This window comes from Macadamia integrifolia, unplaced genomic scaffold, assembly GCF_013358625.1.
Source record: "Macadamia integrifolia cultivar HAES 741 unplaced genomic scaffold, SCU_Mint_v3 scaffold1350, whole genome shotgun sequence".
Lineage (NCBI taxonomy): Eukaryota > Viridiplantae > Streptophyta > Magnoliopsida > Proteales > Proteaceae > Macadamia > Macadamia integrifolia.
In genome coordinates this window covers 67114-137030 of record NW_024868173.1, presented here as the reverse complement: position 1 = coordinate 137030, position 69917 = coordinate 67114, and the positions used below count along the sequence as shown (strand labels likewise).

Genomic DNA, 69917 nt, shown 5'->3' with positions numbered 1-69917 from the left:
GCTGCTGAAGGAGAATGTGGTACAAGTTGTCACTGACAATGGGAGCAACTTCAAGAAGGCCAGAGAAAAACTGATGAATAATCCCAGGTACCAACTTTTCTAGACTCCATGTGCAACCCACTGCATTGATCTCATGCTAAAGGACATGGGTAATCTTAAGCTTGTGAAAGAGGTTATAGAGAGGGCAAGAAAAGTGGCCATGTTTGTCTACTATCATGGATATGCCCTCCAGATGTTAAGGAGAGTGGTGGGGGCTGGGTGAGGCCAGGGCTGACACACTTCGCCACAAACTGCAATGCTTTGAAGAGCTTTGAGACAAAAAAGGCTGGACTTAGATCCATGTTTACTTTGCTTCTTGTGGGGGTCGAGCAGCCCATGAGAGGCACAAATTTCAAAGTGTTGAGAATGGTGGACTCACAGAAAAAGCCCACCTTACTACACTTGTGGACAGATATTGCTTTCATGAAGATGCAGGTTAAGGAAATGTAGACGGGGTACCAATACCACAAATTTCCTTTCCATAATCAATGATAGCTGGGAGAGGTAGCTTATGCATCCACTGCATAAGACTCATGAGTTTTTTACCTTTTTCACCTCAATTCAACTTACTTGTCATTTAGTTGCTCATTGACTAGTTTGCACTGTTTTCAACATACTATCTCAATCCCAAGAACCACTACAAGCACAAACTTGGGATGAGTCCAAAACTAATATATGCAGTTCAAAAAGTGGTGGAGAAGCTTGAGCCAAATTCAAGCTCAGTCCATTGCCAATCAAGAGGTGAAACAAGTATTTTGTTTGGACTTAAGAACTTACATAATTATGAATTTGATATTGATGCTAACATTAGTACCAAACATTGAAATGGATATAGATAAAAGCCTTCAAAGACGCCACCTGGGAGTTTTGGCTGAGCAGCGTCGATTTTTGGGCCCTATACCATTGCTGCTGGTAGGTCCAATTACCTTAGTTTTTCCATCCATATTTAACTATGTATCATCGTTTACCATCACCTAACAATATTCTTTAATACTCTTATCCAGCTGCATGGTGGCTGCTATATGGAAGACGCACCCAATCTGAGTAGGATAACAATTAAAGTGTTCTCCCAAACATGTTCCGCCACCGGATGTGAGCGCAACTAGAGCACGTTTTCCCCCATACACTCCAAGAGGTGGAACTGATTGGGTGCCAAATGGCTTGAGGACTTAGTCTATGTGCATTACAATATGAGATTGAGAGAGGAGCACATGCTAGGGCATGGACAACAATACAACTCCAATTGAGTTGAGGGAAATTTTCTAGCTAGAAGAAGAGGATCCGCTTTATGAGTGGGGGAAGAATCGAGGTAAGCCTCTGTTAGATGAGGCCGGGGGTCGGCCCAACACCCAAATTGCTTCACATATGGGTGTTGATATTAAGGAGTATATGGTATCAAAGGGCAGAGTTCACTCACAAACCTGACATCCATTTGAGTCCAATCCTGGTATCGAAGATGATGAAGACATCGAGGGGATGCATTTCTCGAACGGCACTCGCACACCACCCCAACTCAAGGGAATGGTGATGATGGTGGTGGTGGTGATGGCGATGGTGATAGTGATAGATTTGCAATTTTGCGTGAGGAGCACAAACTGATGATGGAGGGTTCAGAGCCAAAGCCCATCAGACTCACAAAGGAGACTCAATTTGAGTACATCACGAAGGATTAAGACCACAACGCACGTACCGGTAGAGGCTACACTTGAGGTCCACGCAAGCAGTTCAAACGTGGAGGCAAATGGGATGGGCATGGGAGGCATCAAGCATGACTGGCACATTAGGAGCCATGACTTTAGGGGAGAGTTAAGGATTTAGGCATGAGCGTGCACCATCCTTCATATGAGAGAGCCCCAATCAGAACGTCATGGTGATAGTAGCTTCAGAGTGTCGGTTCAATATCACATGCTGGGTATGGACCATATAGTGGACTATCCTTCAAGAGCATTGGTTCAGCAGGTGGAGGGTATGGTGGTTATGAGGATGCTATAGTGGATCTTCTACTTCATTCCCCAACATTGAGTATGGGGGGTTCAGGTGCTAGGTCATCTTTCGTCAAACCATATTTTCGTATCTAGCCCAACCATTTATGTGGCTCCACCCTGTTCCAATCTCAATGAGCCATTCCCCCTAGGTTTGGAGACCTCCAGTATTTTCATGACAGAGCTTATAGGTGGGCTATCATGGACTATTAGAACAATTGGGCACAATAGATGTCCTGCATTCGGAGGAGCGTCAATGAATTCTTCAGCCATACTCAACTCGTGGATTAGACCCTCCAAGAAACTCCATGATGAATTGCGTGGTGAGTGTTGTATACTTGTATTTCCCTATCCTAATGTATGTTTTAATTGCATTTTTACATTTTTAGTAACTAAATCATATGTAGTCAATGTTCATGACAGGGTTAATATACAGCAGCATTTCGCGTACACTAGCAAACTAAGGTCCAAACCACAATTGTAGGAAATTCTATGTCAGAATATTGAGAGATTAAACCTACTTTTTACTTGTACGATAGGAGAGATTTCAAACTATCTCTTGCATCGATTTTTCTGAAAGCTTATAACAGAAATTGTTAGAAAAATTGACGAGTTGAGTCATGTCGTTTGACATTGTCCTTAAGACCGTAAACACCCCTTATGATGCAATCGGGAGTATTGTGAATCGGACTCCAAGATAAAACAACCCACTGGCTCCCGTAGTAATTGTGCACTCAACTACTAGACCCCTTTCACACTTAGGAATTAGTTGATCTTTCACCTGTAACTCAAAGGGGTCTAGCAGTCGAGTGCATGATTACTAGGGGAGCCCGCGGGCTGTTCTATCTTGGAGGCTGATTCAAAATACTCCTAGTTGCACCATAGGGGCCATCTACTCAGCCTGTCAATTTTTCTAACAATTTCTATTACAAGTTTCCTAATAAAAGCAGTGCAAGAGATAGTTTGAAATCTCTCCTACCGTAAAGGCAAAATTTAGTTTTGATCTCAATATTTTGACATACAATTTTGAGTTTTTTTTTTTTTTTTTTACTCTAACTCATGGAATAGGTGTAAAATGGTAAAAATAGGAACCAACAAAAAACCATTTTCTGGGCCTCGAAACCTAGTTTTCGATTTTGGCCCCAAAAATTCCTAGGTTTTGGTTTCGGACTCAGCCTCAAAACTGAAACCTAGAATCTTAGTAGGACATAGCTAGTTCTTGCTGCAGCATTAAAAATGAAATTCCAACAGAAGACTCAATTGCCCACAATTATAAGCATGCTAATTTGATTTAGTCAAAACTCAAACTGGATCTTGAACATATAATTAAAGAAGCCATGAACATACGGAAAGAAAAAGCATACCTCAAAAACACTCCACCAATCATAATTCGGGACAAGTTTTTGGTAATTTCTCCATCTGATAAACTCACCTACCAGGATAACACAGTCAAGCATGAAGAATTGGAGTGCATGGTTAAACTAAGTCAAGACAAAAATAATACCATGCACAAAGACCAGGGAAAATTGATGGACACTGATTCGAAGGGGGACAAAAAAAAAAAAGGCTTTGCAGAGCCCATATATACAGTAACTATCATCCATTCTTGCCATTAGCACAAAGGCTCGGTCCATGCCACAAACATATTTTTTCTCCACAGAGAAATTGCATGGAAAAGATGCAATGCATCAGGAGCAACATGACGATCACCTAACCATTATTTATTTATAATTTATTTTGACAAATCACTTCATTAAACTGTCTATTTTTTTTTTCTTCTACATCTTCAGAAATATGGATACCACATGGATGCATACTTGCATACCCGAGAAAAAAGGAGTGATTGCATCAAAAGCTCAAGCTGGAACTCTGCAGAGAAACAAAATTTGTCAGAATTCCTCTCCTGGGAATAATATTTACAAATAGATGAATGATAACTGGCATTGATTTTTGGCTTCCTTCAATGATTCAGGACAGGAATCAAAAGTTCAATAACATTATGATTGAAAATAAAAGAAGTTGTAATTTAATGAACAATAATTTTATACAAAAGAAATTATGTACTTTTCTTCTACTTATAAAAGTTTCTTGCAGGGGTTCAGCCCCAACTTGCACATCAAACAACAAATAATTTCATAGTGATTGAGCCAATAAGATAAAATAAGCAAAAATAAAAAACTACAGTAGGTGTGTATAAAAACAAATAAAGCTACTCGAGGATCAACATAAACAAACTTTTGAGGAAAGCTCGAGTGACATAATTGCCATAAGTAACTAACCAGCATCTTTTATGCAAAGAAATATATGATCTATAACCATGGAAACCAGGGAACGTCCTGCCGCTTCTGTACACCGCTGCAAGCACCAATAAAGAAATGTTAATCTATTATTTCTCTACACAATGCCAGGCATAACCTTTCATAACAAAAAATCTCACGCAATTTCCTAAGATATAACAATAAAGGAAATATACCTGTTGTGCCTCTGGGTCCACATCTCCTCTATTTAGACACACATATAATCCCGTCAGGAATCGCAGTAGAGCACGAAGTCCTACTCATACCATGGCATCAAAATAGCACCATATGTTCATGACACTCAAAAGTGCACAACTCTAATAAGACACTGAGAAAATATATCATATTTATTCACCTGGTTCACTTAAAGCAGGACAAACAGCCTCTGTAATATGCAATTGAACCTCCAGCCCTAATGGATTGTTTAGTTCTGTCCTTTGAACCGTAATCTGATCACAATTGCAAGTAAAGATTCAGAATTCTATATCCCATATAAACTTATGCAAAATTCCCTAAAATATACAAAACAAAGTCTTCCGATAATCAAATTGAAGAACCAAGTTCATTACATAAGCCTCTCCAGATATTCCTTCAAGAAACCTTTCACCACCAAAAAACACTCGCTTTGCACCATCATCATCTTGTCCGCTCGCTCCATCAGTGAACATATCAGGGTGTGGTAGAAGATCGACCGATAATGATTCCCATTCCAGTTTCTGGTGACAAAGAACAGACCAGCATCATCATAAGTTAAAAGAGCAAAATACAGTAAGATCTTCTCATCCAAAAAAATTTCTTACAGACTAAAACATATAGGAATACATAAATGAAAGTCTAATGATAGCTTATAGTAGTTTAAATAGCAAAGTCAGAGACCCATGAGAAGTACAGGCTAACATAATTACTTTGAACACATATATGAACATTTTGTTATTGGAGAAATCCCTCGCATCTTTAAGATTAACAACCTGTACCAAGAAGCCAAAAAATAGTACGAATTATATATGATCGTTATAAATAGATAATAAATCATCAAATAAATGATCATGCAAGCAATCAAAGCAAATACCTTCCAATTTTCATTTGTTGTATAAAGAAAAAGGTTGCGTAGAGTGATAGCTGCTAGAGGTGATGCCCTGATCAAACAGTAGGTGAGAAATATCAAATTACAGTCCACAATGACAAACAAGCACCACAGCTTACTTAATAAAGTATATAACTTAATCTTCACGACAATTTTCAAGGTTTCGTTTTCTATCACGAAAGTCGCAAAATATTTCGGTTTCGCAAGATGTTGAAACGAAACTTCATATGATATGTAAAAAGTGCAAGGTTTCAGTCAAAATTTCGCTGTTTCAGCAACATTTCGACAATATGTGTGGTCTCGGTATATCGTAACCTTTGTTATATAATGTATAGTTCAAATGAAATTCCACCGGTTTTGCTGGTTTCGACTGTAAAGTTGGTGGAAACTTTATTTTTTGTATTTTTTCCATCTCATACAAGCATGGAACAAGTTGTTGGCAGTAGAGGAACACAGGCTTGTATTCTTCAATGTCTTTGAATTTTTGTAATGAAACATTAATGAAATGGCTTATAATTTCATGTTCACTCATTCTCAATGCATATTTTAGCTGTTTTAATTGAATTATGTGTGTTCTATAGTACTAAATTTGTGTGGAATATACCATAATAGAGAATTTATACAGCAGCGTCCAACGTAGACTACAAACCTAGGGTCCAAAATCAAACTACCATTTTGGGTGTGTTTTTAACAATCCAAGTTCCACTATGTTTAGAGGGCCTATAATAGGGTTTCCTAGAAGTTTTAGGATCTAATTTTAACCATTTGGACCTTGGAACCTTCCAAGTATCGACCAAAATTTTGTGGTTTCGCAAAATATTATCAATAGTTGGAACCTTGCTTCACATAACAAGTTAACATAACGTTTAAGATAGTGAAAGCTTCATCAAATGCATTCACATAGATATATGATTAAATTTCAAAAGTGATTTACAAAAGAAAAGAACAATTAGAGAACATTTGGAAGGAACTAAAATTCTGGCATTTTTCTGTGTAGGGGCAAAATGAATTTACCAAAGTCTCATGAATTTCAAATTTTAAGGCTCCATTTGTTTTAATGTAATATACTGAAATTATTTTCTAGAATGTAGTGCTAGATTTAGATATACAGCGTCAATTTTAGCCAACAGATTTCATTCTACTAATTTTATGGCTGGAAACAGGTTATAAGTTGTAAATTCATTAACTCCATACTCTTAGATAAATAACAAGAGTTATCTGTCCATCACTAACTAAATAATTTACCAGAAAATATTTTCAATGTTTTCTATTGAAACAAGTAGAGCCTAAAATATTATACACAAGAAAAAGGATTAAAAGCAAAGGGCGGACCTTGGTGCAATGGTAAAGTTGCTCCATTGCAACTTAGTGGTCACGGGTTCGAGTCGGGAAACAGCCTCTCAGCGAAGCGGGGGTAAGGCTGCATACATTATGACCCTCCCCAGACCCTACAGTGGCGGGAGCCTCTTGGGTACATTCTTTTTTTTTTTTTTTTTTAAGGATTAAAAGCACCGACGGAGGAAAGAAATGCAAGAAACACCAACCATAAATGTATGAAAATGCAATTCACGTTCCAAAATGTAACGATTGTTTAAAATATGTATATGTTTGCCCACCAATCTACACATAGCTTCAGAAAGTTCTTATCCTAGTATTTAATTAATGATATCGGATGAAAATAAATAATGATCTGTATTCCTAAATTAAAATGTTCATAATCATAAACAGACAGTCTATAGTAATCAGTATGAACTAGTAATTTTTCAGTAAGAAGAAATTACCAAGTTGCACCCCCTTGGCTATGACCACCCCCTCGAGTTTCAAGCAAAAGATTGACAGTGCCCACTTCTAAAGTCATTCCATCCGCAATCTGATACAAAATTGGTTAACGTCCACCAGTCAGCAATAATACCCAAAAATAACTGAGAAAAGGTAAATGACCTAACGTCACACAGAAATAGAGATGAGGTTACTGATGAGTCTTTGTGTTAATACTTTTATTAATAATATACAGTAGAAGAACAATTAAAATAGTTGTATTTCTTCGAAAGACAAATTCTCACCCTACCAACATCTGGATACAGTGTCTTACTGCTATCATCAATCAAGATTTAAATGCATGCTGAACTATGATATTCCTTTAAAAAATTCCTCAGATTCAACAAGATCCATGGCAATATAAATTGGCTACTGAATATCTTCAGGGATCCATGGCATGCCATCCTATGATGGCATTTATCATCTAAGGTACAATTCTGTGTCTACTGGGAAGTATTTATCGAAAACTTCGTATATGTAGGTGCCCAACCATCTTTCTTTCCTCCATTTGTTCACATTTCCGATCTATTTTATCGTGAAAGACAAATAAATTTGAAGTATATGGAAATTCACTTATGGCATCCCAACAGACTACCAATTTGTTAATACCACTGAACATCGATAACCGGCTGATAAGCTACCACTATCCTGTTTGATATAGGCAGAATAAAAGCATTCATCTGTGCTTTTCTCTAGTATATACCACTGGGTTTATGTGTAAGCTTGTAAAAGATGGACAGGGGCATTAATGTGAGACAATTACAGATACTTGATGAAAAGCATCTATCAACTGAAGAAGCTAAGATCAAGAATAAAATGGATAGAGCGTTCTCAGTTCCATTAGTCCATGAGATGAACTGGATTTAGTAAATGCTGCTGCATACATCTCCAATCGCTGATCGATATTTTACCTTATCAGCAAATCCATAGCCGCTGGGCTTTCCTGAGCTAGAGGATGATTGGGTACTGTACATAACATAAGAAAAGAACAAGAAAGCCATTAAATGGCAATAGAGACATGGAATTGCAATCTGCACTGCCGATTGAAATCTTAGTTGATGCCCTAAACAAATTTGCAATCGCATTACCTGCTTGAGCTCTTCCCAGCATCAGAATCCGACCTCTCCTCCAGAACCAAATCGATTTTATCAATTTGAACAATAATTGGTTCCGTCTGTACATTACTGACCGACGGAATCTGAAAAACACATCAGCCAACTCAATTAGAAACAAAAATGGAAATATAAAAAACACGTTCTTTGTCCCAAATTCAATCCAATAAACCAAAATGATATTAAAACACCACCACAAACTAACCTTTATCTCAAGCTTCCCGACCTTTGCTGTTGTCACATTCAAAGCCGGTGGCAATCCAACACTAGCATGCAAAGCATCTCCATTTATATCTAAAAATCCCAAACACAACCGCACAAGTTCTCATTAGTTCATCCCTTTTTCAGTTTCAGATCGAATTCAGAATCAATAAAAGCTGTCATTCTTTCCTAAATTTACCTAAATTCGAAAGCTGAACGGTTCCACCCTGATACTTAAACTGATCTCTGGAGAAGGATTTCAACCAATACTTGAGCGTATACTCCAAAGCCCAAGAGAGTATCGACTCCATCTCCAGCGCATCACACGAAGCTTCTACAAACTCATTGAACCCTAACAGCTCCGATTAAACTCTAAAAGCATTATCAGTTATCAGTTATCACCCTTCCTTGCAGAATGCGAAACCCTAAATCATCAACGAAGAAATGAATCGCAAAAACCAGAAACCAAGATCGGCATTCGCTGATTACAGGAGTGGTGGAAGGTTTCACTCCATTAGTATGGTTCCCGGTATTTTCAGGAGGGAAATGGGTTAGATCGCACTAACGTGAACCATGTGCGGAGGACGGCGAAGCGGGGGGTGGGGGGGTTTGGTTTCGTACGTAAGCACGTGCGAGAGAAGAGTGCATTGGATCTGGGTGTGTGTCAGAAGTCGCCGATACGAATAAGAGAGGGATTAGTCGGTTTGTTTCGTCTTTCGTGCTTATTGGGAAGTGAAAAAGGTGTAGTGATAGTCGTTTCTTTACGACATGAACTGTTTTTTTAGAATATTTAATTAATTTCATAACTGGCATATAGTGGGATACCATTAACTATGTCAATTATCATTAATAGGTCCTTTCTATGGAAAGCTAACATAGGATTGGAATATGGGAGGGAGATCCTTCCACAGGTTGGGCAATGATTGAAGAGATTTTCTTACTCATGGGTTCAATTGGTATGTTTGGACCGGGTTTGGTGTGAGAACGTAAAAAAAAATATGAACCAATAAGGGTGCATCGATTTCAATTTCGTATTGGTTTTTCTTTTCAATTTACTATAGGTTTGGTTTTGGTTTGGTCTCAATTTGGTATTGATTTACAAATAATATATATATATATATTTAAAATGTATATGTTCTTCTTGGTTTTAATAATTTAATATGATATGATTTGGCTTCGGTCTCACAAAATCCTACTCAAAAGATGAACAAATAAGCTCATATCAATTTGGTTCAATTTTGATTAGTTCAGTTTTAGTAGATTCAGCATGATTTCATCGGTTTGAGTTAGGTTTTGACACCACTACTCACATCTTTGAGGTATGAAATAATCGTAAATTTGATTTTTTCATTATAATTTAGAGAATTTTTTAAAATAAAATAAAGGAAAAATAACCCTGCCCGTTTGCCGCAACAAACACTAAGTGCGAAATGATCACACTGCCCTAAAAATGTTCTTGCTTATGCTCTCATTGGTCTGCATGTTTGGTGTTCCCTGCATTAGAGCAACAAGGTTCTTTCACCCATCAAATAATTAGCAATCAACACAATATGTCAAATTTTAAATACACCTATAGATGTGTTACTGAATCCCATAATTAAATTATAAGACGAAAATAAAAGAACTTACGAGTATTTTTCCATTTGATTGTCCATTCCGACTGATTTCTAAAGTTGATCAAAATTAAAGAGATCGATTCTATTGTTGATTCCATTTACTTGACCATGCATACAAGGGTGTCAATCGATTAGTCTTGGACAATTTTGGACAATTTCGATCAAATTAGCTCGAGGCTTTTAGCACATATTGGTCCAAACCAAATTGACCCGTAAAGTTAATTAGCCCTTTAAATCAAACCATAACTGTTTGGCTACCGGTCCAAACAATTTTTGGACTCTTCTCATCTTTGATTCTTAGGTTATTATAGGTTATCAATTTAATTAATATAATATTTCAATCAATATTTAAAAATAAATATATATATATATATATATTAAGGCAAGGTACATCATATATCTTGATTTTAGTAGTTAAAAGCAATTGTAACTCAATGATTAAGAATATAAATAAGTAACTAACAAAACTATTAGTTTTTATTGGGTTTCAGGTTATGTCCTATTGGTCGATCTTGTCCATCAAGCTAGACCAACCACCTAATATTTAAGAATAGAGAAAAATAATAGTAAAAGGTAAGGTGGCCCCTATGTTTGAGGGCGAAATGATCGCCTGCCCCATGTGAAATGTGAGAATTCATCTACTATTACTACTCTTATGTGCACTCTCATTTGTCTCTATACTGGTCCAGAAGTCATGTCATATTTTTTAACTCATTCCCTTATAAGAACATTTTAAAAGGCAAAATTTAAACTTGACAATGATTCATTTGGCTGGTTTTAAAATGGAACAAAGCTTTCTGTTCGAGAGCGCCCCTTGCCTCACAAATACAGGGGGCACGCAATGACCATTGTACCCCTCCTGGGAGTGCTCTTGGACAGAAAACACTTGTTATTTAAAAATTAACTAGTTTGACTCGCCCATCTTTTCAATTTAACCCCCAAATAGACACACCTAGCCATAGGTGATTCACCCAAACATAATGGGGGATTAACAACATCTCTATAATGACAATTTTTCATTTTTAACTTTAAAAATTTATTCATATGTGATATCACAATTTGTTTGGTATTAAAATTTTGTGAGTTTATTCATCATGTCATTCTCTATTTGTGTACAGGTTTCCACCTAAATGCATGTATTTTTATTTAAAAATTAGAATTTTAAAATATATTGACTATAAAAAAAATGGATAATAAAACGTAACGTGTGTAATATAATTGCAAGAGATTATAAAAATAAACATACCATCAATCAAAATCAACTTATTTATTTAATAGTTGAAATTGCCAAACCATCCCCAACCCTACCCTTATTTGGGAGTTTTAATAGTCCTCGATCGTAAGGTCCTTTTGCTTACTTCTTCTTCTACTTCTTTTTTTCTTTTTTCCGCTTACCATGAGTTTGTTTTCTACAGGACCATGCATGGTCTTGCAAATATGGAGGGTTTAATATAACAAATGCATACACTATGGCATTGGACATCTAGTGAAATGCTCATGTAGTAATGGTTGAATTTCCCTCATCTGACTTGCCACGCGGCAAATCAAGTGCATGCTCGCGGATATATTATGGATATATGATGAATCATAAAACCCAATCCCTTCTTATTTTTCTCGACCCAAATTTCTTAGACAACCGTAAAGAAAGGAATGTTCTTGATGGGGCCTAGTTATACGAGACTGAAACTTTATTGATAGGAAAACCGTAGACCCAAGGTCTCCTACACACACATCAAGTTTTAGCCAAACAAGTTCAGTCACATAACTACAAAAAAAAGTAATGAAAAATTTTAGAATAAATAGGGTGGATGCACATACGTAGAAAAAGTAATTGAGTTTGAGTCTGAAATTTGACATGTAACCTATATAGACCATTCATTAGATATTCCATGGTCAAAACCACCATATTGCCCTTTCACATGGTAGAATTAGATATTTCTATCAAGAAAATTCCATCTTTGATTAATATTAAGGAAACTTTTATCTTTTTAATAATCAATAGTGATTTTATTACTTTTTTTTAAGTTAAAAATATCAGGTTAATTGCATCTAGGATACATAGCATTTAGAGAAATTATGTCTTGGGTACCTCATTCTTGTTTATTAGGTTTGAGGTATCACAAGTTTCTTAAATGTTATGTTTGATGTATTTAATGTTTCTTGTGTATCATGTTTGGGGTGCTTCTTTTCCAATTTTTACTTTACTCATCAATATTGTGGTTGCTGAATACTTTTTTCCTCTCCTCCAATAAATCGATCACAACATCCACCCGTAGTACGAAAGAAAGAGGACCAAGAGGGGAGATAATAAACCACATCATTAGGTCAAACCATTATCCTATTGGCGAGAAGTATCTAGAGGTGGTGGCCAATATGGGCAAAGTTGAAAAAATGTACATATATTTAAATAAAATATATCAAACCTGAGGGAACACAGATGTAGTTTCTCTAAATGTTGGATATCTAGTGCAATTTACCCAAAGAAAAAAATTGACTACCCTAATCTTATAGCTTCATAGTACATGATAGAAGGATAACATATAATATCTTATGAAACAAAAAAACGAAGGCATATTGATGGTGTTTACATTATCTTATTTATTTACTTTCGTAATGTCCTTGAGCTATTGGACCAAATTCCAAAACTGTGGACAAGTCCGCAAATGCCAATAGGGAAACCCAAATTATTCTTTCATGTTAAAAGTATTTTAGACCTATATAGTGTCAAGTCCAAATCAATTGATCATGACACTTGAACACATAATGTGGCCACTTTTGTAAGTCCAAAAACTCAAGCCAACCAAAAAAACACCTAGTAATGATGTACTTTTACATATATATATATATATATATATAAAGTCATTAATTCCATTCATAGTGCATACAATAATATCACATTATAATAATGTCATATTATAGATCTCACTCTATCTTCTATCAATTTTAAATTAAAAAAATTGGAGTTGTGGTTGTTGTAAAAAGGTTTAGAACCTTGAATATCAATATAACTAAGGGTCTGTTGAGTTCGGTAGAATTATATAAGGTGAGGTTCAAATTTTACTGAGAAATAGGTCCCACTCCTTATAACATAAGTGCCAATTTGAAGCCTAAGTAGACTATGCCGAGTGTTAAATTATTGAAATAAAACAAAGAAAATGTGAAAGAAGCCACAAATTTGATATTTAACAAGGATATGGTTTCATCTTCCCATCTAACGGTTCAGGTTTTGTTCAATTGGTCATGTAACGCGATAGAAGTTAGGGTAGATTGGAGTACTGGACTTGCATCCATTTTGTCTCTTATATATTATACAACAGAAAAAATAATAAAATTCTTTAAAAATAAATGGGAAAAGAAGCCTAAAAGGTTGCGTGGCCCTTGCGCTCAAATATAAGAAGGGGAATGATTGCCTCGCCCTCAAGAAAGATGAGAAATCCTACTCCTGTTGATGCTTCCATATTCGCTCTACACAACCTTACAAGGAACCGTCTCTCTAAGTAAATTAAGTTAATCTGTAAAAAATGGCACGAATTTATCATAAAATGATAAATTAATACATAAAAGGAGTATAAATGACATTTCTATTGGAGTAATTAGAGCTTGATACTTTCATTTAATTGTCCTTTATTTTATTCCCAAAAATCCCAAATATTTAATGTAATTTTTTTTTTCATTTAATCTATATTTTACATATAAAGACAACGTTGTTATCTGTTGCATTAATTGACTTTCAACTTTTAACAATCTAGGGATGAACTTCTAACTCAGGGGTAGACAGCTAGGGGCGCTCATTCAACCCTCCTATTCACACTTTCTAAATTAAATAAAATCTTACATAAATAGCTCCCCCCATCGGAAATGACATTTTTTTCTTTCGTGAGAAACCTAAATGACATTTCGGGCATGGAGAAAGGATGTTATAGGCTTTTCTATTCGTTTCTATATGGTATATAAATCTATGGGGAGGGCTCTTCACATTGTTGGTGTAGGAGGAATCTTCCATGCCACATAAATGACAATATATAAAGTATCGTTCGTAGAGGCCCACAACGGTGAGGGAGAAGAGAAAAAATAAATTAAAATTTTGGACAAGTGATTTCTGTCTAAGAACGATCTCTATGTCTAGACATATGGGCATACACCCCCAAGAAGGGCACGATGGTCATTATGCATCCCTATGACCTAAGAATTCCAAGTGATATGCTGACTGCCTACTGCACTTAAAACTTTATTGCTCTTAGAACAAATGCCCGGTATAGAAAACTCTTCCAAAATAAATAGATTTAGCAGAAAGGGATTCCAATTGATATAACAGCTGCCTAGTGCCTACTGCACTTAAAATCTTATTGCTCTTAAAACAAATATAGATCCTACAAGAATTAATGAACAAGGTGGGGGAATATAATTCAAATATTCAAGCAAATGCCATTTTATATGCATGATTCATAAAGGTCCAATCACCTTATGAGATGTTAACTGGTATTATGGAACGGAATATAATTCAAATATTCAAGCAAATGCCATTTTATATGCATGATTCATAAAGGTCCAATCACCTTATGACATGTTAACTGGTATTATGGATCTTAAGCTCTTCCAAGCTAACTCTTTCTCTTAGGATCTTCTAATTATATCTAACAATATTTTTTTTAGCGTAGTTGGTGAGCTATGATGCCCAAAAAATTCATGTTCATTTGGAGATATTTTAACAATATACAATAGTGGGTAGAGACATAGAGAGCGATGGGGGGTCACATCTGGACCGTCGCATCATTCAGTATCGGTAAAGAAAACTTTCTCCTTCAAGGTTTTTGTGCATAATATTGACATTGATATCCAACACCATCGATACTGATACGGATTGGATTGTGTTGAGCCCGAATCGATCACGAGTGATCCATACTAATACCAGAAAAATGAAAAAAAGAAAAAATTGGTGTGTTAGGCGATCTGTGTCATACTACTAAGAATAATAAACCCTACATCATTTAGAAATGGTAACACAATGTTGTCACTTGTCACCCATTAGATTTTTTTAGAAAAAAGGGACAAACAGATGTTTACATCAAAGGGCAACCCATTTAAAAAGGAAAGAAAGGAAACCATGGGAAGCACATAATTTGTCCATTTGTTCCAATCGTTACTTGGATCCAAACAAACAGAGACACCATGACTTAACGACTGTGGAAGATTAATCTAATGTCATAATACATAAGCTCATTAGATTATAATATAAACATGTAATCCTTGTTTGATTGGAAAAAAATCGTCTGCAATTAGGATATGGTACAATTTCGTGAAATACCACCTTCAGGGGGTGACACGTGTATTGATACCAATGCAATGGTCCATATCTGATTTAAATGACTCTTCATTGATTTAAGATTTTATTAGTTGTACCAGATCTAGACCATTGCATTGGTATCAATACACATGTCACCCCCTGAATGTGGTATTTCATGGAATTGTACCAGATCGGAATTGCAGACGATTTCAACCCTGTTTGATTACATGGAATTGTCTTTTGCTTTTTCGATCCAATAATTGATTGGTCAAATCACCAACACTCGATTCCAAAACACTTCACTATTTACTCTTTTACAACAGGCACTCAAACGAAAATATTGTTTTTCAATTGGATTAAGTTTTTCTTCATCTAAGGTGGAAAGAATCTCCTTACCAATGGTGATGATGATAATTGGATTATAGGTTTGTCATTAACTCTCAACCACTATTTTATCTATTGTATGAAATATTCTTTTTCAATCCAATCAGAGCGTCAAATGAGATGGAATAAGAGATTCTCTCTTTACTATGATTAAAGAGAAACTATGTCGTCCTAGTTGCTTGAGCATCTTTTTTTTTTTTTTCTTTATTTGAAAGGGTAAAAAATAAAAGTAGCTAATCCTTAGAAGATGAATACATAATTGAATTTAGAGGAATTGGAAGAGGAAATGTTTACCTAATGTAACAAAGTTCACATCTACAACTCCTTCAATTCAAATCATTTTAGATCCTTTTTATGTCAAATTATCTGTCTTTTTTCTTGTGATCCATTAAAAAATTCAACAACATAACGTTATTTGCTTTGTATCCTTTAATTGGACATATCTCCCCCAAATAGGAAAGTCAGTGAGAATATAAATGTATAATGATGCACATGAAGAACAAGTTAAAATTATTGTGGGGTTCCTACACCAACATGGGGGCCATCAAGGTGGGTGGATGTTATGTGTTTCACAGGGTTGGGGCTGTCATTTTACCCCCATCTATGTCTAACACAGGGCCACATGATAGGTAGCATTCTTTCACCATCAAAATATCTTATCAATTAGTACTGTGCCATATTGGGCTTCTTGCTCACACTCAATGCAGTGTAACACAAATTTATGCCTAGGCCAGGTTTTGGTTTATTATGTGAGACTCCCAAAGTTAATTATATGTTGATGGTTCTTGTTCGGGGATTGTCCGAATGACATCTCTATAGATGTATTTAGAATGTTTAATTAATTGAGGAGTAAAAAAAATTTTCAAATAATTTGAAAATGTATTTATTTCCATTGTCTTGCACACATTTCAAATACATATGTGAAATGATAATTTTACCCTCACTAAAGGACTAAGTGTATTGTACAAAGATGATAAAAAAAGTTTTAAATTAATTGACAACTCCTAAGAGATGTCAATAGAAACTCCCTTTTGCTAAATGGGAATTCTTTTTTTTACCTGAATAAATCTTTGCCTACCAAAAAAGATGCCGGGGGGCGGGGGGCGGGGGGGGGGGGGGGGGGAGATAAGAAAAAGAAACCAAAATATGTAGAGGCCCATATATGACAGTGAGGTTTTCCGTTCAAATTAAGGGTTGATGCAACACCCTAATTAGGTTATATTGATATACATATTTGAAATAGTTTTTGGATCTAAAATGCATTTTGAAAGAAGAAAATACAAAAGATCATGTTTTAAAATATATTCTAAACTCGAAATCTATTTGGAGGATATATACTAAATACGAACTTAGTATTAAAGTCTCCAACTATTAATTCTCAGCGGAGGCTCATGCTGTGGTGAATAAGTTGTCCTTGATAGTGCAAAAGAAGAAAAGAATTATGAGGGATGAGGTACTCTTATACAAGCAACATGTACAATACCTTTTTTAGTGGTCAACCCATGGATTTCATTTTTTTTTTTTTTTTTTTTTTATCATATGCACTTTCTTAGTATGAACACGAACTCTGGATTATCCTTTAGAAGGCTAAGGATCCTCTTTATACATGACTTCACTTTGAAGGATTGTATCCTACTCCAAAATCTACAGACAAAGCAATTCCAGGCAAAGACTTTTAGACATGGCTTGACTTTAATTTTTTACGAGAAAAAAAAAATTTCCAAAACGTTCACAATTTCATTCCATTCGGTTTTTCATGAAGATTAGGTGGATTTGGAGTGGGTCCATGGCCTCATGTTTCTAGAAGAACATAAATATTTAATAACTAATGCACAATTTACTTAAATAGATGCCTTCTTCATATAATTCAAGTGAAATATAGGGTTTATGGCAAATTGCACTAGAGAAAATCTAAACTCCACTGGGAGGAAGTAATGTTCACAATTAATAACAATTTAGGTTTTACAAATTTCAAGAGTTATGAGATTGAGAATACAAAAAAACGATGGCAAAGTTGGAACTATGAATAGTATCGACTTAAAGATAAAGAAAAATGATAAACACACTGAATATTGTGTTTATTGTCTTGCACTCTCCCTCTCTCTCTCCGCCCTAAAACTCTTTAATGAATACTCTCCCCCCTATCATATGGACTTTTTGTATACAAAACGTGAGATACTTCCTCTTGTGCGTCAGCTGCTTGATGTGAAGGATGCCAATATTTATGGGCATAAGGAAATATTTTACCCCCAAGCAAAACAAGGATAACTTATATGCTTAAAGCCATCCCAAAGTAAAAAATGACTATAAAAAGGGAATACTCCATTTGGCAATCTGAGTCTGCAAACTTCATAGAAAGGATTTTCTTGTTCTTTTGATATAAATGGCATATCAACAGTGCATATATTCTTAAGGGAGAATGTTTCTTGTTCGGTAGTGTAGGCTTGCTAACAAGAAACAACCAATTAGAGCCTCCTATCGGTTCGATTAATAGGGACAAAGATGTCATTTCATAGGGGATGGGAGAAAGAGGGGGTAATGGGGGATATTCTCGCAGACATGAGTTTTTTTTTTTGGTGGAAGAAAATTTATTATTGGCAAGGGAAAGAAGTGCCCACGCAATCAGCAACATACAACAGATGAACGTAGCAGGGAGGGCACGAAAACAGGTGAAGGGGAGATTGGGAGGTTGTTGCTCTCATTACCAGTGAATCAGCGACTGCATTGCCAGTGAATCAACTGACTGTTTGTGGCTGGCTGACAGATTTTCGTCCCTTCACTTCGTGGACATGAGTGCATCACACATATATTTATACAAGTAGAAAATTTTCGTCACACTTGCCCTAACAACCCTTTATATCACCCATGCCACTTTTCATTCATATGTAATAATAATATATTAATCTAATAATTAGATAAAAAGGAAAAAGAAACCTTAAAGGCAACGTGGCTCTTGCCCCAAACACAAATGAGGGGTGGGATGGTCATTTCACTCCTTTTTGTGTGTTAGGCACTAGGGCCACACTGTCTTTCATGCTTCTTTTTTCCTTAAAGGGAGTGGATTATTTGAAAAGTAACGTGACCTCTGCGCATATGGGAGAGTGCATGAAAGCAACAATAGAGATAGAATTTTCACCTTTTATGAGGTGTTGGGTGGTCATTTTGCCCCCTTCGATGTTTGAACATAAGGCCACATTGTTCAAGGGAGAGGGTTTCCTAAAAGGCAGTGAGTGTGTCCGTACTAGTGTGGGGGCCTCTGGGAGTGCACACGGGATCATCAATAGAGACAGAAATTTCGCCTTTCATGAAAGGTTGGACGATCATTTCACCCATTTTGTTTTTTGATGTAGAGGCCATATAGCATTTCAAGTTTTGTTTTTTCCTCAAATTTAAATTAAAAATATTATGTCTGTGTGTAAAAGCCACGTCCCCAGGTAGTTTTCATTTTTGCTTAATATTAATGATTTGAAAAAGGAGGAGAAACACTGCCGTTTTGATGTAGGGAAAGCCTGAACACAACTATTGTTTTTTAAGGGGTAGGGACGTCTTTTCATAGTCTTTTGAAAACATGGACTGTATTTGAGCGTTTCCTATGCCTGAACGCCCGTTCATATTGATCAACAAGTTCAGAATCTGCATGAGCCGTGGGCTAGCCCATGGCCCATAGCCCATATTTCCATGTTCCACAGCCCAATCGACACAGCTCAACGGCCTATTCTAAAGCATTTAAAAATCTTTTTAATCTTTTTACCTTTTTACCAATCTATCCATTTGCCGCGTTTTTACCTTGGTGTGGTGTGGCGTGGTGTTGGGGGGGGGGGGGCAAAGCTCATTCACGCTTCGAGTCGGACAAGACGTGCGGAGGTATTTGTTCTAAGAAGGAAGGAAAGAAAGGAAACAAAGGCAAGAGGGGAAAATTAGAAAAGAAAAGAAAGAAGAAAACGAAGAGAGAGATTGAGACGTAAATTTAGAGTCATCATTTCATTATCCGATCATTAGCGATCCATTCCTCTCTCTTCTTCCCACCTGAACCCTCCCCTCAAGAACCACTGTTCTTAGATCTATACCTGGTTTTCTCCGATCTCAAAACAGCTTTAATCAACGATTTCATCTCAGTTGTTCAGCTAAATTTCCATAATCCGTCTTATCTCTTTTGAATCCGTTTTAAAGTCGATTCTGGAGTTCTGATTTTCAGTGAAAAAAAAATTCTTTCTGTATTCTTTTTAATTGAAGTGATTCTTTCATATTTTGAGTGTTTTTTGAAGACGAGGAGGAATTTTTATTTTCGAGAAGTGGATCAAGCAGGACGAAGTCACGGACAAAGAGCTTTAATCGATTTTTCTGTTGATAAAAACCAGAAGGGAAGAAAGTCCGATTTTTTTTAGGGTTTCGGGACGAATTACTTCTTGTTGTTTGTTTGCTGAATTGAGGAAGAAGGCGACGAAGGTCGAAAAGGTTTTGTATTGTTTCGGATAGTTTTGTGGTTTTCGACTTTTGAATTATTCGAGGAAGGAAAAGGAGATGGAAATAGTGGTGACTTGAAATTGGGAAGGTGGGGTTGGTTTCTTTTGAGTCTGAAAGAAACAAACTGCTGTTATGATTAGGGCAGAGTTTGGAGAAAAAGAGAGTTTTCCTCTTTTTGCAGTTTTATTCTTTTCTTCTGTGGATATTGGGGATGAGGAATGATGGCCAGAAACCGCAGGGAGTAGTTCCGAGGTCGGGGCGGAGTAATGGGTTCATTCCGAACTCTTTCCGTACGATCTCTAGTTACTGGAGGATTGTCTCCTCGGGAGCCTCCACTGTTGCTTCCACAGTTCGATCAGCTGGTGCGTCGGTTGCGTCTTCGATTGTGGATAGAGATGACGATGCCAGCCGTGATCAGGTACCATTTTCGTTTGAATTGGTTGATTTTTCAAAATCTTGTTTTGATATACTTGAGAGATAGGAGTAATGAGGCAATGACTTCGGAAGTAGTAGTCTTATGTACCCTCAAAGATGCTTTCACAGTTACGCCCGTTAGGACTGAACTTGGCGGATATATTCTCGACTCAGTTCCAGCAGCTCTGAACTCTTTCTTTCTTTTTTTTTTTTTTTAAGTCATTGTCATAATATGAATGTTTATAGCATGGACTTTTACTGGAAAAGTGAAACGGAAACCGACTGTTTAATGGTTAACTTTCATTAGATCATGTTGATAAAATATAGTCCTGTAGGAGAGAATATGTGTCAGTGGAAAAATGTAAATCCTCCTATAGTGGCTGTAGTTGTCCCGTGCATGAATTTTATTTGCTAAAATCTGTTGTTACCAGCTAAGATTGGTTTAGGCATGCTAGTAGTATTAGGAGCATTTCTTTTTCCATTGCCTTCGTTCTTTTCCACAACTCCCGTTCTATTTATTTATTTTTTCTGGCAAGTTAGACTAGCCATCGACTTTAGCAATTAGAGTCAATAAAAAAGATATCATGGATGATTTAACTAGGAGCATTCAGGATGAGGTTATGTGGTGTATGTTTTTTGCAGATGATGTTGTTTTAATGGATGAGATAATAGCAGGGATTAACTCTAAGTTGGAGTGAGGGAGATCGACCTTGGAATCAAGAGGTTTTAAGATAAGTAGAATGAAGACGGAGTATGGTTGCAAATGTGCAACTTTAGTTACAATAAGACGGATAATGAAATTGTAAAATTTGGGAAGAGAGAGATACCTCAAAGTGATTATTTTAGATATCTGGGGTCGACCATAAACAAAGAATGTGATATAGAGGATGATGCTGTTCAGAGAATTAAAGTAGGATGAATGAAGTGGAGAGGTGCATCTGGGGTGTTGTGTGATTGGCGTATTCTTGTAAAGCTTAACGGAAAATTCTATATAATAGTCGTAAGATCGGGTATGGGGTGGAATGATGGGCAATTAAGAAGCGTAATATAAATAAACTTAGTGTAGCAGAGATGAGAATGTTGAGATGGATGTGTGGAAAAACTAGGAAGGATAAAGTAAGGAATGACCATATTAGAACTCATTTGGGAGTTGCCTTGATTTAGGATGAGATATGAGAAATTCGTTTGAGGTGGTATGGCTAAGTTCAACGGAGGCCTTAAGATGGAGGAGTAATCACATTCAGATGGAAGGATTTAAAAGAGCTAGGGGCAAGTCTAAAATGACCATAAGAGAAGTAGTAAGGAAAGACATGCAAAGTTTAGGTGTTGACTCTAGTATGACCTCGGATAGAGTTTTTTGGAGGGCAAGGATCCATTAGCTGATCCTTTTTAGTTTGGAAAAGGCTGAGATGTTGTATTCAATTAAATAGCTATAAAAATGCCGTGCATATGTTTACATCATCAAGCTTTCTTGATGATGGGTCAAGACCGATGTTTCCTTAACCTTGTAACGTAAGTTGTGAATCTACACTTAGCTTTTGAGCAGTAAATGTTGTGTTTTGTGTCATATCCATGCTGTCTTCATAATACTTGGCCTGTTTTGTTGAAAAGTAGTCTATGCTTTGCACCATCAATTCTATAATGTCTCTTTTCCCTTTTGGTACTTAATTTTCTTTGGAAAGTATTGTCACAGAGGTATTCCATCTCTTTGGCTTATAAAGTTACTAAATTATAATTCTTTCCACCCACAACATCCCAATAATATCCTTAGTTGATTCTCCTTGAACAGTTGTTTGGTCTTAGATTTATGACTTTATTGTGTGTGTGTGGGGGGGGGGGTTGGGGATGGGAAGATAAAATGGAAATTTTGCTTCTCTATTTAGCGTACTTCTAAGTTTTTAACTAGTTTCACTTGTAATTTTCTCAAAGGAAAATTGGAAATTCCCAAATCATCGTTTCATCTAGATCATGGGTTTTTTTTGTATAGGTAGGCTCCAAGGAGAGTTGAACTCATGATCTCTTAATTGTGAGGTATTAGTCCTTCCACTGGAGTTACCCCCTTGGGGTTGGATCATGGATTGTCTTGGAAGAAACTAACAGTTGCATGCTTTTCTGAATTTGATTGGAAGAAACTACTTTCTAGTTTCTGGTTCAAGGGATTGCTGACAATTGTTTGCTAGCATAATTTGCATGACTTAAAAGAAAGAAACATTGCAACTTTAATGAACATTCTAGGAAATTTATTAAATATTTCATTTAGGTCCCAAAGGTGCAAGTGACTTAGTGTTGAGATGCACTACTTATGGTCTGATGAACATGTTACGTTATGCTCTGGTGCCAATGTAAGCGCACCTTACAGTTTCAGGCGGTTTTAGTTCTCAGTTTCTTTGTTTTTGCACCTTTAAGTGAAACAGTGTCCTCTATTTTCTTATGCATAGTTTGATTGTGCATTGCTTAAAGATTTGGATCTACTTAATGCATATGGAAGTTCAATGGAGATGCTAGAAGCAAAGACAGTGGCAGAAGCCACAGAACTGAATCATCCTGGTGGGAAGATGTAAATTTATGATAATAGCCGCCGATATCATGGTTCTTTTGAGCAAATTACTGCATGGATGGATTCTACCTAATACTTGATAGGTATTAATGGGAAGCTGCATTTTACTTAGAATTGCTCTTTTGGAATGGCTAATCTAGTTTGTGTCTTTATACCCTGTCCAAGCACTGGTTGCAAATTTCCTGGAATTGATTCTGAGAGGGGACGAGGCCTTTGTTAGGAATATGCTCTGGTGGCTTGGGGAGAAGGAGCATATATGGGGAAGGATAGTAGCTAAAAAGTATGGATTTGAAGGATTGTGATGTAGGTCGAGCTACCAAAAAGAAGGTGCAAAGCTGGTCCAATACTGGCCCAATCCTATCCCATCGAACCAGCCAGCTAGCGGCCCCAATTTTGGTCTTATGCTGGTCCATCTTTGCAGCCATCATACCAGCATAGTAGCCCCATGTTTAGTCCTTATTTTACTTTCTATTTTGGTCTTCTAGAAGAGCTTCCAAGGTGCCATTGAACCAGCCTAGCAGCAGCTGTCCAGAAGCTTCAAGTTGTGCCCTGCGATTTCTCCATACAGCTGGTTTTTGTATTCTTGTGTTTGACCTGGCAAAAGTCAAGTTGGACAAGTCAAGTAGCCTTCTAGAAGGTCCCTAATATTGCCTTTTTATGTTTTCTTAGAGTACACATCAATAGTTAATTGCCAGAAGCTACTAGTTTCCTTTTTCATGTTAGTTTCTTATTTGGTTTCATAGTTGTCATAGGCGACGCCTAGGCGTCCAGGCGGTTTGCCTGGGGCTTAGGCGACAGCCGCCTTGTTGCACTGCATGTTGCCTTCTATTTCGGCATTTATTTATGCCAAATATCATTCAAGTAAATGTTCATTTACTTAAGATATTATTCATAAATAAGCAAATACCCCCTATTTGAATTCAATAAAAATAGTTTAAAAATCAAATTCCAAAAGGATAAAAAGTCAACCCCCCAGTCCAAGAACAAAAACTGGATTTTGGTTATATGGACGATTTTCAACTTTTAAATGCTAGGGTTTTCTCAATTATGAAAATTTTATAAATTCTATCATGTTAAAACATTGCTAAAAACCAAAAGTCCGGTAAAAAAATATTTTGTTTTGATATTCATAAAATTATTTTCATTTAGGCGATTTTAACAGTATTCGCGCACTTAAAAATAAGTTTGACTAAAGCATTACTTTGTCATTGCAACTCAGATTTAAGTAATCTTAGACTTGTTAGAAAGCTGGTTTTATATTATAACTAATACAAAAAGTCTCATGTAAAAATAAAATCATTTGACCAGTCAAACTTATTATAGAATTAGAGCATTTTTCTAAATGTTGATTTTTTATAACTTAATATGACTTAATGTTAATTTTTTATGATTTGATGTGGCTAAATGTTGATTTTTAATGACTTGATGTGGCTTAATCTTGATTTTTTATGATACAAGGTATATATAACTTGCTAAATAATGTTAGAAAATTGAAAAAATAAAAAATAACACTTGTTCGCCTAGTTCGCCTTATGGCGGACGCTTTCTCGCCTAAGCGCTTAGACAACCCTCCACCGCCTTGGTTCGCCTTGGCACCGTGACAACTATGTTTGGTTTATTTCTAATTGTAAGGCTGTGCCTAAACTATAGAAGTGAGACCATTGTAATCGATTTAACAAGTTAATGAAGAGTTGAATTAAGATGGCTTATGCTGTTTTGCTATGGGATACAGTTAGATGAGATGCCCAAAACCTAACCTTCTTCTTCCCTCCTCTCAACCCTCCTTCGAATTCTTGTCTCTTTTATTTTATTCTTTATTCCAACTTGATAGAGTGTTTGAGAGCTATTACAAGATTGTTTGAAGACTTGAAACCCTTTAAGATGGCTGATCAGACTATGCACTCAGAGCCTATCGACTTTCAGTGACGGGGTTTTCTCGGGAAGAATGTTCAAGTGCGTATCTCCCAAACTAGGTCTCTGATTGCTGCAGGATTTTGAGGGTTTGTTGGAGACCTTAGAACGACCACTTGATCCAAGTTTGAGGATCATCTGACGCTTCTACTCCTAGTTCTTGAAGAATCACCAAAAGTTTCCTTCTTGCAACCAGCATCTCTCTCAATTCAGCGGGCAGAATTTTCTCAAATTTGGATGGTTTACTCCCTCATAAAGGATCTTCGATCCAAAATTCAGCTTCATCTGAGTTGTGGTTTGGGAGTAATCGAAATCTTCTCCATTCAACCAGAATTACAGATCCTGCCTGGGACTAGGGTCACTTGTGATTCCAGTTTTACATCAGATTTGGATGAGAGAAGGTGCCATGGGCTTTTCCCAATTAAGCATTACAATTTAATTAGGCTTATTTGTCTGCTTGTTATTAACAGTTTGTCTTTTTATTTTTGGTGGGACCTGTGAAGAGCATTATTAGGCTTTGAGTTCATGTTGAAGTGTCTTGAAGATTTTGAAGAGTATTCCTATCTCTCTCTTTATTTATTTTTATATAATGGATAACAGATAGATTTGGATGAGTAGAAAAATATTTTACGAAACCTAATACATAATCTGAAATTGGGAAGAGATGAATGAGCCTGGACACTAATGACAATGGGCTAGAAGTTCCCAACTCCCCATGAACCTATGAACACCCTGAAAATGATTCTGAAGAGTGTTCATTTGACAATTTATAGGGTTTTAATTGATTTTTTGTATATAATTATTTGAAAGTGGGCTTGTGGGCCTTAGTCATTGTTGCATTTTGGCTTGTAGTGGGCTTAAGTAAGGTAATTTTGCATCTTACGGAGCTTTTACAAGTGCCCTGGCAATCTCTGACGCATTATATCTGATTAGGTTTTTTATTCATCATCTGTTTTGTGACATCATAAGTCATAACCCATCTACGACCATTGATCTCCATAAACCCTATTTAGTTCATTAACAATCGACTTCTAAGACCCTCTCTCTTATGTCACCACAAGCCATTTTCATTTATAAGTCCTCTCTTTCCCTTGTCTGTGCAGAAGTAGAAACCACAATCTCTCCCTAATTTTAACCATCAACCATTGAAACTGAAATCCAAAAATGTTGTAAATTTTTCTGGCAAGACACCTAAGTAATTTATGATAATTGATACTTGGGAGTAATTCTATTGAATTGATCTCTTTCTAAATCCTGATATTTTTTTTTGGGAAAATGCTGTAATTTTGGATTCGTTGAGGGAATTTGATAATTTATGAATGTGATATAGCTAAAATACTAAGTTATTTATGGATTTATAGTCTAATTAACACTATATTTTAATGTTTATGGGAAACTTAATTAGTTAGTTCTAGTCATTTGGTATTATAGTTGATTTATATTAAAATCTGTACCAAAGACACTGGACCCATTGTCTTATATTCATGGCATTTATTGTTATCATAGTCTTGGCTTTTTGTTGTTTTTTGTCATCATCAATATTATTTCTATTTTTGTTGTTCCGATAGTTGCAAGCACTGAGGTTGTGAATGGTACATTCATCGTGACCTGGTATTAGGGACTTTCTTCATAATTAGAGAAACTATTGCTTTAAATAGTCTTATATTTACTTTTTCCTCGTTATATATTTCTTCACCATATCAATGAATTTCTGTTAAATGCTATTGGACCAATCCTAGGGTTTCAAAGTCTGATGCCTGCCTCGGCATTTCTGCATGGTTGATCTTTGTCCTTCCTCTTCTTCTTCCACTTCCTTTTTTTTTTTTGACTGTTGGTTTTTTGTGCAATGAGGAATTTCCCAAGAAGAGAGCAACTCTTTGCATTACAAAGATGTTCTGGATCATTTGTGTCGCATCTTTGTGGTTGAATTTATCTCTGATAAAGAGATCCTTTGAGTTTAAAATCTATAATAGAATCTCTTGTACTAAAGAAAAAAGGCTCTGCAGGAATTAGGAAGAAGAGTCCTGGTCCTCCTGATGTGGATTCAAGGTACCAGTTCGGTACACCTGCAGGAAGAAGAACATGTCCAAAAACTAGCCTGTGATTCATCATTGAAATAGTTTTTGGTTGAAACCTGAACATGTGGTTTGGAGTTTTTTCTGGTTTCCACAAAACAAGAATTCTGGGGGTTTCTTTGCCTTTTTTTTTTTCTTATTTTATTTATTAATCCATTGTTTACTGAGGCTGGATTAATATTTATAAGTTCCAGATCTGATTATATTCTGTTTCTTTCTAATTTTCAGTTTCGTAGTTGGTTTAAATATCCTCCTATTAGCCTGCGATAGGGAGGATTTTTTATTCTGTTTTTGTGTTTCTTTTCATGTTCTGTCCAGGGTTGAATCCTATTGGTTTCAGCTTTACTAGGACCATATGTATCAATCTGACACAAGTCTTAAGTACATGTAAAGGGCTAGGCCCTTCCTTGTGATTTTTTAGTGGAACGAAATCGGCTATTGCATCTGATTCTGATATGTGGGATTCAGCTGTATTTACTCTTGTGGGATTCAAGAGTGTTTAACTGCTGTGAGATTCAGTAGTGAACCCTGGCGGGATTCCAGGTTGGGCTACTGGTGGGATTTCAGCCCTTCAAATCAGGTGGGACTCCGTGATAACATCTTTCTTCTCCATCGATCTAGGCCAGTTCTGCATTCTTTCCCTATCCTGCAATTAGTTAACTTACTTTTTATCTTAATTTCTGATCTATTTACATAAATAACATGCTGGTTGTCATCAATATAGTCTTCAGAATTTCTGTTCCTAATCTCATCCTAGTTCTGGTTTAAGAAACTGATATTTTCAATTGAAACTTAATTCCTACTGCAACTAGGTTTATTCAACTCCGGGATTTCAGAATCTGTTTTGTATTTTTAGCATAGTTGTCAAAGCGTCGTCTAGGCATTTCAGGTTCTCTTTGCTGTAAGGGTGCTTACTGCTTGGTATCTGAGGGGATGCTTTTTTGGTGTCTTCTTGATTTTTTCCCTGTCCAAAGCCTAGAATTGCTTAGACACCAGTCTGGTTTTTATTTCCTAGTTCTGGTTTCTGTTTAAGATTCTGGACCTAAAACAGTTTCTGTTACTCGGTTTTCTCCATCAAGTTCTAGAATCCTACTGCTACTCTGCTTTCCAAAATTCTGTTTTCCTTGATCTTAGATATTGCTTTCAATTGCTGGTTTCTGTTAGTCCATTTTTCACTGATTGTTGCACCTTGATAAGTCTGATTTGAAAGATTAGACTAAGCCATTGATTGTGCAGTATTGTTCAATCCTACTAATAAAACTATTCTTCCATAAGTGGAAATCCAGCCATCAGGATCACATTATATTTCTCAGACATGTTTTACCTGTTAAATCTGACCTTTGATCAGACTTAAAACCTAATAAGAGTTGTGTTTGGGTTGAGCCTAGCGCCCTAAGCTGGGAATCATCCTTCAGGAGTCATAGAGGGCAGGTATGCTGGAAAATGTTTTCTTTATTTAAGTAAATAAATTTCTTCTGTTAAGGGCTCAGAATTTTGTTTATCTTTGAGTTTTAGTGATCTTAAAATCACTCCAGAATGTATGTTTGAATTTAACTCATTTAGGGTACTTTTGGGTAGAAGCTTCTATAAGCTATGTTCAAAATTCTACTCAGTACTACTCATTTCTTTGCTTTGAATGGTTAGAAATGGGTAAGAAAGCGGCGCTGCCATTATAATCTGAGCCATGGATGTAGTGGGGTTATCTGATTTGGAAACCATTGATTTCTTGCATTAGTATTACAATGTTGGGAACGCCTAGAATATTTTGTTGCTCATTTGTATTTTATACTTTGTTCATTACCTTTTGTTTATTGCTGAGAATTATTTGTTAAAATTTCTTTACCTTTTTTTTTATGATGTTTCGTTGTTAAAATTTCTGTGCTTTTTGCTATATATTCTCTCATTTGTAGTTTTCTTTAGAATTAAGTAGAATTCAATCTGAAGCCTTTCAGTAATTTTTTCTTCCATATGTATGAAAAAAGGTGCAATGGGCGGGGTTTGACAAGCTAGAATGCGATGGTGACATCATCCGTCAAGTTCTCTTGCTGGGTTATCGATCTGGTTTCCAAGTTTGGGATGTTGAGGAAGCTAATAATGTGCTTGAGCTTGTATCCAGGCATGATGGGCCTGTTTCTTTTTTGCAAATGCAACCAAAGCCAATTGGATCAAAGGGATCAGAAGACAAGTTTGTAGATGATCGTCCATTGCTGGTTGTTGTTGGAGATGGAATGCTTTCAGGGGGTGGTAATAACCAGGATGGTTTGGCATTCCACTGCAATGGGAATGGGAATGGGAATGTTACTACTTGCCAAGAATCTGCAAATGGCAACATTGTTCCCACAATTGTTCGGTTTTATTCCTTGAGGTCTCAATCTTATGTACATATTCTGAAGTTCAGATCTGCTGTTTACTCAGTAAGGTGCAGTCCTCGAGTTGTAGCAATTTCTCAGGCATCTCAGGTATATTACTTGTATGTGCTTCTCATTTAGTGATATCTTTGCCCAAACAGAGACTGAAAATAGGCTTCCATTTTCCTGTTCTCTTTTCATTTTTTTGCAGGTACATTGTTTTGATGCTGTAACATTGGAGAGAGAATACACTATTGTTACATGTCCTATAGTTTCGGGTAGTATTGGTTCTGGTGGTATCGGCTATGGACCGCTTGCAGTGGGTCCCAGGTGGTTGGCTTATAGTGGAAGTCCTGTTTTAGTTTCAAATACAGGTCGTGTTAGTCCACAACATCTCACACCTGCTGCAAGTTTCTCTGGTTCTTCAGATGGCAGCCTTGTGGCACATTATGCAAAAGAATCTAGCAAGCAACTTGCTGCTGGTATAGTGACTCTTGGAGATATGGGATACAAGAAGCTGTCAAGGTATTGCTCTGAACTTCTGCCAGATGGCAGTAATTCTCTGAAACCTGGAAGTCCGGGCTGGAAGAACAATGGCACTGTCAATGGCCATTCACTAGATACAGATAACATTGGAATGGTATGCTTTTCTCTCAATGTTATTATCATGTGTTATTGCTTACTCTTGCAAGCTATGCTTATATACATTGTTCTTGTTATAATTCACTTGATTTGTTCCACTGAATCTACTGCTGGATGTAATATTTGGATGTTTGTGCGTTTAACATGTTTCCCATCATTTCAAGCAAATCCACTGTTTGTTAACTCAAGATTTTACCCTATTGTATCTCAAAATTGATTCAGATCTTCTCAATCTAAAGCATAATTTTACCCTCCTTGGCCTACATTTTTCTGTGAAGAAAACAAGTGCTGTTATGATAAATCCTCAATGTAACTGTATTTGTTCTTTGTTGATAGAATTATCTTGACTCTTGCAGGTAATTGTCAGGGATATTGTCTCTAAATCTGTTGTAACCCAGTTTAGAGCACACAGGAGTCCTATTTCTTCATTGTGCTTTGATCATAGTGGAATCCTGTTGGTGACTGCTTCAGTTCAAGGTCACAACATCAATGTCTTCCGTATAATACCTCCACTTGCAGGAAATTCATCTGGATCTGATACTGGTGGTTCTTATGTGCATCTTTACCGGCTGCAACGTGGTTTCACCAATGCGGTAATAGTATGATATTGTTTTATTTTTTGATCAGATAGTTATTGCCATTTCTCTGGTACTACTTTATTCTTCCATTTTGTTATTAGATTATACAGGACATCAGTTTCAGTGAGGACAGCCACTGGATTATGATAAGTTCCTCAAGGGGAACGAGTCACTTATTTGCAATATCTCCTTCAGGAGGATCCGTAAACCTTCAGTCTACTGGTTCTGGTCTCATTAATGGCAACAATGGCCTGGGTGTGATGACTAAGATAGCAGTTCGTTGGCCATCAAATTCAGGACCATCAAAGCTCAATCAACAGAGCTTCTGTGCATCTGGTCCCCCTGTTACATTGACAGTTGTTAGCAGAATAAAGAATGGGAATAATGGGTGGAAAGGCACTGTGAGTGGTGCTGCTGCAGCTGCGACTGGCAGGGCCAGTTCCCTTTCTGGGGCTATTGCTTCTGCCTTCCACAACTGCAAAGGAAATGATTTGTATTCGGACAACAGGTCACTGACCACTAAGTATCATCTTCTGGTGTTCTCTCCTTCTGGTTGCGTGATACAATATGTGTTGCGTCTATCTAATGGGCCAGAGTCCGGGATGGTTTTGCCAGGATTGAGCACTCCTTATGAATCATCTCCAGATAGTGATGTGAGGTTGGTTGTGGAAGCACTGCAGAAGTGGGATATATGTCAAAGACAAACTCGAAGAGATCGAGAAGATAATCTTGACATTTATGGTGAACAGGGTTATGGCAGAAAAATTTTCCCTGAGGGAACAAAGAGGATGAATCTTAGTTATCCTTCTGAAGGGCATGCTCTGACTAAAGCGAAGATCAATGCTGAGGAAAGAAATCATTTGTATATCTCAGAAGCTGAACTGCAGATGCATCAAGCTCAAATTCCTCTGTGGGCAAAATCTGAGGTATTTTCTTGTGATGCTGATGATAGATAGAAACTTTTCTACACTTTGTCTTTGCTGGTTCTTTGACCATACAGATATCTGCAATTTGTATTCTTAGCTCTTATAATTGTTTGTCAGATATACTTTCAGCTGATGATGATGGATGACATGAAGATAGTAGGGAAAAATTCTTCAGGAGGGGAAATTGAGATTGAAAAAATTCCAGCTCGCATGATTGAAGCAAGATCAAAAGATCTGGTTCCAGTGTTTGACAATCTTCAGACTCCAAAATATCAACAGCCAAGGTGCACTGCCATTCTCTTAGGCTGCTACCAAACACAGCCTTATGTTTGTTATCTATCTATGATGTTTTCTCTTATGTTTGATATCTATGTATGATGTTTTCTTTACTTGATCTAGGCTCTGTGTTTGTTCTTGTGTTTTTGGAGATGCTTTGTATTACTCATGATTCATCTGATGACAATTCTGCTTGTTATTCAATCTGACATGAATTTGTCCCACATTGGAACAAACAGAAGATGAGAATTGGTTCTGCCATAATTCATGGAATCCAGCAACATTAGAGTCGAGTTGAAAAGCTGATTCCTTTATATCATTCTTTAGGCTCTGTGTTTGTTCTTGTGTTTTTGGAGATGCTTTGTATTACTCATAATTCATCTGATGACAATTCTGCTTGTTATTCAATCTGACATGAATTTGTCCCACATTGGAACAAACAGAAGATGAGAATTGGTTCTGCCATAATTCATGGAATCCAGTAACATTAGAGTCGAGTTGAAAAGCTGATTCCTTTATATCATTCTTTCTACCTTTGGCTTTCAGTTTTCTTATAATCCCTTATTTTTGCTGCCTCGACCTCGCTGTTGTCTGCATCCAATTTTTTCCAACTCGGCATTTACTAGAAGTTAGAGAGCATTTAATTATGATTTGTTTCAGACATCAACATCTGAAATGGTTAACAGGCATGCTTTCTTTTCTTTCTTTGTTGAGGGGATTGATCATCTTGGTGTATCAGCCATCTTAGCTTTTTGATAGCGAGAGTTTCCATTTAAGCATGTTGACAGTCTACAGTTACATGAGTATGTAAACTGTGTTTTTTTCCTTAATTCAGGATGCCTGCTGTAGATAACAAGCGAAACTGTTCACCTCATCAAAGGTCTGGACTGTCTGAAGATGGGAGGCTTTCATGCAGAAGCAGTTGTAGCTCTATTGACTGTATGTCTGAAGTTGGCACTGTGGTGGGGGAACATCAGAGTGGCATTGAAGAAAATGGTTGGGGTGGTCGCCGGACTTTATTGGAATCAACTGAGGGCTTTGTAAGTAATAATGACAGCCCCAAAATGAAGACTCGGCCCGAGTTTGTAAATAATAGAGAGATCCTGAAGATGGATACCAACCTCGAGTTTGTAAATAACAATAAAGAGAGCCTGAAGATGGAGAATCACTTGGAGGACGACAGTGAGGATGACTAAAGGTAAAGTAATCTGCTTGAATGTAAGTTATGGAGTGCATCTGCTTGTTATTATTTGCCGTAATGGTAGTTTGTAGATTTCATAATTGAAACTGTTTGTTGGATAGAATCCTATGATGCCATGGATGAATTTGGTTATATGCTTGAAACACTGACAAATTCTAATTTGCTTGTCAAGTCTTATGATAAACTTCCGGCAGCACATCTGTTTTAGGTTTCTATAAATCATGTAGATGATGCTCCTCGTTCTTCAGGGGTTGTAATGTTTGCTTGTTCATTAGATTTTAACTTGAACATGAAAAAGTTGTTGATGTTTTTGTATATTGGCATGCAGCAGGTGATGGATGGACTCCAAATAAGTGTTTCACCTTCCTCAGGTGTGTGACAAATTCTTTTTATTCGCCTACGAGGTTTATTAACTAGTGTTAATATTTCTGGGTGGTAATGTGGAGAGTGGAGCGAGGTTTTACTTCCAGGGAACTGTTGATATTGTGGTGGGGATTCCATTTCTGTTCACATTGTAAATAGCAGATTCTTGGATATATTCTCCAATAATAAGTTGTACTAATATGTGAATAATACAGCACCATAAGGCGTTTCAAAGTACGGTTTTTTCTCTACAGATTACATAGAGAGCCCTTCCACCAGGAGATGGTTTTTCAAGAATCAGGTTTCATGAATCGGTATTGGATCAGCTGATTCTGGCCGATCCGGTTTGGCCGAATCTTGTATTGAAACTAGGGTTAGAATATGTTTTCGCTGATTTTTCATTGATCTTGATCGATTCTGAATCAGCGGGGATAGATACGGATTCTGATACCAGGTTTTCACACAAGGCCAACCTAGGCCTTCCCCAGTGGCCGTAGGTGGCCAATTGCCATCCACACTTTCTCTCCGGTGTCCCTTGTTCTGTGATTTTTGCAATCCCTGCATGATACTTCTGGAAAATCCAGTACTCATAGAAGCAGAGCTTTCTATGACCCTAATTACTCTCCAGATCTTTCAATGACCCCTCCGTTGCATTGACCTTACTCACTATTTGTGGAAAGGGCATTTTCACCCATCATTAGAAATAGGATTAAACTCTAAAATAGCCTGACAATTGGTGGAGAGATGGAGAGCACCAAATAATATTTCCACTGACACCAATTAGTCAAATCACTTGCCCAAGGATGATGACATATAAAAATGGAAGACCCACTCGCTAGACACTTTACTTTCTGCTAAATACGGAAGAACCTGAGTCAACCCAGCCTAGCTTAATAAAGAACATAGTGGTCGAATAAAAAGGCTAAAATTAAGGTAATACTTTGCGCTATGAAGGGGAGTGCAGTTGGTGAGCAACGAATTTGGTACGAGTTGTAAATTTGAATGTTCTAAGTTCAACTCCCACTAGGTACACCTTGGGCCACTCACACGGGGTGTTTAGTGCTCTAAGACTAAGCTTAGAAGAAAAAAATATAAATTATTAGAACTATGGGATTATGTCTGGACTTAGAAAACAAATATTCAAGAACGCTCGTGATTGATTCAAAAGAAGGGATAAGAAATCAAATATTGGGAGAGGATTATCAATGTCGCAAAGGTGGCCCCTTACGAATGCATGGCCCTTTTTTTTTTTTCAAAGAAAAATTAATAATTCCAAAGAGAAAAAGGGGACAATCAACCAGGGAGCTATCTAAAGAGGCAAACATGGGAAAAACACATGCCCGAGTAGCAAGGATATAAGTAGGTTGTATCATATCTCGTGGCAAATGAAGGACTTGAAACTACATAAAATGAGTGGCTAATTTAGAGATATTTCGAGTAATAGTTTGGGGTTCAAGGGAGGCCGAATTTGAATCGCCATTGATAGCATTGCCCATCTGCATGCAATCAGAAAAGCATATCAAGTAAAAGATGTAATTATTCACAGTCCATCAAATAAGAGAACGCAATGTAAGGCTTTCAATAATATCTTAAGGCGACCAAGGGATAGGTAAAGCAACAACCACATTGAAACAAGATTTAGAATCCTTAAGAACAAACCCAATTCTAACAGTATTCCTATGATCATTAGAGGAAGCATCACAAACAACACATTCTCATCCATTTGGAACAACACTTTGACGATCAATATGCAACTGTAATACAAAAGTAGATATAGGTGGAGGAGAATGGAGGAATGCCTAGAGGTATTATGAAATTTTTGATTGTGTCATCGAAATAATAGAAAACCACTAACATGCATGGTCAATTAAAGTCGGCATAAAAACATCAATATTGGTAGGATTTTAGCATCAACGGGGTGGTAATCATTTCATCCCCGTATGACCTGTTTCAGCTGCCACACTGGCGGACAAGGTTTTTTTTTTTTTTTTTTTTTTAAGTAGGGTTGACCCGTAGGCCGATTCAATTGATTCCCAGGTTCTGTGAACCAGGATTCCAGGCCAGTAGTGTGGTACCCCAGGACACAATGGTCATTACAGTTAAAGCAGCTTGGTATATCGGAACTTTGAAGTTCAATCTGATCAAAACGGAAAAGTACATGTCGGAATTCCAGACCCACGTGTTTTACCAATCCAAGATGACATAATTTTCTTGCACGTTCTGTCCAAATCCAGCTCATCTTTATCCTAATCCCAATAAAAATCCAATCCAACGGTCCAAATCTCCCCTAATTTTTTAACATCAAATCTAAACCCTAATTCTCTGTTCAAAGCCCTTACACCGTATATCCAGCCACCACTTTTGGCCTTTCCATCTTTAATTCACAGTCACTCACTTTCTCTCTACTGATAGGCTAACAAACAAGTGTCAATCTCCGGTGCCTGACCCCATCCCTAAACTGATAACACATGGACACGTTGTACTCTCTTTCTCTCTCTATCTCTCCGGTAGTTTTACTCACCCTAGAGAGAGAAACCGGGTGGAAGAAAATGGTGTAAATGCTAAGTGGCGGCGAAGAGGGTAAGAGCCGGTCGGAGCCAAACGATGGGGAGTCGACAACGCCGAGGGTGTTGACGATTCTTTCGTTCGTTATGGAGAGACTGGTGACTCGAAATGATGGGTTGGTGGTGGTGCAGAGAGGTGGCTTGAAGGAACAACCACCACAACAGGTGGTGGAAGGTGAGGTGAGGTCGCCGCCGGGAGGGAAGGGGTTGAATGCTTTTCATGGAGTAAGAGCACCGAGTATTAGCATACCAAAGTACTTGGAGAGGATATATAAGTACACAAATTGCAGCCCTTCTTGCTTCGTGGTGGGGTATGTTTATATAGATAGGTTGGTGCATAGGCATCCTAACTCGCCTGTGGTTTCTCTCAACGTCCATAGGTTGCTGGTTACTAGTGTCATGGTTGCATCCAAGATGCTTGATGACTTGTAAGCTCTCTATCTCTCTCTCTCTCTCTCTCTCTCTCTCTCTCTCTCTCTCAAGATACACACAACACAGTTTATTTTGTCTGGGGCTAATGAATTAGGTGATTGATTGATTAATTTTTGTGGGTTATTGAGAGATTGTGTTTGGGTAGCGGGGTGAATTTGAAGCCAAGTTATTGAGGGGTTATGGATCAAAGTTAATTGGTATTTTAAGAGGGTTTTGATGGTTTAATTGGTGATCAAGTGGGTTCTTTGTGTCTTGATTAGTTCTTGGAGTTGAATTGTTGGGTGTCGTGATCTACAAAGCTCTGATGCATGGGTTCTGTTCTAAATTGAGCTTGAACTGCTGGTTCAGTATCTTAGGGTTTTAATTTGTAATGAAAACTGGGGTGGAAGGTTGTTAGGAGGTTAGGGTTTGTGGACAGATAGGTCTTGACTCTGGAGTAGGAGAGCTACCAGTGTCCATGATCCAGATTTCTTTGGCAGCAATTGGGGAGGTGGGTTTTTGGTGGATATACATATAGAAGGTTAGGTTGTATCTGGTTTGGTTATTGAACTACTTTTGGATCAGCTTGTTGAGCCAGCTTGAAGGTTTTTTTCTTTTAGGGTGAGGTGGGGGTAAGAGAGTAATGCTAGTAGGGTTTCTTACTTTCTACTTTCTACTAATAATGGATCCTTAAAAATGGTGGGTCCAACCATTTCATTATTTGTTTTTATTCCATTATTAGTTTTATAATGGAAAATCAAAACCAAATTGGTAACCAACCAAAACGAATCAAGTTTGTTTATGTATTACTCCAAAAAGAATCCCATCGGTCAAAGAAAGAAGAATAAGTGACCAATAAATGTAGCTCTAATTTGATAGCAATCAGTAAATATGATTTTTTTTTTTTTTTTGAGATTGTGTTTGGTATACTTTCTCTGAATAAATTTTATATTTTGAAGCCAATTCTTTTTAATTTTCTTGCTTTAAAGTGTATCCTTAGTTTTGACTCAATGTGTACAAATACAACCCTTCCACCCTTAGTTCTTAAAGGGCTTCTCCTCCCATTAAAAAGGTACAAATATCATAAAAGCAACCAGTCATGTATAAGGTATTTAACTACCTTTCTATCTGTTGGTCAACTGGTAGAATGGATGTTCATACATAATGTTACTGAAAACTAAGGAAAGTGTGTGTATTTAATGAAATAAAGGAGGGTAGATTCCTAATTATCAAGGAAAAAAAAAGAAGGGGGGGGGGGGTTTCTATAAATTCATCCATTATCAAAGTCATTCTATGCTATATGTAGTAAAACATGCATTTGTCATTTGATGGTTGGGAATTTCTAATTGAATTGTTTTTTCATCACCGTTGCTCCTTGCATGTACACCTATAGTATATGGTGTGGAAGTGTAACGACGAATAGCTTGGATGGACGTTGTGGGTTCTTGTGATAGAGGACATCATTTATCATAGATCAAATTTCAACTTTAAACAAGTATGTTATGTGCTTTAAAATGCATTTAAATTTTAATAAATCATCTTACTTGAATGTCATTCACGGTAATGATAATGGATTATAGTAACAATGATTAATTATATATATTTTTCTTTTTATTATTTATCCACCCATCTCATACTTGTTTTGAGCTGAAATTTGGCTAATGACATATTTCTAGGTCTGATATCACATGGATTCAATTTCACGTCCATATTTAAGCCACGTGGTGAGTGGTAATGGATACAAATGTAACTAAAAGTGTCATTACATATTATATCTAGTTGGTCCTTAAAAGGGAGTTCAATTATCAATTCATCTAATTTTATAGGGTTTGAAATGTATCAGGCACTATGATAATGCATTTTATGCTCGTGTTGGTGGTGTGAGCAATGCTGAACTAAACCGGCTTGAATTGGAGTTATTGTTTCTATTGGATTTTAGCCTTATGGTCAGTTCAAGGGTCTTTGAAAGCTATTGCTTACATTTGGAGAAGGAAATGATGTGGTTTGGAGTAGGTCAAAAAATTGAGAGGGCTCTCATGTTTGCCTCTGTTGATGATGAGACTGAAATATCGGTGGAAGACACCCTACAAAGCTCTTCACCACCTCAACAAGTGGAATGATATTCATCTACTGGATTATTATTTTCATCATCCTCTTTATTCTTGTTGTTGCAACTTAGCTAGGCTAAATTTATCCAAAGTCCTATTCTTAATGGATAAGATAAGTGTTTTCTTTATTTTCGTCCCATAAAATGGAGAGATATAGGTATATAGTTAACCAAGGAATGGAAATGAAATAAATAAAGAAAAGAAGGTGGTATATATTAAATGGGTCTCGAATCGAATGGGTGAAGTGGGATTTTGTAAACATCAAAAGTAATTTAAGTCATGTGTAAATGAGAATTTTCAAAATAATTTGAAAGCGATTTATCATTCTGTGATGCCATTGTTACCTATGAAATGTCAGGTTTAATTTCTTTGCAAAAACAAGTTTGGTATTCTAAAAATGCAAATAAGTAAAGTTATTTCATCTTCAACCAACTTGGAGTTGACGTCTCAATGTGTCAAATAATGTTTAACTTTACATTTTTGTAACGCTTTTTTTTTTTTCTTCTAATGAGGGAAATTAGTGTCCTCCTATGTACAAACCTATGGTCTCAGCTCATCAACGCACCCTCCTTTGTTGTTTGCTCAGTTCAAATTAATATGAGGTGAATCTGCTCTCACCTTTGAAACATGAGGTGGCGGCACAATTTTCTTGAACATTATGTACCTCAGTTGTAATCTAGCATCTGTCATTTTCATAACTTTTTTACATGTTCTTCGAGGGATATTATTTAGCTGTTGCCTGGATTGCAACTGAGTAGTTTCAATTTGTGTTCGCAGCCAAAGAAATGGAATCACAAAGGTTATTTTGGAAAATACTAAAATCTAGAAGGATATTTGTAAACCCAAGGGGGTAGCGTAGTTGGTGAGCAACGGCCTTGGTGCGAGCTGTAAACTCGGACGTTCTGAGTTTGACTCCCACTAGGCACACCTTGGGCCACTCACACGGGGGTGTTTAGTGCTCTTCATTGCTTTCAATGAAAGTTGAATGGTTTTCATTCAACCCAGTATTATCCGGTCCATGCGGTTGTGGGATCAGTATAGGCCCACGGGACTAGTCAGGCCAAAGGCTTGGATACCTGTCGTTAGCAAGAAAAAAACAAAGAAGGATATTTGTGAACCCAAATGAGAAGTGATTTATTCCATTTCTTTTTGGCTACGAGTAGTTGAAACCATTTAGCAACAAAAAAATTTTATTCTTTCGAGGAGCAGATATGTCTTTTGATCCTATGATAAATCATGGGCTATGGTGAGTTTGTGAGACAAGAATATTTCTCAAAAAACAAAGAAAAATTTACAATGCCACCCCCTAGAGAATGTCACTATTAGAGTGGCACCCCTTGCATAATACCAAATTATGCTCGCATCCTTTATCATTAGGCTCTGTTACGGAATATACCTTAATTGCTTGTATCAACTAGTATTTCTTTTTCTAAATACCAAAATACCCTTATAAAAAGTGAAGTACCTAATATACCCTCCCTTACCCCTAACTCCAAATTGAAAAAAGACCTCCTTCATCCCCAAATCATTTTCTCTCCGTGAAGAGCATTGCGATTTCTCTCTGTGAAGAGCAACAACAATGGTTATGAACCGGCGACCAGTGATGACGGGAGAAGGAGGTCTGCACTACTTCTTCTCCTAATTGAGACAAGTCTGTGTTTCTTCTCTTAATCTTCTTTCTTCTCAACCCTAACCCCTATGTGCTTCTTCCCTTAAAAATTCTTCTTCTTCTTCATGTCTGAAGGGAATACTAAGAAGTATTTAGTATATTTATTGTTCGTTTAACCGGACAAACTGAAGGGAATATTGGTTCAGTCTACCGGTTCTACCTTAGTTTTGTATCCATGCATGCGCTTGTTACATATTTTTCAGTTTCGAATTTGTACTCTTATTTGCTTCTCAAAACAGTTTGAATAGTCTGCATTGTGGTTCATGGGTTCACATTGCCTGCCATATCAATTTAGTTTTTGATCTCTAGCATTGGCACCCAAAGTGATGGTATTTAAGTTTTTAGATCTAGCGGGTTATAAATTGATTATAAGTTGTCAGAGAAAGATGAGCATAAAGATGGACAAGGCGAGAAAGGATTTGCTCATTTTAAATCTACGATGAAGGTGAAAGGTATTGAGGGGTAAGTGTAAAATAGGATGGGGTTATATGTTTTAATCAGAAAGGTAAAGTCATCATTTCAAAACCTCACTCAACAAAGACTGACTGTAAAAGGTGCAGGCGTAATTTGATATTATGTAGGAGGTGTCTTTTTATTAGTGTAAAATATGATGGGGTTATATGTTTTAGTTAAAAGGGTAACGTTGTCATTTCAAAGCTTCACTTAACAAAGATTGATTGTAGGAGGTGTGAGCATAATTTGGTATTAGGCAGGAGATGTCTATCTAATAGTGGCATTCTTTAATGGTGGCACAATAAATTTCTCAAAAACAAAAAACCAAGGTTTTGTATTCGAGTTCGGGTTCGGTGTTATTGGTTTGGATAGGTTTGAAATTGAAGTTTGGACGGTCGGGAGTCTCGTGACAATGGTTGACCATGGAAGAACAACCTAAATGGGTATCTCGCAACGTACCGGATAGAGCCTCTTTTTGCATTAATTTTCTGCAATTTTTCTAGGCTCGACTCTCGAGCTCGAAAGAAGAAGAAAGGGAAGAGAGAGAGAGAGAGAGAGAGAGAGAAAGAGAGAGAGAGAGAGAGAAACCGGAGAAATTTATAGCTCAAAAATTCCTCCACCCGGCGGCAGCTTCTCTTTCATCAATCTATCCTTAACAGAAGAAAATACAAACAGTTCCATTCCGTTGTAGAAGTTTTACCCGCGTAATTTGCAGTAGAAAGCATGGCGGATTCGAGTGTTTTTGGGGTTTATCTGAGACGGTAAAGCTAAGGACGACTACGTTTGGAGTTCCGCCATGGATGATTCATCTAAAGATGACTTGGTTCAGCTGCTCAAGAGATTAGGCGAATACCTTACCATTAAGATGTCCAATCTCTTCTCGATCTCCCCAAATAATCTGGTAACTTTGGCTCCTGTTCTCATTATCTCCGTTCGAATTTTGTTGATTTGGTTGCGGATCTGTTAGTTTTGACTTACATAAGTTGTTTCTTTCTGATTAATTTTTAAACATCTATCTGTCCATTATTTATTTCTTTAGCTATTGTTATCTGTGTTTGGAGATTGATTTGGGATCGATTATTCATGTGCTCTTCATTGGGGTATTCCGGGAGAAAGGATTGATTGATTATAAGCTCCATCCACCTTGTTACTCGAAGGGCGAAAATCCATCCTTGTTGAATGTTTTCGCCAATTTGTTCGTAAATACCTTTTATTGGAACTGATTGGCGAGAAGGAAAATCCACGTTAATGCTGGAGTGTAAAGATATCTTTTTCATTCCTGATAATCGAGTATTGAAAACATTGTGAATATCTGGGGGCTATTTAGCTACTGTCCTAATATGGCTGGCCTTTCGACAGATAGCAGTGCTTCTTGAAGTGGTACTAACCACTGGGTTTCACCATTGAGGAACTTCAATATTGGATTTTAAACTGTCTTCATGATTCTGCCATCCAAACCCTCCTCCCCCAACCCCCCCACCCCCACCCCCCCAAAAAAAAAAAAAAAGGAGGGGATGTCAGTTGTTGGGTGGTGAGGCCTAGTCATACATTTTGACAATTGTATTTACCAAAGCTATATCACATGCAAATTGATTTTGTGATAAATAGGATTTTCTCATTACCTTTGGAATTGATGTCAGAGTACTCGAAGCGTTGGGTTTGGGGTTATTGTGGGGCTTACTATTGCTATAGTTTTTACTTGGAGGTTGATGAGAACTCCCCCCACACAACGAAGAAGACAACCCAAACGTCAGACCCAGAGACCTAGTAGTTCGGGAGTCAATCATACTGGTGCAGTTTTAGCAGCTTCTGGAGTGAATTCGTCTTTAGAGGATTCAAGAACTCAAAATGTAATTAATGAGTTCTTCCTGCCAGTAAAGGTATGTTATTATTGTTTTTTGTAATTTAATTGCATCTTTCTTATTTTTTGATGAATCTTGATGCTATATTTTTCCTATTTCAGCCGACACTTGGGCAATTAGTTAGACAAAAATTGAGTGAAGGAAGGAAGGTATTTGATTTTCTATCCTCTACCCATTTATTAAGTCATTAATCATGTGAGCTTTCATCCTTCTTGGATATTAGGTTTTGTCTATATATATTGAGTTGAAGCAGAAGAGATGCTAATAAGATAATGTGTGGCCGGTGACCCTCTAGATTGAATACTATGATAGGCATTATTAAAACCTTCGGCTAATTTATGGTGAACATAATATCATCTTATCGGTGAAACCAAAAATTTACCGCAAAGGGAATTTGTAGCATTTCTGCTAAATTTAGGTGGAGTATGAGTTATTGATGGGTTCAACCAAGTAACTGAGACAAGTGAGCTCTATTGGGCCAGTTTATGTTCAACAGCCCACTGCTTTTACCTTACTTTGTCTAGTACTGCCAGGTTCTCTTGCAGTTATCTTATATTGAATTGAATGTTCAATCTTGAGTTGACATATCTTACATCTATGCATTCGCTAGACTGCCTGAATATGAGAAGGTGGGGGGGGGGGGGGGGGAGGGGAGATGTGATTGTTTAAGGCACTGGCGACGTGGGGCCTTCAAATGGCCAAGCGTGTGGCTATGTTAATTTTTTCTTAAGGCCATACATTGTTTTTTTTTTTTGGGGGGGGGGGTTGGGGGGGAGAGGTCATTTTGGAAATGTATTTGCTCGATTTGAAGCCATTCATGCACCATGGTGGATTAGCCCCACGGTTTTAAGGCCATGGCAGGTTGTTTTATATGTTAGATTTTGAAACCTGTATGAGATGCTGAATTTGTTTAATCTTCCTGGACATTGGGAACATACCTACTTTGAGTGAGGCCTCAATATGAACTGTCAAGCTTGAAATTCCTTTATTTTCTGGGGGTTTAGAAGCTAGGGCTTATTTTGGGTAGGTAGCTCAAGCAAAAATGTGTTCAATGAAAAAGGGCTCCTCGCCTCCTAGAAAGCAAGTATGGGCACTGTACACACTGCCAGAATTTGCTAGTACATTTTGCATAGTTGTTAGATAATTTGCCTTAGAGGGTGATGAGCACAGATATGAACCAGTTAAATCTTGGACTGCCAGGTAGGACATCATGATGGCAGCTCATCCCTTTGAATTAGAGAAGGGATCTAACATCGGATCACTTCCTTTGGCTGGGATTAGACTTCTGTAAAATTGTCTACATCGGGTCAAATGACGGAATCTGATTATCCATTAATTCTAACAGATCTATCAGACCAATTTGGATTTGGAATGGATTCTTTGTATTCCAAATTATTGCTTAATTATTCACAAATTTACTATGTTACACACATTATAAAATTTGATTATCTTTACTAATATAGTATACTCCTGACTGGTGGATTACTTTGTTTATGTTTCTTGTAATATTGCGTTCTTACATCTATAAATAATTTAGCCGAAGCTTAGTTTGTTTATTTCTCAATTTATGGAGAGAGTGTTCCAGTACCCCCCTGCTTCTGTTCCGGTTTGCTCTAGTATGTTCCAGACGAGGATAACCATTTCAAAGCTTAAAGGGTTAAAAATTCCTTGTTTCATTTCCACTCTAATTCATTGGTACCAATGAAATAATCTGGGTTAGCTTAACTGATGCAGTTCTGTGTTGTGTTATTTTGGTTACATACCAAATTGGACTTTTTTTTGTTGGAGGGATTCTTGGTTTTACCTTCTCATGTTATTTACATAGCCTGTTTCATGGTATTTTCACCTCATGTTTGTAGGTTACATGCCGGTTGCTTGGTGTAATCCTCGAGGAGAGTAGTCCAGAGGAGCTTCAGGTGCTCCTCTTTTTTGCTTTTTTTTCTTTTTTTCTGTATCTTTCATCTTTTAAAATTTTTTTATCGGTCTTTTTATGCATTAAGCGGTATCATCTAAAAGAGTTATCTTGTTGCCTACTTCTCTTTTTGAACAGAAACAAGCAACTGTGAGGTCTTCTGTGCTTGAAGTGTTGCTGGAGATCACAAAGTTATGTGATCTTTACCTCATGGAAAGAATACTGGATGATGAAAGTGGGGTGCGTGCTAGTATTTTCCTACATTTTCACATAGTATCCTTGGAGCCGTAACATTGTTTCATGAACGTTAAAATGATGCAGGGCGTTGATATCCTTAAAATAGATTTTTTCCTCCATAAGCGTTTTATCATTTGTAAGTGTAATGATACTGATTTTTGAGTGTTAATTATGGGTGTTTTTGTGCCAAAGATAAGCATATCTAGGTATTTATTTGCATTAGAATTTCTAGCTTTCATTTTCCCAGGGCTGATTCTCCTAACTGGGAAGCAAATGATGAATTATATAATATGAATATTGTAGGGTTTAGTAACTGATTTATACATCTCTATTCTCGCTTATATTGAAGTCATTTTCCTGGTGATTTATGAGGGGAGCAATACTATGCAGGAAAAGGTTCTTTTGGCGTTAGAGAATGCTGGGATTTTCACTTCTGGTGGTTTGGTTAAAGATAAGGTACTAATCTTGCGATCTTGGAAAGATATATCTGGCATTGTTCAAACTACTAGTGTCATGATTCTTGTGGAATTATGGTTGTAGTTTGTCTTTACCATCAGATGTCCCTCCCCATCCAATTGTGCAAATTCTCAGTTGTATTAATGTCTATTTTGTTGTTATAGCAGATGCTCGAAACTGCCTTATTTCATAACCTTAATTGCTATTAAATTTTCAATTTTTCTCAGGGTTGCCTTTTTTGTTAGTACTCTCTTATATTCTCCTCCGAGATGCTAATAATGTTTTGTTTTACTTGGTCTGAAGCATTGCAAGAATCAGTTAACACCTGTCAGAATCTTTTCACTTGTTTAGAAAAGCATTTGTTGGAAGGATCTGAATTTGCAAATATGTAAATGCATAAAAAAAAAAAATTTAGAGTAGCCTTTATTCAAAGAAAAAAATGTGAATCCTTTGTGAAGCTTTTACGTGGAAGAGGATCATTGACACCTTAGCCTTCTCAGTTTCCCTCCCTGGAAAATTGTTACTGCATCTTCGATTTCTCCCACTTGGTAGCGCCTCTAGACTAACGTCAGTGGCTTAGATTGCTCGAAAATTCTAACCTTCTAGATTAAGTGTGAAGCAGAATCAAATAGGCCAAGAACAGGTCCCATAAATGGTGAAATTTGGCATCGCCGATGGAAATTATTCGAATTAACCTCAAACTTGGTGACATTAATTGATTCTGATTGGGCATGAGAATACTAGTTTTGCTCCTTGTGGTGGTTATTAGTTGTTTTTTGTATCTCTGATACTTGTGATGGAAGTTCAGAAATTATTATTATCTTATTTTTGATATGTTGTTCTCCCCCTCCCCAACCCCCTGGTTTTGTTTATTTCCTTTTGGTATGGCTGCAGCTGACTTTTAATCCCATACAAAATGCACCTGCAGGTTCTCTTCTGTAGCATAGAAAATGGCAGGACGTCATTTGTTCGACAACTAGAACCAGATTGGCATATTGACACAAATCCTGAGATTATCTTTCAGTTGGCTGTATGTTTCCATCATCCATGCTCATTTTATTGACCTGTTTCTTCTACTACTTCGTAGAATGTGTGCCATGAGTTCATATATTTTGTTTTTTGTTTTTGTTTTTGTTTTTGTTTTTTTAACCCTCTCTGCTCTATTTTCCAGAGATTCATCAAGTATCAGCTTCACATATCTCCCAATAGAGCTGAACGTACTGCTTCTAATGTATTCACCTCCCCAACATTGGAGCAGTTTTTTGGATTCACAGACCGAAATTAATTCATAATAAATATACTTAAACTGGTAAGAGATAGTCTCTTATTTTGACATGGAGTTCTGTTAGCATATGCACTATACATGATATTATGCTTAGTTCCGATTTTTTGGTTCACAACTCAAACCCAATGAACCAGACTGCATCTGATGAACTTACTGCAGTTTTGGGTCTACTCAAGCCTTTTCCTATTCTAGTTTTAGCTTCTGAATTGCTGTTCTATCTTTTTGCATCCCTTTCCAGGACTGAACCCTTGGCCTCATAGGCAATATTCTGCATTCTGCATGCGTCAGTGCTTAAATGCTTCCCCTTTGTTCTGGTTGCTGCTCAAAGTAATTGGAAGAACAATCACAAACCAATGTGCTTGGAGCTGTGTTCCGGTTGCTGGCTACCGAGATAAAAGACCTGGAAAATAATTTGCACTATTTCGGAGGAAGAAGTTTTTGATATTTGTTAAATTGTCCACCACATTAACTCCTTTGAAACTTGAGAATTTTGGCTATGAATGTTTTATTTGAGGATGTAATTACGGAGACTTGGGCTGATTTGCTGGCGCTACTTCTTGTGATGATTTAGGCGAGAAACATATTCAAGAAAATGTCATATGCAGCCCTGTAGGTGTTGATTAACTCATAAGGGTGTGGTTTTATTAGAGATAGAAAATGTAGAATTCAAAACTGAATCGATTTAGTTCAGTTCAATTTCAGTTTTTATTTGGTTCCTTATTCGGCTTAGGTCCTACTTTAGTATTTAAAGAATCAGAGAAAACAAAATTTTATTGTTATTTTTCCCCTCAAACGTGAATAGAGGAGGGGAAAATAGGGAAAGCTTTAAGCACTTGAAGTAAAAAATCTTGCAAGTGAAGTAAATAAGGAATCTTCTTTCATCCAACAGCAAAATTGATGAAACTCTCAAATCAAAGCTTTCTGCTCAATGGGCCTCTCAGCAATGTGTTCATGTGCATGAGGAGACGCCAACAAGCATCAAATGGCAACACTACGGAGCATCAGGGTTACAGCTAGAGTTATAGGTAGAATGGAGCATCAGGGTTCATCCTCTAAGCACTTTGGGCACCTGCATCTGAAACCATAGTCTGCAAGTAGTCCTTGTCTCTCTTTGAAAGGTAGGTCCTCATCAATGTATGAAATGGTAATCTGACAATTTCGAGAATATAAACAAATATCATCAGCATTCAGTCTGATTCTCCTGAAACTTATAACAGGATTCCTCGAAATGCAACAATGATGGGAAGAACCCAAAATATGCATTTTTAACATCTAATCAATAAGAGGGACTAAAAACAGATTATTTTACATGACAAGGAAAAGCTTACCTCTTCTCCTTTGGAGATGGGCCGGAGTGCAATTATTGTTGCTTGGCCATCTCTGTCCTGCATTGAACTCAATTTTGTTATTTAAATTTGATATGACTAGAGCATTCACTATAAGCCAAATTATGCACGATAAAAATATATGCCACAGTTACCTAATTCATTGCATGATTAAAACATGTTTCCACAATTTATCAAATATTTGTGAATTCAAGAGAAAATGTACCATATTTTGGCTACATAATTTGTTCAACCAGTAATGAAATAAACAATTCAATCTACTGCAGGAACCGCCATGTCTTGCTACATAATTTACGTACTTTGAACCGTAACTATACCCACCACAAAACAATTCCTGGCCTCACAAGTTTCTCAACCAAAGACCCAAATTCAGTAAAACATAGAAAGCAAAGGATTTGCTTAGAAATTTTTCTGGTGTAGCAGTACTTTGTGATGGATCAGTATAGGAACCATTTTTGAGTACAATTGGTGCGGGGTGACTATACTAAGCCTGAGTTTCAGGCTTTCTTAGTCTCAGATTGGCTCGGAAATATTCGACAGCATAATTGTCACTTGGCGATGAAGAGTGATGTCAACTTCAAATATTTGAACCAAAATGAAAAATAAAGCTTAAGAGTATTTTTATTACTACTTCGCAGCACATATTACCTCCTCTCTTTTGAATGCTTTGGCATTAGGACAACAGGAATGGTTCATACAACTTTGTATGGGGAAGAACGCAGTACCTATACACCCCCCCCCCCAAAAAAAAAAAAAAAGTTAGCAACTGAAGAGTCTCATAATTACACCAAAAATTAGGGATATAAAGGGACGGTGTTGAGAGTTTACATGAAGCAATTGGTACTCAACATAAGAAAAATTCATGCAGATAATAATGGAGAGTGCTTAATTAAAAGCTCATATAACTAAGAAAGTTTCACAATTACCACATTGTTAAAGGATAATTTGTTAAAGGCAACTACTTGTAACTTTATCTGAATGAGTTGGTCTATGAACAATGAATAGCATGGATATTTGAGTAGATACTTAGCGTAGGTTTCAGGCAAGGCCGTATCATATGAGATAATTCCCACGTAAATTGAATCCCTGGATACAAGTTGTTTGGCTTAGAGCATCTGCAAGACAATTTAATAACATTGGCACCCAAAAAATGTTCCTAGAGGGCGCAATAGAAAGAAGCGCGCCCCCACCCCCCTCTCCCAAGGGCCACTTTTCCCAATGCCATTCTGCTTCTCACCGTAACCGAGTCCCATTCAATCAACAAACTCTAAGAAAAGGCACCACTCTGAGCTCAGAGGAATGCTCTAATATCCATTTTGCATGGAATCCTGAATGTCACTAAACACCTACAGCTAGGGCATGAGAAAACCTAAATCAGGCTCATGGGCTATCACTGAATGTCTCTCAACACCTACAGCTTGGTGCAATAAAATGAAGCAAGCATTCAGAAGTGACATTCTTGCTATTTATTATTTACAATTATAACTTCTCCACATAAGAAAAGATATAAATTGGAAATTTGTTTTATGTTCTATCCTATATTTGTAGGATAAAGTTTAACACTTACAAGGGTTACTTCCATGTATATAACCTAGTCATCAACTTCAGTTGGGTCTAGAAATTTTGGGTGAAATTTTGACCTCAGTCCACAAACCAACAATGTTTAAGGCCCAATGTTTTGTTTCAAGCCTCTAAAATTTCGGCACATATGCAACATTTTGGACATCAAGTTTTGAGACAGAAATGGGCCTTTTTCACCATGTTTAAAATTAAATTTAAATCTTTGTTGTAAGCGGAGGGGCAAACAACTCCCTAACCACGTACGTAAGCTTTGACGACCAGGTCAGCTGTATCAGTTGTGACTAGGTATACAATCTTTATATCTTTGTTATAAATGTATTCACCAATAATTTAGAAATATTCCCCCCTCCCTCCCACCCAAAAAAAAAAAAAAAACGTTTCATACACCAAACAAGAAATAGCCACTGAACAAAATTTAAAACTAAGGTACAGGATTAGGACAAATAAACATGAGGGATGAAAAGAAATATGAGGCAGAATTTTGAAGCTTACAAAAGTACTCTAATATCCTGTGAAGAGAATGTGGGAATCTAAAAGAAAAGGGAATCCAATAAAAGTAATTTTCAGCGTGATGCAATAACAGCTCAGTCTGCCATAATGAAGTCATACCTTGACAAAAAGTACTCTAATATCCTGTGAAGAGAATGTGGGAATCTAAAAGAAAAGGGAATCCAATAAAAGCAATTTTCAGTGTGATGCAATAACAGCTCGGGTAGAAATCGTCTGAAATTCTCATCTCGTACAATTCCACCCTAAACGGCTGACACGTGTAAATATTCCATATCTACGGTTCAGATTAATCAACCATTAATCAACCATAATACAATGTTAATCAACTATAATACAATCTGAACCGTAGTTATGGAATATTTACACGTGTCAGCCATTTAGGGGGGAATTGTATGGAATTGTACGAGATGAGAATTTCAGACGATTTCTACCCATAACAGCTCAGTCTGCCATTATGAAGTCATACCTTGACAACAAATGGAATAATCATCACCCAGAGCATCAAGAAATGGCCGTGTTATTTTTTCAGCTTTTTCCTACAGTACATTTCACAAAGCATGAATACCGTAAATAACACAACAAGCTTTCTCTTCACAAATAATATAAGTTGCTCTTACCTTTTCCAGACAAGGCAGATCATCGATATATAAGAAATAATCCTCCACTGGCGATGCTACAACCAAATCACTTCACACAAGCAATTTAAGTTAATTTTTCTTCAAGAACCCAAACAAGGTGCAGATACAACATGCCAGCTTCCAAATTGGAGAGAGTTGCACTATCTTTCAAGAATCAGGCCATTGTTTTAAGCTAATTTGAAATCTAGATCTACCAAAGCCAGAATACCAGCCAGAAGCCTTACAGAAACTGAGCACTTACAGGTTATTTAACTCAAACATGCCAATGATATGCCCATAGATTTCAAGCGAAAATACTAAGTAGAATCAAGGAAAATAATTTGTTAACCTTCTCTTAAAGTAGAAAGAGAGAATTGAAATGGAGAGTATAGTTCAATTTGACACTAAAGGATACAGGGTGCACATTCTTTGTCAAAGATTGCTTCCTTTAGAAGCTGCAGTGACTGAAAAATCAAAATGATTCATCAAGACCATTGACCAAAAGAAGGAATAAGAGAAATGCTACCCAAATACATAAACTACTCTAGGTTAAAACTAAAAATGAATCAACAGTTCCATTGAATTAATTAAACTTCAATTCACAAGATATAGGTCCACAGCAAGGGAATATGCGGAAGGAGGTGGAGAAAATAAAAGAGTGCATTCAATGTTACACAAAAAAGGGAGTTAGCAATGAGTTCTAGATAATCTAGGAAAAGCCAAAAATGACAAGAGCTGAACTTAATAAAGCGGCTCAAGGTTGGAAGAGCAAAAATAGGAAAAAAAGCAACTGATATTCAGAACATGTTCATAGCTCCTAAGAAATAGCGTTAAAAGCCTAAGGGTTTACCGTGAACGCTAATTCCCTTATTTGCAATCTAAAAGAAGCCTCATCATGGCTACCAACATCATCTGGCAAAACAATGCAATTCCACCACCTATTGAAAACCAGAGACAAATTTATTACCTGGTATATCCCAGTAGATAGAAATACTAGTTTATGGCACAAAACAACCTCTGACTAAAGCTTAAGACAAAAAGGAAGAAGACATGAATGGCAGCGATACTATCACATCATCCACACACACACACACACACAAAATGATATTTGACAGAAATGTCAATATATCTGTAATCAGATTGTTTTCCTCATAACAGTGGGAATGTTTTCTTTATTCATGCAATCTGCCCATCTGTCAAAGTAAGATTGTATTAGGATTGTTCCTTTTTCCCTGTGCATCTTTGGAAAACGATAAATGGATGGGATTTGAAGATAAAGGCTGGTAACCGCTAAAAGTATGTAATGTCCATAAAAAAAAGGGTGTACCCAGTGCCTGAGGCTTCTGCCACGGCGGGGCCTGGGGAGAGTCATAATGTAACCAGCCTTACCCCCGCTTTATGGGGAGGCTGTTTTTTGACTCAAACCCGTGACCACTAGGTCACAATCAAGCAACCATACCATTGCGCCAAGGTCTGACTACTTGGTGGTAATGTCCATATGAAACAGTAATGGTTAATGGGGGAAATGGAATAAAATAAAATGATATTTTAAGGTGAAATCAGAGTCTGAATTTGGTAAAGCTTTGGATTTTCTATAGTGATTCTCTTGGGAAACATTTCTTGATTCATATATGTGATTCTTACAGTAAATTAACACTTTATGCAAATAATCTCAATCAAAAACAAGGAAGCAATTTCCTGAATGACAAGGGAAACTTCTTTGCCTAAAAAGAAGAAGAAAAATAACCCTCTGAATAATCAAATTTTTGCCAAACAAATCATTTCAAAGAATAGAAAATCCCATAGAATCCTGTCAGAAAAGTAATAATAAACAGACCCAAAGCTTCCCTCTGTGGAGATCTATTAAAAGTAGGTAAAATAGAATAACTTGTAGGAAAACTGTCCAGCCATCTAGTTCAACTTGCATTTTTGGGCTGCCCGAAATTTATGGAAGCAAATTCATTAATACACACATGAATATTCAGGGATTCTTGTTACCTAAAATGCATGAATATGCAACATACAGAAAATCAATATCTATTCAATATATGGTATAGAAAATACTGAATATTGAGTGGTATGGGAAATGAGATATCCACACACAATTTTATACTTAAATTTTAAAGATTAGGGCTCTGTATCAACTTGAAGAAAGGGCAGAACTTATTCAGAGGCATAGAAGTCAAGCTAATGAACTCACTTTTTCTTATAACCCATTGACAATGGTTTCCAAGCCTCCAAAAGCAGAGAAAACCCATTATCCTCTGAACCCATTTCTTGGTTTTCAAGATGAGCTGCTTTCAATTTCTTGTAATTTAAGATAGTGAATGAAACTGCCTGAAAAATTGAGTCCAAGTAAATAAGGTTATGGATGATCAATCTGCAATTCAACTTCTGAGTTCTTTTACATTTCTATCTGCATATTTATAAGAATAATTTATCATTTCCAAAAATAAGACGAGCATGACACATGAACCAAAATACACCAATTACCGACACATTGAATGTGTTCAGCATTTACATGTGCGGTTTGTTTAATGTTAAAATAACATAAATAATGTTTTTGGTATTCTTTCAACTTCTATTTTCTAAACTACATAATAAAAGGAATTTTTGCACCTCCTTCACTATTTTTTGGCATATTTGCATCTCACCCTGGTGTTGTCATATCTCCTACATAAACTACAATTTTCCATCCATAACCCTGACATGGAATTTAAAAAATCATTTGAAACTGCTGACAATCATACTACTCTCATACCCAAAATAATTTTCAAGTGAAATATTTGAGGCCATTTTGGGCTTGGATCATTTAGGATGTGTATGGCAGCATTTTAAAAAAACACTTCCAGTGTTTTTGTGCTTTTTTGGAACACGTTTGGGATAGAACAAGCATGTGACATCTGGTCTATTTTTTTTTTCCTTTTTTAGAATGAACCAGGTAAAAAACACATTTCTTGGTGTTTTGAGAAACATATTGTAAGTGGCTCTTAAAAAACAAAAACATAATTGGGCAACAAAAAAGACCCAACATATTACCACCCCCTCTTCCTCCTCCTTACCCCCATCATCACCAGTCACCACCACCTCTTCCACTGCCGCCGCCACCACCACTGCCTCCTTACTGCCTCCTTACTGCCATCATCATCACCTCCACCACCACCACTTCTGTTAATTTGCATTCCAGATGTGTTTCTGTTCTTTATTTTCTTTCTTTCTTTCTTTCTTCTTTCTTACAAAAGAATTCCAAATTAACAAAAACACAATATATAATAAAACAAAAACTATTTGACTCAGAAATAATACTTTGGAACAGAAATGATGCCATACACAACCTTACAGTGTAAGCAACAAAACAGGGTCCCTACTCACCCCCCCCCCCATGTCAGGAGTAAGGATGCAAAGAATCAAGATGATGTCAGGAAATAAATAACAAAGTACATCAGGCAGGTGGGGAACCATTAGATATAAGCTCCAGAAAATTGATAAGCAGTGATAACATGATTACATAAGTGAATTACCCCACTTGGCACAAAAGGAAAAACTTGAGACCCTACACTACTAGCACTATTCTCAACTAAAGGTATGAATTTTTAATGTTTTATTTAATTTGATTCATTGAGGTGCCACATCTGAGATGAAACCTTTAACATCAGATTGAAGAGGAATTAACTGTTCACACCCATACAAGTCTTTTTACAAGCACAAGTATCCCCTGTCACCAATCCAAGGGTTAAAAGGCATTCCTCAAACACCGACTCCAATCCTCCATCTGTCTACTATTTATTTATTACTTCATCACTATAGCAAGTGCTCCTTTTCCATGATTTTAATTTGTAAATTGTTGCATTTGAACAAAGCAACGGCACAATCAAATGTATACACAGACAAAGGTGTGATCAAATGTATCAGTCTATAGACAGAATTGTAGTAGGGTTCCAACTTCCAAGAATTTTCAAAAGCCCAGAAAATCGGGTGCAGGGGAACTAATCCATGATGGGTACAAGAAAGTTGCAAGCATACCTTAGCAGCAGGGAGGAAAATGTCGTTTGTTTCTGATGAATAGAAAAAGAAAAACAGCGATAATTAGAAGAAAAATATGTGAAACGTGCCTTGAATCTTTGAATATATATTCAGACATTTTTTTTGGATGAATATATATTCAGACATTACCATTAGCATGTTGTACAAACTTCATAAGTGCCTCCTTGCATGAAGATCCTGACCTCTCTCCCGTGCACAATAAAGAATGAAACAATTCCCAATCAGCTTCTGCACATAACTTGCTACAAAAGTTTGCAACTCAACATCATTTAATAGTCTTCAATATAAGAATTTAAGATAAAAAATAACAAATGATCATAAGCATTGATACTAGAGTTTCCAATCAAATGCCAAGTATGTTTGGGAAGCACTATATGTACGAAATAGCAGGAGACCAGGAGTACTGGACTATATCAAATAGAATCTGTTTAAGGGGCTAATTTTCATATGGGACACATGAACAACCTCGGGGATCATCATGGAAGATGAATCACAATGTTATGATACTGATCTCCATTCTTTCCCTTTTCCCCTCCCTTTCAAAGAAAATGATCTATAATAGGGGGAAATGATAAGAAAGGGGGCAAAATGATCTTGGATATAGAAGCAGCCCTGGGTAAATGGACACCATAAACAAAAAGAACCGAATAAGAGCTTAGTTAAGTATGATTAGTACTGCACAATTCATTGTGTCTTTCTTCAATGGCTCATTCTACAAATTGGAAACAGGTGCATTCAATGGTATGGCCTGTAGACAGTCATACAAGCAATGCTCTATGTGTTCTAATTTATTTACAAGTGTCTTCAAGCATGCAAGCACACATAATTACAGAATAACAAAAAAGAAATGGGAAAAAAAAAGATCTTTGACTGTAGAGACTAGAGATTAATTGGATCTTTTTCCATGTTCCACACCTCATGAATAGTGATTACAGTGTCGAAGTGGGTTATCTGTAATGGTATGTTCTTTAAGCCCTGGTAAATACATGGTAATTTTTATTCCATGTAAATTTTTTCTTATTTTTTCAAAGGTCATTTTTTGTATTCTACTTCAAAACAAACAGCGGAAAATCATTTTTTATAAGAGAATTATACTTTTCCACCTTTGTACATGAAAACAAACAGAGCATTAACAAAAACCTTTGTCTAAATAACAGCATGAGCTAAATAGAGATTATTACACTAAACTGTTGTGAAAAAACTAGTTTTCCTAACCTGCAGTAGTTTGCTTCTCCACATCCACCAGGACAGGGAACAACCGAAGGTAAGGAGAACTGGTCAGAGTGAGGCAAAACCAAGTCACCATTCATTAATGCCGTGATAACCTCTTTAGGGCGAGGAACTTTATCATCTTGATCACTTGAAGTGCAAGATTCAGAATTTTCATGATCTACCATAAGAGAATTCTCTTCTCCATCCAATGAATCATCTGGATAACACCCTTTTGAAGTGTGTTGATGCATTTCCACACATTCCTTGCTCGCAGATAAACCCAAGTCTTGCAGATAGAGTTTCCTCCCAATTTGAAGTTCTATTGAACCAATAAAACGGAAACAATAGCTACATACCAAACAGTCAACCTGCAAAGTTGAGAAGGAAAAATTCCAACCTTTAAGCCTTCCAAAAAATACATTGGAAGAAATGGGCTTTATTAGAGATAAACAAAGTTCAGATTAGACCTTATTAGAACTGTGCTGAGCACCAACAAGCATTTGATCTTTCAAAACAAGATCATCTTCTGCAAATTCTGTTACCGCATAGACTCCTGCACCTCACCGGATGAAAAAGAACATATCATGCCATGTAGCCCTATGATAAAAGACCAGCTGTGTACAATAACATGGATCACAGCTCTTCCAATTTGCTTTCTTATAATGCGCCGAAAGTGACTACACCCAACAAACTTCGCACGAAGCCAAGTAGTACAACAAGTACACATACAATGTGAAAAACTCATACAGATTCCGTTATAAGGAAAAGAATTGAAAAGATAATGACACACAAACTGTTCGTTAAAATTCATCAACGAACAAAAAGCAGATTACAAGAAACGCCCAAAAAAGTTCCAAATGATTTTTTCTCAGGACAACCCAAAACAACAGTTCTGCACAATCCAAATATTAGGAAACAATTAAAAGATGCATACCCTTCCCGTACTTTCCATCTTGCTTTATGTTGATACCTCGGCATTGCCTGGTTTTTATAAGCTTGTCGAAATAGTCCTGCACACTCCGAAGATTACAAAACAATTAAACCGAGTGATCTTTCTGGAAAACGAACTGAAATAACTAAACAATCTGCTCTCAAAGCGGATGAGGAGGATGAATAATAAGAATCGAATAGGTATGAATTAAAACAAATTGTTCACATTTAATTCCAAATGAAGCGTGAAGAATAACTAGGAAAAGCAGTTTCGCTATCAGCATTAATGGAATTTCACGAACTTGATGTGAAGAAACATAGAAAGAAAACCGAAAGCGAGAGAGAGAGAGAGAGAGCGAGAGGGGGGGGGGAAGGAGACTACCTTCACTTCGTGAGGAGATGGAGGTTGAAGAAGCGTATCGATTTTATCGGCGAACTCGACATCGAGAGTGCAGATGCTCGTCATTGAAGTCGGTGGCTACTATCACTGCTTCGGATCACAGAGAGTATTTACTTCAAATAATGAAAATTTCTACATAAATCGCTTCTGCGTTTTAGCAGCGGAGGACCGCCGGCCTCTCCTTTCTCGCTTGGTGAGGGAGATGTAAACACGGTTTCCCGAAAAACGAAATCGCGAATCGAAAATCAGTCGGAGTCGGGGTCGGGGGGTCGGGGACTCGGGATCGGCTAGAAACGGAGTAGAATCCGCGGTAATCGGATCAAAAATTTTTATTATTAAATTTTTAACTGATTATTACTGGGACGGAAGAAGCCCCTGAAATATTTTTAATGAAAGAGGAAAGAATACAAAAGGAAAATATAACCCGCATTATCTGAACCCAAACAATAGAGGCAAGGATTAAAGTATTGGTATCGGTCATCGTATCGATCGGTCAAAATTAAGATACGTATCGGAGGGTATCGTATCGTATCGGAGATACGCTAAAGATACGTACATAAATGGATGGGAAACACTTTTTATACACATTTACATAAAAAAATAGTTAAAAAAAGTTATATATAACATGTATAATGCATAAACAGTAAATTGAGAGTATCGCACGAAGAATCCAAGGTTTATAATTGTCCCATAAATGTAAAATCCTTGTTCTCAACCTTGATTTCCACTTTAGTTAGAGAGAAAAATGGTTGGCAGTAACTTTGGAACAAAAACACCTCAAAAAATTATGTTTTTATAAAAAATTACCCATTTTGGCTATTTTATGATCGTATTGGTGTGTATCGGTCGATACATACCGATACGCACCGATACGTATCGATACATACTGAAACATATATTTCACTTTAATTTTGAATTTTTCATAAAGTATCGGTACGTATCGGTGAGTATCGGTGTATATCGTAGGATACGTATCGATACATAAGGGTTTTAAAATTTTCATGATACGTATCGGTATGTATCATGCCGATGCCTACCGATATGGCACGATACGCACCGATACTTAAAACCATGAATAGAGGGCACTCACACTCTCAAAGCACAAATCGAAAACTCAAAGGAATGAATCGAATTGAATCTATATTTGTTTATTCTAATATATAGTAAGATAATCTAAAGATGTGAATTCAGATAGTCATCACTCATCACTCCTCACTTTAATTATATCCACACTGAACAATTCATTGGTCCAAAATGATCACTTTTTTTTTAAGGAAAGGGGGGGGGGTTGGGGGAAGGGGGTTTAAGTTCAAGGGCCTATTGACCATTACATCATAAATTAGACCCACACAAGAGCCTAGAATTTACCTCCAAAAGAGCCAACAACAGCCTATGATCACACTTCTTAGAAAGCAAGTAGATTGGTGCAAACCAAATACCGATGCACTTGAGAGGAGTTATCCAGTAATCAACCCTTGACGTTTAAAAAAATAATTTTTTTATTGGTAATAAAAAAAAAAAGTGTGCAAGGTGTAATCGCAACTATTAAAACCACAACTTTTGCATAAGGAGAAATTGATCCATTTCATGAAATAACCATTTCAAAATTGACCTTATTTTCCTACCCCAAAAAAAAAAAAGTACCTAATTCAATCAAACATGCACGCACAACTAAATAACAGAATGACATGAAGGTATTGTAATATGTAAACAAAAGGATCCATGGCAACAATTGTTATTTTTGAAGATCATCTGAGCTCGAGCTCAAGTTTGAGAAGGAACATAACTTTGTTGGATATGTATATTCATCAAATTCGAAATTAATTTTTGTACAATAATTTCAAATGCAAGAGACCTAGTCCGACCCTTTTCATTGTATGATTGAGTTCCTGCCAACAAACTTTATATTCACAGAGAAAATTCATCGTTCTCAAAACACAAAACACAAAACCCAAAAACTACAATAATTTAAGCAAATTATGATAATGAAATAAGAAATGTTCCAAAATCTCTAGACTGTATTCAAGAGAAACATTAATTTTAAATGATCAAAGTGGAGTTTTTAAGGACATCTTCCCTCTTTTTTCTTCCTTCATCAACCATTCTAGGATTTTGGCTTCAGGGCCAACCCTGCCCAGCCAAGCTCGTTCAGGGAAAATCAGAGTTAGACTAGGCTTCGCTAAAGTAAGAGGATTCAATGTTGGATTGAGATTTCAAAAATTCTGTTCCATCCCGTTCTTGTTTCACCCCTATGTCCTATGATATGAGCCCACTTAAAATATCTTAGGTTAGCGATTTTCTGGATATTTTGTATTTTTTTTTTTTTTTTTTGAAAAAGAATGATACTTAGTGGCATGGCCCTTGTGCCAATATGGGGTCCAATAGGAACGTGGTTTAAGGAATACAATAAGCGGGTAGGGTGATCACTTCATTAGCTATGTATCCATGCACAGAAGTACGCAATACTTATATCATTTGCTACGAAAGGTGGTAGCACCACAACAACTGTGCCGGGCTAATTAAGCGCAATAGGTAGTTTATGATTTAGACTTGGCACTTTGTTGGGCAACTCAATTTTGGTGACTCGCCATATATATAATGTTTATCACATGACAAAATGTCAAACAATAGTTAAAAAGTCTAAAAATATGCAAGACAGTTTAACAACTGAAAATATAAGGGGGGAAGATGGGGAGAGGGGCTTGCAACACAATGATCGGCTGCCATCCATTGGGTTTGGTGTAAGCATAGGGAGGTCTGAGTGATCGATTCCTACCCCCATTGATGGCAGCTTGCAACTGTCTCCTCTCCATAGCCCCCCCCAACCCTACGGGTCCTATGGCAGTGGGCACCAAATCCCATTCTGGACTATCACTATGATTGAGCCATTATGATTGTTTTACTATTTTCGGTGAAAAGAGGATCGGGGTCCATTGTATCGTGTTACATCGTGTAGCACAGATTCAAAGATTAAGAACCCTAAGACATGCGATACAAAGTCTATCCATCAGTCGAGAGTCTTCAACCAACCACATTAATCCACCAAACAGCTCAAATCCAAGGGTAGGTTGGGTTCTCTTAGTCCTATAGCACTAAGGGCCCGTTTGATTTTGTTTCTTCAAATGTGTTTTTTTGTTTTTTTATGTTCAGAAACAAGAAAATACCCCCGAAACCGTTTGATTTTTTTGTTTCATTTCACTTGTTTTTGGAAACAGAAATAAAAATTTATACCTATTTCTGTGTCTAGAAACAGGAATAGAGAAACAAGTCAAACTTGTTTTTCTATTTCTAGAAACTAGTAGGGACAAAAATTGTGAAAAATCTGATACTTTATTCGACCTATCCCAACCCATTGTCTAAACTTCTCGCCATCCAGATGTGGCAATTCCAACTTGGTTGTATGGAGCTCACAGTTTTGAATTGCCTTCATCCTTTTGAAGCTCATCCCCACGAAGCATACCTGCAACTCCAACCCCATGCCTTTACTTGTGAGTTATATACCTACAACGTCGTGCTTTCACTTGTGTCTTGGACCTGACTATACTGATGAGAACGTTTCGAGAAACATAAAAATCAAACACCTTTTTCCAATTTCAAAAATCATTTCTTAGCACAGAAACGAAAAAAACCATTTCTATTGTTGTAGACGCAGAAACAGAAGAAACAAAATCAAACGACCCTAAGGTGCTGTTTGATAATACTCTAAGGTGCCGTTTGATAACACTCTGGGAGAATGTTTCTGGTGTTCTTCTATTCTGCGGGAATGCAAATAGAACAGAAATATGTTTGGCACGTCCGGTTCATTTTTGTATTCCCCCGGAATGAACCAATAAAAAAGAATGAGTAAAGAATACATTGCAAGAGTACCAAAAAGTTGCTTTTCTATTCTTTTAGAAACTTAAAAGAACACAATTATTCAAAACCCCCAATCCCTTTTCTCCATCTCACGATTAAAAACCCCCAATCCCTTTTCTAATGTCCTAAGGAAAACCTATTGCAGGTTTTCACTCTCTCGATCGCCGCTGCCCTCTCTCTCCTTCGCCGCTGCCCTCTCTCTCGGTCGCCGCTGCCCTCTCTCTCGGTCGCCGCTGCCCTCTCTCTCGGTCACCGCTGCCCTCTCTCTCCTTCGCCGCTGCCCTCTCTCTCGGTCGCCGCTGCCCTCTCTCTCCTTCGCCGCTTCCCTCTCTCTCTCTCTCTCTCGGTCGCAGGTAAGTCGCCGATGCCCTCTCTCTCCTTCGCCGCTTCCCTGCAAATGAAATCTTTGAGCATAAGTGATTTTATTGTGTTAGCTACTTTCAGCAAATAAAATCTTTGAGCATAAGTGATTTTATTGTGTTAGCTTTGAGCATAAGTGATTTTGGAGGGTTAGAGCAGAGATTCGATAGAAATTTACTACTGTTCTGATTACCTAAAAAAAAAAAAGAAGAAAGAAGAAGAAGAAGAAAAAAGAAAATAGAGGAATGTGAACCTAATGCCCTTGCTGTGGTTGCTTTAAATTTTAACAGAAAAAGTCGGAATCGCCATTATCGAAGTTGATTGCGTCGCTGAAAGGGTCCTAGTGGAAGCTAAGCCTCTCCTTCGATCTTCCCTTCACTTGCCTTCGAATCTCTGCTCTAACCCTCCAAAATAAACTCCTGAACATTCTCTTCCCGGAATCAAGCACAAACATTAGATCACAATAACCCCCATACCAATCGCCATTTTCCTAAACCAAACCAAACCAAACACACAGAAACAAAAGAAGAAATAGGGAGATAGATAGAGAAAGAGAAACCTCAGAAAGCAGAAGCAAAGCGAGAAGGTTCGTAAGAAAGAAGGATTGGATGGGTAAAGAGAAGCATCGGGTATGGGTTAGCAGCGAAGATGGGTGATTTTTTCCGAGAAAAGGATGACAGCCGTTGGATGATTTATGTACATGTGTTAAACGCTCAGGTAGACCTGCCAAGACATAGGGCGATTGAATAAAAGGAGAGGAGCCGGATTGGAAAAAGAACCAGATGCTCTCCCCTACAAGGAAGAGCCCTAATGGTTGGCAGCCAATAATTTTGAGCTCAAACACATGGGAAACGAAATGATCAGTTCATCCCATGGTTTCAAGAATCAGTCTGGGATCGGTGGTATCGATTGAGATCGATCCCTGATCCCTGATCGATCTGAATAATTTTATTTTATGGGTAAAATAATTAAAAATTAGTACTTTTTATAAAAAGTAGGGGCAAAATAGACCGATACTTACCGATTCAATCTATTCCGAATTGATATATGCAAAGACCGATAATGATATCAATACCGTCCCCTAAATCCTTGGTCCACCCCTATTGAAATAAAAAATGATTATTTTTTCTTTTTTCGTAAGAACAGAGAAATGACTCTTATGTAGATGTTTACTCAACACAACCCTAAAACGATGTTCAAAATAATAAGAAAATAAGAGCAATTAATCACATAATACACACAAATTAATCACCTCTTGTTCGTTACTGCAAATGAAGTTCTTGAGCATGATGTAAACAAATACCTTGCCAAAAGACATGTATTTCTTTTTTAAGGCTATAATGAGATGTGTTTCTAATTTTAGAGTAATGGCATCCATTTCGAGAGCTAATAACGAGGCAGCAAAATGGACTCAAAGCGAACAAGATTATCTCTTGAAATTAATGGTTGAACAAGTGAAAGTTGGTCATAAGAGTTCTAGCACTTTCAATAAAGGTGGGTGGAACAATATCAAGAAGGGGCTTGAGGAAAAATTTAATCGGTCATTTACGATGGTTCAATTAAGGAATAAGATGAATAAAATGCGATCCGATTACAGCGCTTTCAAGAGACTACTGGATACTACAGGTTTTGGTTGGAATTCCGTGACGAGGACCTGTACAGTTGAAGATGACAGTGTTTGGGATGTACACATCAAGGTATACTGTTTATGTAATAAGGGTTACCCCCTGATTTGATTGTTTATGTAATAAAATTTCAAGACACCTATTTGCAGCTATGATTTTTATTTTGTAATTCCTAGAAACTTGAATAGTAGACTTTTGTTTTCTTATTAAGATAAATGTGGAAACTCTTTATGTTTATATTTTATTATTTCCTTTAAGTAATAGTATTTTAAAAGATAATTTCATAAACAAATTATTTCCTTATTTAAGTTAAATTTGACCACAATAGCATGTTTGTAATTATTGATTTCATTGTTCAAAAGTGAATTTTCATTATTGTACTCTCCAGGAATAGAAGTGTTTGTCAAACGCTGTTTCTGTTCTTTTCCTGTTCTAAAGCCATTTCTGAAATAGTTTTACCAAACCCTGTTTCTATTCCCCCAGAGTGTCTTCACAGCATGGAATCGAAAAAGAACACTTCTGTAAAAGAACACTCTCCAGGAATAGGAAGTGTTATCAAACGGCACCTAAGAGAATGTTTATGATGTTCTTCTATTCTGCGGGAATGCAAATAGAACAAAAATGTGTTTGGCACGTTCGGTTCATTTTTGTATTCCCACGGAATGAACCAATGAAAAAGAGTAAGTTTGAAATAGAATGCAAGAACACCAAAAAGGTGTTTTGTTTGTTTTTTTTTTTCAACTTGAAGGCACAAGGAGCATGTTATTCTTTTTGTATTCCCGATCAAAACGCCCAACGCCCTCACCCTCAAAACACAAGTGACTTCCTCCCTCTCAAGAATCCGTACCCTGTCAGCTTCGTCCCCATCGCACAAATAAGATCCCGGTGAGTTTCTTCCTCCCTAGCTGTCTCTCTATTTCTTCTCCCGCTGCTCCCTTTTCCTATCAATTTTTTCTACAAATCTTCTCCTCTCATGCTCAACCCTTCCTTGCTGAAACTTAGGTCTTCCACGGTCGTCTTTTTCACTGCAAGCAATGCATAGCAAGTACGAACTCCTTCCCTTGTGCATTCTCTCTCTCTCTCTCTCTCTCTCTGGGAACTGAAACCCTTGGTGCCAGAAATGCCCCATTTTTTCAACTTGTTCCCCCTCCCAGCGGCCTCTCGCTCACCCTCTTCCTCTCCCTCCCTCAAATCTAATGTCATCCATAGCAAACCTAGAGTGTGGCTTGCTGAGCAATTTGGTTCAGTTGGGTCTTTGCATAAATCTGTACTTCACCTTCAGTCTGCCAAAGTGAACCAATTAGGGACATGGCATCCAAAACCATTCCTTCGTTACCCCTTTGGTCCTTGAATACCATCCGGTGGAACAGAGCCAGCAACACAAATGAGAGGAAATTTGGTAAATTAGGAATAGAGAGAGCAACCAAGCTCACAAGAAGCACCACCACCCATCTCTGCCACACTAGGGCGTTGATACCTATCCTTAGGGTGACCTAACCTGTGAAGTTTGGGGCAAAACCTTATGTGCCCTGTGAGAACCTACTTGAGTTGCAAAACTGGTTCCCTTCTATCACTAGATGCAATTTCAGAAATTAAATTTGATTTGTTTACCCGTTAATATGAGAGTTGTTGATCGGACTCACCGACCCTCTGATATAGTGTTCCCCTAAAATTTTCAGATTGACTGAACTTGTTTGGAAGAGTTTTATTCAGTCATTTGTACATGCATAATAGTTATTTCAAGATTTAAATTTCATCCATGTATTCAGTCATTTGTACATCCGTAAGTGTTTCTAGATTTAAATTTCATCCTGAGTTTCATGGTCTCTTTATTGAATGTTGGAGGAATGATATCTATCGGCAAGACACCAATCCTATCCAACTTTTTTTGCCACCATGACCATTTTTTCCATGATTCACTTAATTTTAAAAACACTTAGTTGTTTGCCAAACGTTGCTTCTGTTCTTTTCCTGCTCTAATTACATTTATGGAATAGTTTTATCAAACATTGTTTCTATTCCACTAGTACATGGAATCGAAAATGAACACTTCTGTAAGAGAATACTCTCCGGAATAGAAGTGTTTTTCTTTTCCTTCTTTTTCTCTTGGCACTATACAATGGATTGAGTTTCTTGCAACCATATTGAAGAGAGAGCCTCTTAATCCACAAAAACCTATACTCAATGATTCAAAAATCAGGATTGGATCGTCAAAATACCGAGTTATCAAAGGCAGATCTTAATTTGGTGGATTTGAATCGACTGATCCATATCCAATATATCTCGGGTTAAGGCAGATTATGGTTGATACCGGCCCATTCTTATCGGTTTGCAATTGAGCTACTATTGAGTTCGGTCCGGTCGGACTCCACTTTTACATGTATGCATAAAGAAATCAATTCGAGTTGAATTTATTGATTTAAATCGATCCAACCGGTTCGGACTGAACATTGACACCCTACCTGCCTTCATTGACCGTCCAATTGAACGAATTTGGTTTGGTCTTCGTCGATTCGTTAAAGAGCTTCCTGCAATTTCACTCCTTTGTACACTTCTCTGGATGCTCTCTACGGTCCATACCAACCCCCTCCTGCATCGGCCATCGTTATTTTGTAGCGGAAGCTCTCGTTGTTAAGAGCTGAGACCTCAGAGACGTCGTTTTCCGACGCTGTTCCGTCAAACTCAGAAACAAAATTTTCAAACCTCCGCTCTCTTCTCTAAACTTCATTTGGAGGCAAAGCGAAGCAATACCAAACAATATACCTTCTCAAATCCTTAAACAAATAATATAAACTCAGGATATCTACTTCAAAACTAAGCCAAAACTATATAAGCTGTCACCCTCTTAAGTCCCAAGTCCTTTTCTCTTGAACAACCCTTCTTCCTCTGAAAACAAATTGAGCCCAGCTAGCGAAGTTTGAAAATTTTTTAGCCTAAATGTTAAGCAAGGTTAGGTGAAGGATTGCTACATTCTTCCTTTTACGGTATCTTTCTGTGATTCAGTTTCTGCAATTCAATTGAGTTCTTTACTGAACATCTTCATATGAGACAATCAGAAACAGAGAGACAGGAAGAACAAACCTTTCAGTACTGGGTTTAGTTACGTTTCCCAGGTTTTGTTTCTTCTCCTTCTTCCATTCTGTTTCTCAAAAATGCAGCTTCATATATCGCCCAGCTTGCGCCATGTAACTGTCTTTCCCGGAAAAGGGGTGAGAGATTTTATCAAAGTGAAGGTCGGATCTAGAAGGGTTTCGTATCGAATGATCTTCTATTCGCTTTTGTTCTTGACTTTCTTACTTCGATTTGTGTTCGTTTCGACGGCAGTGGATACTATCGACGGCGAAAACAAATGCTCCACCATAGGTATTATTTAATCCTCCTTTACTCTGTTTTCAGAGTCGCCAAACCCATTTGAAAAAGAAAAAAAAAAAAAAAATCTAATCTTGCTGTTCTTCTTCTGGGGTTTCAATAACATATCTGGCAATGATGTAGGGTGCGTGGGGAAGAGGATTTGGAGAAGGAGACCTGAGTCAATGGTAAAATCTCTAAGAAGAAAAATTTTGAAATTAAATATTATTGGATCTTAATTTGTTCGATTTTATCGATCAAGAATCATGTTTGTTACAGAAGGTACCGGAAGAGATGTATCGAATCTTAGAAGAGAGGGGCGAGGAAGAGGATATACAAGGAAGATCAGATGTTCCGCAGTCATTAGAGGAGTTCGTAGCAGAGATGAAGAGCAATCAATCTGATGTGAAGACGTTCGCGGTGAAGCTGAAGGCTATGGTGAGTAACATCTTGCAATTTAAATTCCTTTTTCAGGTAGTTTAATTACTTGTCTCCAGGCCATGCGGCCCATGCTCACGACAAAGTAGCGGCTGGGAAGTGTAATCCTTAGTCGGTTAAGACTTGACAACGACTCCAAATTGAGATATGATCCGTTGCATGTGCGATCACTTAGTGTCTTAGCTCTAGGAGTCAGTATCGAACACTTGTCCTTATTTTTATTATTATAAAAATAAGAAAAAGATATATTTGAAAACAAAAAAGGCATATATTAGATGCTGACTTGTGATCGTACAAGCAGGTGATCCATTTTCCTCTAAATTCACCCCTCCCAAGATATTGTGCAAAGGAAACAACAACAACAACAATAACATTTGAAACTTTATTCCAATTTAGTGGGAGTGATTACATAGATATTCTAAGCAAGGACATGTGAAGAATCCATGAAAAAAAATTAATTCGATTTGATTTCGATTCAGTTTAGGTTATGACAAGTATAAATCAAAATTAAACCCACTTCTAAATGGTATTAATAATTCAGTTTAAATAAAAATAATCTACTAAAACATATACAACTAGGAAGGAATTTACAGCCTTGCGACAATCCCATAATAATGTCAAATCTGGTATCTTTTTACTCCTCTTTTTTTTTACATAACTCAACCAAGACCAATGATTTTAGGGTTTAGAATGATTTTAAGTTGTATTTGTTTTATACAATTTATTTATTTAATTTTTTGGTGGAAGTTTTATACAATTTACTTCGATTCAAATAGATGATTTTTGGTCTAAAATCAATATCAAATTAAATATATTTTAATTCACTTTTCTAATTTTAAATCATATTCAATTTTCGATTTTGATTCAAAACTAACACCCTTAATCATATGTTTACATCTCAAGTGGCCAAAGAGTTTTTCATTCTCGTAAGTGAATGGAAAACTTAATCATTTACTTCTTCATAATTTTTTCATCGTTGGAAGAATGAATGTCATCATTAACAACAATTACACTAGGTAATTGATAAATTGTGGTAGATAAAAACCCACGTTCATTTTCATCAGGAGATTTCGAGTTCAAGTCTCTCGACTTTTATCATTTCCCCCCCTTAAAAAAAAAAAAAAAAAAAAAAAAAAAAAAAAGAAAAAGAAAAAAGAATACCATCATTAACTTAATTACACCCCTATCCAAAATACTCTTTCCTCTCAGATGGTTAGATCATGTGTAATTAAGTGAAGAGGGTTGGATCCGGATCAGATAATTAGAATGATATGGTATCAACTATCAAGGGAGTTTAGGTGGGTAAGATCGAGTAATTCTGAACCCTCAGATCTGTTTCTACCATGCAGGTGTCTCTACTGGAACAAAAGACTCGAACAGCCAAGATCCAAGAATACTTATACCGACACGTGGCATCGAGTAGCATACCAAAGCAGCTTCACTGCCTGTCCCTGAGGCTAGCTAACGAGCACTCGACCAACGCCGGCGCACGGCTACAACTACCGGCCCCAGAATCCGTACCTTACCTTGTAGACAACTCATTCTTCCACTTCGTCTTCGCCTCCGACAATGTCTTGGCATCGTCTGTCGTCGCAGCCTCTCTGGTTCGCAACTCACTACGCCCCGAGAAGGTTGTGCTTCACATCATTACCGACCGTAAGACCTACAACTCCATGCACGCATGGTTCTCCCTCCACCCATTGACACCTGCCATTATTGAGGTTAAGGGTCTACACCATTTCGATTGGTTCACAAAGGGCAAGGTTCCAGTTCTGGAGGCGATGGAGAAGGATCAGAAAGCCCGGTCACAGTTCAGAGGAGGATCCTCTGCAATTGTCGCAAATAACACAGAGAAGCCTTATATCATTGCGTCGAAGCTGCAAGCTCTTAGTCCCAAGTATACTTCGCTCATGAATCACATACGTATACATTTGCCTGAGGTTGATATCTGTGTTTTTGAACTTTTTGTTAGTGCTCGTTATGTGTTTGTATAAATGTCTCTGTTAAAATGTGTTGGCATTAATTTTGCAGCTATTTCCGAGTCTTAATAAGGTGGTCTTCCTTGACGATGATATTGTGATTCAAACTGATCTATCGCCTCTATGGGACATTGATATGAGAGGCAAAGTGAATGGAGCAGTGCAAACATGCCGTGGTGATGACAAGTTCGTCATGACTAAGAGATTGAAGAGCTACTTGAACTTCTCCCAACCTTTAATAGCAGAGAATTTCGATCCAAATGAATGTGCATGGGCATATGGCATGAACATCTTTGATCTAGAAGCTTGGAGGAAGACAAATATCAGTCACAACTACCATTACTGGCTTCAAAAGGTATAATTCTATAACTGTCATTAGTGTTATTGATTCCGTTTAAGATATAAGACCCAATTGGTGAGTGTTTCTTACTTGGTTGTGTTCAATTTTCTCTTGCAGAACTTGAAATCAGACTTGAGTCTTTGGCAACTGGGAACTTTACCCCCTGGGTTAATAGCCTTTCATGATCATGTTCATATTATAGATCCATTTTGGCACATGTTGGGACTTGGGTACCAAGAGAACACAAGCATTGCTGATGCTGAGAGCGCTGGTGTCATCCACTTTAATGGCCGAGCAAAGCCTTGGCTTGAGATAGCCTTTCCACAGCTCCGACATCTTTGGTCCAAGTATGTTGACTTCACTGATAAATTCATCAAGAAATGTCATATCAGAGCTTCCTAACTTGAAAATAGAGAAGAAAGTACCAATGACGAGGATGATGATAAATGGGAAAAAAGAGTTGTCGAGAGTTCATGGAGCTTTGACAAGTGAAAGAAAGAGGGGAAGGAAGCTTGAACAGCATCTGTTGTAGTCTTTCATATTCTTGGGTTTCTCTCTGTATAACTCACTAGGCTATGTTTGGTTGTGAAGAAATGAATAGAAAAGAAAAAAAAAAAAAATGATTTTGAGGAGAACGATAAAGATACATAAACAATTATGGCAATTGAAATTTTCCTATTGGATTAAAACCTTACGGGACCTTGAGGTTTAGTTGTCTATAAAATTTAGGCTTTATCTAACTGCCATATACAAATCGATATAAGAGCCATTTCCAAGCTATGTGCTTAGAGAACTCTCTCCCT

The 69917-nt window shown here is 37.1% G+C and overlaps 6 protein-coding genes across 10 annotated transcripts in view; 4 read left to right on the top strand and 2 right to left on the bottom strand.

Moving 5' to 3' along the window:
• The window catches only part of LOC122063544, a 15829-nt gene extending 6724 nt beyond the window's left edge, over positions 1–9105 (bottom strand). The window contains exons 1-13 of the mRNA XM_042627245.1: positions 8733–9105; positions 8538–8626; positions 8309–8418; positions 8132–8186; positions 7184–7272; positions 5388–5454; positions 5224–5286; positions 4888–5034; positions 4674–4767; positions 4495–4574; positions 4301–4376; positions 3847–3890; positions 3386–3453 (exon numbers count right to left, since the gene is read on the bottom strand). Of these exons, the coding sequence (XP_042483179.1) occupies positions 3386–3453; positions 3847–3890; positions 4301–4376; positions 4495–4574; positions 4674–4767; positions 4888–5034; positions 5224–5286; positions 5388–5454; positions 7184–7272; positions 8132–8186; positions 8309–8418; positions 8538–8626; positions 8733–8844 (1094 nt within the window). The 5' untranslated portion in view covers positions 8845–9105. The remainder of the gene's footprint in view (positions 1–3385; positions 3454–3846; positions 3891–4300; positions 4377–4494; positions 4575–4673; positions 4768–4887; positions 5035–5223; positions 5287–5387; positions 5455–7183; positions 7273–8131; positions 8187–8308; positions 8419–8537; positions 8627–8732) is intronic.
• Positions 9106–19708: 10603 nt separating this feature from the next.
• LOC122063541 (autophagy-related protein 18f-like) lies at positions 19709–33809 on the top strand. 3 transcript variants are annotated; one of them, XM_042627238.1, is made up of 8 exons: positions 19709–20699; positions 29221–29697; positions 29798–30226; positions 30585–30821; positions 30908–31732; positions 31862–32016; positions 32844–33206; positions 33538–33809. In XM_042627238.1, exons 1-7 carry the CDS (start codon positions 20493–20495, stop codon positions 33202–33204), a joined length of 2691 nt encoding a protein of 896 aa, XP_042483172.1. In that variant the 5' UTR covers positions 19709–20492; the 3' UTR covers positions 33205–33206; positions 33538–33809. The 3 variants fall into 3 exon arrangements, with proteins under 3 accessions (XP_042483172.1, XP_042483170.1, XP_042483171.1); XM_042627236.1 differs by having other exon boundaries at positions 31850–32016; XM_042627237.1 differs by having other exon boundaries at positions 19710–20699; positions 31850–32016; positions 33541–33809.
• Positions 33810–35934: 2125 nt separating this feature from the next.
• On the top strand, positions 35935–38783 carry LOC122063533 (cyclin-U1-1). The gene is made up of 2 exons (XM_042627229.1): positions 35935–36564; positions 38391–38783. The coding sequence occupies exons 1-2, from the start codon at positions 36131–36133 to the stop codon at positions 38665–38667; spliced, it is 711 nt and encodes a 236-aa protein (XP_042483163.1). The 5' UTR covers positions 35935–36130; the 3' UTR covers positions 38668–38783.
• A 2488-nt stretch (positions 38784–41271) lies between these two features.
• On the top strand, positions 41272–47245 carry LOC122063539 (peroxisome biogenesis protein 22-like). The gene is made up of 9 exons (XM_042627235.1): positions 41272–41678; positions 42418–42657; positions 42741–42788; positions 44499–44555; positions 44690–44791; positions 45179–45244; positions 46173–46274; positions 46416–46553; positions 46768–47245. The coding sequence occupies exons 1-8, from the start codon at positions 41574–41576 to the stop codon at positions 46527–46529; spliced, it is 834 nt and encodes a 277-aa protein (XP_042483169.1). The 5' UTR covers positions 41272–41573; the 3' UTR covers positions 46530–46553; positions 46768–47245.
• Positions 47246–47384: 139 nt separating this feature from the next.
• Positions 47385–57448, bottom strand: LOC122063538 (histone-lysine N-methyltransferase ATXR2). Of its 2 annotated transcripts, none has more exons than XM_042627234.1 (15): positions 57152–57442; positions 56774–56849; positions 56307–56392; positions 55843–56207; positions 54757–54869; positions 54607–54638; positions 52784–52920; positions 51434–51521; positions 50999–51047; positions 50846–50900; positions 50584–50653; positions 50433–50502; positions 48524–48600; positions 47858–47914; positions 47385–47678 (listed from the first exon to the last, which is right to left on the bottom strand). In XM_042627234.1, exons 1-15 carry the CDS (start codon positions 57233–57235, stop codon positions 47568–47570), a joined length of 1470 nt encoding a protein of 489 aa, XP_042483168.1. In that variant the 5' UTR covers positions 57236–57442; the 3' UTR covers positions 47385–47567. The 2 variants fall into 2 exon arrangements, 1 of the variants encoding a protein (XP_042483168.1); XR_006135380.1 differs by lacking the exon at positions 47385–47678 and adding an exon at positions 50066–50110 and having other exon boundaries at positions 57152–57448.
• Positions 57449–65902: 8454 nt separating this feature from the next.
• On the top strand, positions 65903–69760 carry LOC122063536 (probable galacturonosyltransferase 12). 2 transcript variants are annotated; one of them, XM_042627233.1, is made up of 6 exons: positions 65903–66372; positions 66502–66545; positions 66640–66795; positions 68145–68735; positions 68827–69129; positions 69232–69760. In XM_042627233.1, exons 1-6 carry the CDS (start codon positions 66162–66164, stop codon positions 69514–69516), a joined length of 1590 nt encoding a protein of 529 aa, XP_042483167.1. In that variant the 5' UTR covers positions 65903–66161; the 3' UTR covers positions 69517–69760. The 2 variants fall into 2 exon arrangements, with proteins under 2 accessions (XP_042483167.1, XP_042483166.1); XM_042627232.1 differs by having other exon boundaries at positions 65905–66372; positions 66637–66795.
• The last annotated feature ends 157 nt before the right edge of the window (positions 69761–69917 follow it).

Excerpts from the sequence above, each read along its gene's own strand:
- LOC122063541 (XM_042627236.1), top strand. The coding sequence starts at position 20,493 with ATGAGGAATGATGGCCAGAAACCGCAGGGAGTAGTTCCGAGGTCGGGG. Across the intron at positions 29,698-29,797 it reads CAATTTCTCAGGCATCTCAG|GTACATTGTTTTGATGCTGT; the intron begins GTATATTACTTG and ends ATTTTTTTGCAG. Across the intron at positions 32,017-32,843 it reads CCAAAATATCAACAGCCAAG|GATGCCTGCTGTAGATAACA; the intron begins GTGCACTGCCAT and ends TCCTTAATTCAG.
- LOC122063533 (XM_042627229.1), top strand. The coding sequence starts at position 36,131 with ATGCTAAGTGGCGGCGAAGAGGGTAAGAGCCGGTCGGAGCCAAACGAT. Across the intron at positions 36,565-38,390 it reads TCCAAGATGCTTGATGACTT|GCACTATGATAATGCATTTT; the intron begins GTAAGCTCTCTA and ends GAAATGTATCAG.
- LOC122063539 (XM_042627235.1), top strand. The coding sequence starts at position 41,574 with ATGGATGATTCATCTAAAGATGACTTGGTTCAGCTGCTCAAGAGATTA. Across the intron at positions 41,679-42,417 it reads CGATCTCCCCAAATAATCTG|AGTACTCGAAGCGTTGGGTT; the intron begins GTAACTTTGGCT and ends AATTGATGTCAG. Across the intron at positions 42,658-42,740 it reads AGTTCTTCCTGCCAGTAAAG|CCGACACTTGGGCAATTAGT; the intron begins GTATGTTATTAT and ends TTCCTATTTCAG.
- LOC122063538 (XM_042627234.1), bottom strand. The coding sequence starts at position 57,235 with ATGACGAGCATCTGCACTCTCGATGTCGAGTTCGCCGATAAAATCGAT. Across the intron at positions 56,850-57,151 it reads CATCTCCTCACGAAGTGAAG|GACTATTTCGACAAGCTTAT; the intron begins GTAGTCTCCTTC and ends CGGAGTGTGCAG. Across the intron at positions 50,503-50,583 it reads ATCTGCCTTGTCTGGAAAAG|GAAAAAGCTGAAAAAATAAC; the intron begins GTAAGAGCAACT and ends AATGTACTGTAG.
- LOC122063536 (XM_042627232.1), top strand. The coding sequence starts at position 66,162 with ATGCAGCTTCATATATCGCCCAGCTTGCGCCATGTAACTGTCTTTCCC. Across the intron at positions 66,796-68,144 it reads CGGTGAAGCTGAAGGCTATG|GTGTCTCTACTGGAACAAAA; the intron begins GTGAGTAACATC and ends TCTACCATGCAG. Across the intron at positions 69,130-69,231 it reads ACCATTACTGGCTTCAAAAG|AACTTGAAATCAGACTTGAG; the intron begins GTATAATTCTAT and ends TTTCTCTTGCAG.